The 60,948-nt window shown below is 38.8% G+C and overlaps 1 long non-coding RNA gene across 2 annotated transcripts; it reads right to left on the bottom strand.

The window, feature by feature from the left end:
* Nucleotides 1-2,400: 2,400 nt before the first annotated feature.
* On the bottom strand, nt 2,401-12,731 carry LOC120526832. Of its 2 annotated transcripts, none has more exons than XR_005633183.1 (3): nt 12,649-12,731; nt 8,341-8,488; nt 2,401-2,436 (listed from the first exon to the last, which is right to left on the bottom strand). It is a non-coding gene; the product is annotated as an uncharacterized LOC120526832 (long non-coding RNA). The 2 variants fall into 2 exon arrangements; XR_005633182.1 differs by lacking the exon at nt 2,401-2,436 and adding an exon at nt 2,546-2,678.
* Nucleotides 12,732-60,948: the final 48,217 nt, after the last annotated feature.

Genomic DNA, 60,948 nt, shown 5'->3' with positions numbered 1-60,948 from the left:
ACAATTATGCTTCATTTTTTAAAGAAAGATTTACTAATTTACAATTAAATTCGCTAGAAAAGATAACACAGATCTTTAAAGAGTAGTCATTTTAAAAATGTAGATTTTCCCAAGTACCGTTAGATAATGGAATGAACAGTTGATGAGGTCCTTTTTAACATCAGGTTACAGGTCATCATTTTCATTCAACTCTTTGGGTTGAACTAGTCTGACCAGGCCTCTCTATCTTTAGCAACTTCACAACAGCTCTTCCTGGGAAATATTCAGACGTGCCCCTGACAGTCAAGAGAGACAATCCCTCCAGCATGACCTGGGTCTATCATCAGTCTTCTACCGGTAAGCTATGCTTTGTACACCCACTGGAGAAAGTATTGAGGGGCATTCTAACTACATGTTCAAATAAATTTAACTGGTCCTGTCAATCTAGAGAAGCAGCAGTTCTGCTGTCAGGGAGAGTGAGCCCAGCAGTACAGAAAAGGAGCCTCATTTGGCTGTTTGTATTGCTGTCTCTCTCATTCAGTCACTTCCTAGCTCACAACCATAGGTGAAGATGGAGTGTAGACCAGTCCATAAGTAGACAGCTTTGTCTGCTAGCTTAAGTTCTATTTCACCACCATGGACAAGCTAACCAGTCATTAAACTGCTGCCAGTGCACCATAAGTCAGTTACTCTTACAATCACCTGTACCTTCACTCTTGAATAAGGCTCATGGGTACTTGAACTCCTCCACTTGAGACAGCTGCTCACTCACTACCTACAGGAAGCAAGCAGAACAGGGCTATTTCATTTGAGTTTAATAGCTCCTTTTATTTCTGTTTATCATTGATTCCTACATACAAGAACTGCTGCGAGATGCTTACAGAGAAATGATCTAATTTAAGGTTACCTAAAGAGGCTTTTGCAGAAAATAATACGCTCTTACTCAAATTAACCCTGAAAACTTTTAGAACTCTTTTAAGTATTTTTAAAAGTATAGAATTAATGAATACAGGTCAGTAATATAAAACATAATCTTATAATCTAGTGATTAAAATAGTAAAATAAATATTTCATTTTTTTTCATGTAGAATGGATTGCTCATATAGGAAGCAAAAAATTTACAGAATATTACTGATGTACATATGAATTCTAGCAATAATTTAAAACTCCCAGCTAAATAAATAAAGTAAGTCAGGCAAGTGATTTGGTAAAGAACAGTGCAGGATAGTTAGAAATGACAATAGATCTAATTTCTTCTGCTTTCTCAAGGAACATTGGTAATGAACTCAGTTAGGAGACATGGCTAGCTGGTTTGAAAGCTGGAGCACTGTTATTTTTTCTAACCATTTCATTAAAGAGTTTGTTAGCCAAGTTTAATTCTTGTTTATTTCCATAACAGGGAGTCATATTTAAAAATAACAGTGATAACAGAATTTTAAAAAAAAGCATGCACTTTTGGTGTACACAAGATATATATTTTCAATACAATGTTACAATATCATATGGATGAAACTGATTTCATAGACAGATGATTCCTAAAGTGACGAAAAGATTCATGTACTATTGTTAATAATTATATGTGGAGGGTCTGTGGCTAATTGTAGCTCTTAAGTGTCACAGAAGTATCCAAAGGAGATTTAAAATCTTTGCTGAAGTCTCAAGTTAAAATTGTTGACTGCATCTGAACAGGATAGGTAGCAGATCTTAGTGGTGCTTTGTCAGTAAATTACAGTGTCAGAGAAATATTGAATCACTGTAATCTTTAGAAAATGTAGATGTGAGAAATGTTAAGTGTAATGGAAATACTGAGTACACATTTACATTAAAGTGTCCTCAAGCCCACTTTCATACATTTCTACATAAAAAAAGCTTTTTATTTTTTACTTTTATGGACATGAACATCATGTCACTTTCCCTCTTCAATTTTAAAGAGCAGGAAAAGTGAGCGGCTGTGGCTGAGGTTTGAGCAAGACACCCTATAGCTCTAGAAATGAGTGTGGCATATATCAAGAGCTTCCCCTGTAATCATACAGTAAGTGATGTAGCAACAACAACAACATTTATTTATATAGCACATTTTCATACATATAATGTAGCTCAAAGTGCTTTAAATGATGAAAAGAAAAACAGACAAAGTAAGAATTTAAAATAAGACAACATTAATTAACATAGAATAAGAGTAAGGTCCGATGGCCAGAGAGGACAGAAAAAACAAACAAAAAAAAAACTCCAGACAGCTGGAAAGAAAAAAAAAAATCTGCAGGAGTTCCAGGCCACGGGACCGCCCAGTCCCCTCTGGACATTCTACCTAACATAAATGAAACAGTCCTCTTTGTATTTAGGGTTCTCTTGGAAGGACTTGATGATGATCGTCATGTAGACTTCTGGCTTTTAATCCATCAATGTAGGACATCACGGTGCTTTGATTAAGTGGTGATGGCGCAGGTATCTTGTACGCTGATAAATAAATAAATAAATAAATAATATCATTACTACTAAACTGAACAAATAAATAATAGAATTATTAAAGGATTGAATAAATAAATATACATCTACCATCATATCTTTCTTATATGGTAATAATCGGTCATCCAATTCCACCTTTATCTTTCCCTGTTCCTGCAGCGAGGTGTATTTACTTAATTGCTCACAACTGCAGGCATTTCTCTGTTTTACACTCAGGAGTGACAGCCACATGACTAAAAGATATAAAAAAATGTAAAATATACAAGTTGACATTACCACTCTCAAGATAAAATCAACACAGTAAACTAGTTCATAGTTGAAGTTGCACAGGATATTTATATGTTTTAAGATAGATGAGTCTGCAGATTCATCAATGGTTTTCAATGAGAGATTTTGAAATTTCAGAAAATGTGTACAGCATGCTGTATTTGAGATATCGCAACCACAATTAAACTGTCTCAAAGAATTTTGTTGAAGAAGTGTGCAAAATTTCAACAAAATCAGCTCACTGGGAGTCAAGTTGTTTCATGTGATCAGAGAGAAAGACAGACAAGTAGACAGACATGCCACTCATTCACTTTTGGCATTTTAAAAATGATAATAGCTGAGCAAGATTATTGAATAACCCTTTACATAAAGAAGCAAGTACAACGTACTTATGAGCTGAACCTTGATGGTCTGAATACTTATCTACTGTTCCTTTGTGAACTCTCTGTTTCAAAAAACAAAAACCCCAAAGGGGTGGGAGGTTGGATATGGATTTATTCAGCTTTACTTTCACAGCCTCAATGTCCAGTGACTATTCAGGGAGTGGATGTAGAGGTGGGTGGTGCACTCCTACAACTTACTTGGGGGTCCACATCAATGACAGACTGGACTGGAGTCACAACACAAAGGAACTGCTTTATATAAGAAAAGGGAAGAGCAGGCTATTTTGACTCAAGAGAGATTTCATTCCTGTAATATGAGTAGTGACATCCTTCACATCTTCTTCAGCTCTGTGATGCGCAGTGTGATTTGTTATGCTGTGGTGTGCTGTGCTGGTAACATCACTTCAATAAAGGTCCACTGAATTAATATGCTAATTAAAAGGGCTGGATAAGAAGGGATGCACTCTCAACCTTGCAGAGGTCTTAGTGAAGGCGAGAATGAAAACAAAGCTGAGTACCATTATGAGCAATGCTATACATCCTATCTTTGACACACTAATACTGAAGACTTTCAGCCATTTCATTATGCAGTATAACTGCGTCGAGAAACGCTACTGGGGCTCCTTTATATTAATGGCAATATGTCTATATGATCACTCATTGTTACTGTGACTCTGAAGTTTTCATTCTGTTTAGATTTTCTTTCTTTTTAGTTATTCTTGTGTGCGTTCAGACCAAATTGTGAGTGTACAGTATATATATATATATATATATATATATATAAATCCAACTTTCTATTTAATGAGTTCTTCTTTTATCGGCTGCTCCAGTTTAGGGGTCACCACAGCAGATCATCCGTCTTCATCTATCCCTGTCATCAACATCATTTTCTGCCACACCGTCTGCCTTCATTTCATCCCACACCATATCCATAAACTTTTCCTCTTATCTGGTAGTCCCATCTTCAACATTCTTTTCCCGATGTACCCTTATCTCTTCTCTACACATGCCCAACCACCTCAATGTAGCCTCTCTCACTTATTTGCCATACTGTTGTACCTGTGCTATCCCTCTAATATATTCATTTCTAATCCTGATTATGCTCGTTACTCCAAGCGAAAATTGGTGCATCTTCAACTCTGCCACTTTCAGCTCTGCCTCCATTCTTTCCGTAAGTTCCACCACCACCAAACCATACAATATAGCTGGTCTCACTACTGTTTTAGAGACCTTCCCTTTCACTCTTGAAGATACTCTTTTATCACAAATCACTTCCACTGCCACTCTTCTCAATCCAGTCCATCATGCCTGCAATCTCTTTTTCACCTCTCTGCTGCACTCTCTGTTGTTTTGGACTGTTGAATCCAAGTATTTAAATTTGCCTACCATCACCATCTCTTCTCTTTGCATTCGCACTCTTCCACCACCTTCCCTGAGTATAGAACATTCCTCTTCTCTACAGTGTGTACAATAATCTAATAACAGTCTAATCTAATTTAATCTAATTTCCTCAAAGTTAACATGGTTGATTGTTAGTCATCATATACTGTATTGCGGACACTTAAAGGTCTTCACTGGCCTTAATCCCACACCATACTACATGTATAAATGTACTATTTTCATTTAAAAAATTACCTTCTCAAAGGCTTCTGACATAATACTCTATTTGGTTAACAAAGAGCTTCCACTCCAGCTGGGAGCTGCCCTTCTTTGCTTCAAAATGACCTGGGTGAGGCAGACCTGGGAGTACTTCTAATGCCACAACATTGCCCTTGGGTCAGGTGTTTGCTTCACCGAACAAGTAGCCTCCTCTCAATAGCTTCCTTCAGTGACACCAGTGGACCCCAGCAAGGCCTTCCTCCAGAACTGCAACTCCCTGAGAGTGTCCAAACAGAAGTCATTGTCAAAGGGATGCACAACATACTGGGGAAGCCCACCGATCCAGGAGGCAGTCTCTCTTTGTTCTCTTGCTTTACTTGCCTCCAGATCAGGTAGGGGAAATAAACATTCTGACCAGGATGTCCATCTATCCATTCTTTATGGTGTCCTTGCTAGATAAGGAAGCACCATCAATCCCCACTAGTATGCCACTTCATCTGTGCCTTACTTTACTATATATATATATCAGCTCCTCTACATTTCACAGATTTTCACAAATCCTAATTCAACAAAATGTGAAAGGGCTGAAGTACTTTTGGGCAATATAGGTTTTGGAGGCTGGGACGTATCTTTCAAGGGGTTCATTGAGGAAGGTTTTACAGATAATTGCAAGTATTGTGTATCATTTGGATTTTCTGGTTTTGCTGACTTTTTGCTCCGTTTGTTGGATTATTCTTTTGGATTGTATTTTAGGACTGGATTTCCTTGGATTACATTTTAAGCAACTCCTCTTTAGTTCTTTTGAACATTTTGGTTATATTTTTTTATTTTTTTGTGAGTAGATACCTTTTGTTATAAAGATTTTCATCTTGACTTGTCTGGTCAATCTGGAGTTAACCTTAAAAGCCGGTTTTCTTCTTTTTGGGGCCTGGTCAGGCTGGAAGACTCCCATTTGCCGGAGTTCAAGCTGTCTTACAGTGAGACCTATTTTGCTACAGACCAATAAAAATTCTTGCCTGTATTTTGTGGATTCTTTTTTAAAGGCCCCAACTCTTTTTGCCATTTTTTGGTACCATAATAATAAGGAACATCACAGGCAGTCAGGAAGAGAAAGACCATGACTTCCATACAAAGTAACAGCAAAAATTATTATAGGAAGCATTATGAGCAGCCTTCAGTTGTATGTCTAACAAGTGTAAACAATGAGTCTTCAACCTTGTTTTAAGTCGTGATTCCACAGTGACCTCTCTAACATTGAGAGGTAATTCATATTCAGAGCTTGAGGTCCCTAGGTTCCCTAGGCCTTATTCAGCTGTTTTATGTATCCTGGTAATTTTAATAGGACCTTCATCTTATGATCAGAATGTTTGGTCTAGAGCAGGATTTCTTAAACTTCTTTTCTCTCCACCCAATCTTGTCCATTTCATGATGACCATCAGATGGGCTCCATGGTTTCCCTCTTGGAAAATTACAGCTGATAGTCATAGCAGTGGGGAGTGTCCTTCTTTGGAGAATCAGTGTTGATTGCTTAAACAGCTGATGGAAACCCATCATAACATACTTCACAAACCATATGTGACCCATTCCAAATAAATACAACTGTGAGTAGCAACCATACAGAGTACAATGGTGGCAACCCACAAACCATTTTGGGTTGAGACCCGTAGTTTAAGAAACTGTGGTCTAAAGCATTAATCTACTCTCTATATATAAAATCCTAAGCCTAAAAGTGTAATGATTTTATGTCACCTTTTTTGTCATGCTTTAAATTGGGCTTATTTTAAAACCTACGTATATATGTTTGGTATCATTCTTTTCAGAATTTATCAAACTTTAATGTGATGTTGTTAGACTTTCAGATTCTTATTCTGTTTTTAAATTATAAAGTAAAAAATATCAAGAACTCACATCACACGAGATGAGACTTGGTGCTAAGAGATTTAACCACACCAGGGGGTGGAAATAAAAAAGACAAAGAGTAGGTGACAAAGTAGAATGTCATAGAGACAAGGCAGTGAGACAAAAGGACAGCTTTGTATAGGCTTTTAAATGTTCGAAGTGCCGCGGGAGAAGCAGATCATGTGGCACAGCAGCAGCAGCAGGGGCAGAGACGTGAAGTAGCTGGCACGTAGTGCAGACCTGGTTGGCAAGTGAAGCGAGCAGGGGGCAAACCCCCTAGTAAAGGCTATAAAGTAAACTGATGCGAAGAGAAGTGAAGCTAATGTCAGAAGGAGGTATCACCTGCATGACTGCAATATAGTTTCATTCTTTCATGTAAGAAACCAGCTGTTAAAGGCGTGTGAATGTTTAACCACCTGTGTTTTTAATGATAAGGTCCATGTTATTAAAACTCTCTTATGGACAAAGAGAAAAAAAATCCTGTGTTTGTCTGGACAATGCACTAAGTCATTGTACTGCTATCTCCCAGAGCGTTCTGATTAAAACATAAACTTGGTCCAAGTGGATATCCTAATCTCTTCCTTTAAAGAATCTAAAAAATCTCTGATTTCTATGATCAGCATCTCTAGAAGGCATATCACTGTGAACAGAACAGGAGTACCCAACTTTTTTTTTATTTTTATTTTTTACATCCAATACTCTTTTTTTTGGGAGTCCACTTCAACCCTCAACCCTTTTTATCTTGTGTTTGACTAGTGTATATGCTAACAGAATTTCACTTTTCATAAAATAACTCAAAAGAATCAAGTAAACAGACAGTCTTTATTTTATATACTGTCTTTCACATTTTACATCTACCCAGATCACATTGTGTTTTTAGTATTTGAATGTTGAGGATGAAGTCATAAACAGAACACTAATGAAAAACTATTTTAATGCTGTTGATATGCAAATATTACTTTTTATTACTGCATAAAATGGCTAAATGTGACAGAGTCTTAATGACAGTATGAAATTATTTACTGAAGAATGGAGACACAGAGGAAAGATTTGACAAGCTGATCGGAAGTGCATTAAGGAATACAATATCCATAACAAAACAGAACACTGAGATAAATGGAATAAGAGCAGCAATTTTGACTTAAGAGAGTCAAATACAATTTCTACATTTCTCAAAATGGCAATATCTAAGCACTGCTATCATGCTGTTGCCCTCCAGCATGAGAAACAGAAATTACCACACTCATTCAGCAAGTCATCAACTCTGGTGTCTGTAATGTTTGCTTTTTTAAGATTATTTGTTTAGTTTCAGGCACTGTCCCATGCCACTTATTACCAGTATATGAAACTTCCATGGCAGAAAACAGGCAGCTACAATATGCTTGGATGGAGAATATATTAAAATATAAAAAACAGAATAAATGTGAGTTCACTTTGCAAAACACAAAGATGTTTGAATGTGACACAAAATATATTTGAATGCAAATCAGAAGGGACTCAGAACATAACTTGAAAATGGAAATACTTATGATGCTATAAACATCAAAAAGTAAATAGCATGGAATCCAATAAATTCATGATTGATGTAAATCATTACTGTGAACTCAATATAACGTATCATGATAAATATAGTAACACAGTGTCCATTACAGTTTGATTGGGCACCTTAACTGAAGCTGTTTTTCTTGGTAAGTAAAAATGAAAAACCTTAGCTGCTATTAATCAGCTTCATTATAAATGACAGTACCTTGGCAAATTTATTGGAGAATGCTACTGCATGATGACATTATTCTTAGTTGTGGACATCTGTGATGTTCTCACACAGCACTGAGCCGAGTTGTTGAAAGGACCCGTTCAATATTTATCTGCCAAAAGCATTTTAGTGTGCTGCACACCTGTGGATTTAAAGATGAGAGTAGTTGTTCATATTTTGCAGTAATTACGAAACAAATACCATAGCTCTTTAAAGGGCTGATTCCAGTTTGTCTTTATTCTGTGGCTCATATATGAAGCTTTCTGTCAGAATGTTGTATCTTTTGACTCATTTTCATTTGTATTTTTTATTCAGATATTTGCTGACTTTGTTAAATATACAAATATAGGATGGAGATTCATTTGTCATTTTCTAACCCACTTAATCCAGACCAGGGGGGTATTTTCCGTACATCGCTTAAATCATCCGAGATCAGATGCCTCATCTTGGATGAGTTAATGCCGTTGAAGCTCATCCGGGATAAGTCGGTTTTTCAAACGCAGCCGTGTAGTAGATTAGTCTAGCTGGATCTAATCATCTGAGATGATTGCGTGTGCCCATGCTGATTGAAAAGCCCATATATATTGAGTCTAGAAAACATGATCAGCAAGTCTTTGATAGGCTGCAACAAAATGACAAAAGAACGGGTGCATTTTTTTTTTTACACAAGCGGAGCAGGACCTTTTATTCGAAGGATGTGAAGAATTTCAAGATTTAATATGCCAAAGGGGTAACACTGCAAAAGCAGCCCAAACCAGAAAAGACGGCTGGCAAAAAGTGGCCGACAAATTAAACGCTAAGTAGTGTGCATTGTATTTACTGAATGCAGCGTTTCATTTCCTATGTGTCCGATTAATTATTATTTAATATGTCATAATTCCAAATCAAACGTGAGCACAAGTAGAACATGGGAGCAGGTTAAAGTGAAGTACAAGAGTACACTTTAAACTGGTAAATATTGGTATATAACTATTTAAAGAATTGTTGACATAAAGAATCATACACTGTAAAATTAACAGATTTTTTCAGTGTAATTGTAATGCATCAGTAAGCGGTATTTAGCATATTTTGAAGGTAGAAAAATATCGATTTTACAGAACATGGCTGTAAACAATAATGAAATGTACTGTTTAAGATATACAGGTAATTTTCAGTAGAGCATAAGGTAACTTTCCTTTTTTCAGAAAAGTTCTTTTACTTTCACCATTTACAGTATTTTTACCGTTAAATTTAGGGAAATTTTTTACAGTGTATAGTATAAGAAACATTAAACAAAGCTAATAAGAAGGCAGACAAGCAAAAAACAGGTGGAGGTCCACGTGGTCCAGACCTAACCCTTGCAGAAGAGTTAGCTCTCCAGCAAAATGCCCATCTCCCTGTTTCTGAGGGCATTTTTTTTTTGTTGGGTCAGTTGCAGGGATTGTCATATCCCTAGAACTTGTGTCTGACCAACGAGATATTGACGAAGGTCAAATATTTGATGAAGACACTGTGTCTGATTATTTATCAGGAGGAGAGGTACATTTTCCAAATAATGTTTGACCAAACTCCACTCTGATCAGTTCCATGTGCCCCAATCACATTTGGAAATCCTGGGTAATGAGAATCTTAGGCTGATTGTGAGATTCTTTATGGAACTGTGGGTGTTTTTGCCTGTGTACCTGCAACGACATGAAATACCTCTTTTATTGTCTGCACACGCAGGTGTCCAGGAAATACTATGAAAACCCGAAGGAAATGTTTCAGAGCCAAACAGACTTTACGAATTGCCTGGCAAACTTCACTTTTAGATAGATTTTTCCGCATCTCCTACAGTAAATAAAAAAAGTGCCGCTTGCAAAAAACCTCAAAGCAATGCATACTGTCTGTGTGGTTGTGAGAGCCCGACTTCGCCTATAGTTTGACTTTGAATATAAGGTGCTAATAAATCTTTGAGGTACAATATTCCCCCTCGGCTAAAGCAGTATCTTTCGAAAAGAATTTCCTCCGGGAGCAATAAAGGATCTTGCCTATCGCCTCAAAAACCCTCTCCATATGAAATTCTCTTCTTATATTTTACGCACCGATATCAATTGGTTGCTCATTCATGAACGGCAAAGCCATGACTGAATGAATTCCACGCACGGACACTGATTAAGTGTGTGAGCTAATCCTTGTTTACACAGAACAAACCTGCTCTGAGCAAGTTTGAGGATTTGGATGTGCTGCTATGACAACACATCCAGCAAGAGTTTCAAAAAACCGACAGATCCAGGATCAGGCCAAATCATCAACAATTACATCCGGCTAAACGAGTAATCCACGTACGAAAAATACCCCCCTGGCTGGAGTCTATCCCAGCTAGCATAGGATGCAAGGCAGAAATAAACTCTAGACAGGGCGTGAGTCCATCACAGGGTGAACACACATACACACACACACACACTAATTCACATAACCTGCATGTCTTTAGACTGTGGGAAGACACCAGCGCACCCGGAGGAAACCCACACAGACACTAGGAGGACATACAAACTCCATAGGGAAGACCTGGGATGTGTACCCTTGTGTCCATAGTGTGAAGCAGCAGTTCTATCCCTGTGAAACTGCCTTTAGACATTGTCAGATAAAATTTAGCACATATACAAATTGTATCCATTAGTCCACCCATCCATGTGTTGCTGGTTAAGGTTGCAATGCTAAACATAAATCAAACTATCAGGAATAAGCTGTGAAAACATCATTTGTTATGAGTTTCAGGAATTAGAAGATTAAATGATTCCACATGGTTCTTTTTAAACTTGCCAATACAGCTTACATGTGTATACTTTCTTTTGCACCCGATATTATATTTTTCAATCAATTTTTTATTCTTATTTTCATCCAATACTCTTTGAGCTTTATTTATTAGTAATAGTAATAAATAATAATAAGAAGAAACATTGCTCAGTAAAGGATTAATGAGCCATCTAAGATTTGTTTCTATCCTGTTCACAAAGTCCCTGTGCTCAGGGAGCAGCTTTCACCTGCTGGGCAGGTAAGACAGACAGGGAAGGTGATAACCACTCTTTGACTGCTACTGTTTTGTTTACCCTAGACTGGAGAAAGATTTTTTGAGAGAACTCTGATGAAACTTCCAAACAACAACGTGAAGCTCTGACTCTTCTACTCTGAACCCTATATTAGCCAACGTCCCACCAGAAGTCCACATTCATTTTGGAACCTGATCCCAGCAAGGTTAGACCTCTTTTGTTAAAGGTCAGGATTCCTACTGTTAAGGGCTGACAACACCTGCATTTGTTTTTTTTTTTTTAAGTTTTTTTGCTGCGTTCTTTAGTTAACCCTTGCTTATTAAATGGGGCTTCCAATTTGGCGCCCCAACATCTTGATACTCTCTGTTTCTTCCTTTACAATGAACACTAATAACATAAAGAGTATTAATAATAAGATAACATTCTCAAAACCACAAATTTCAATTAAGGATGATGACGCCCTGGAGCAAAATCTGGTCAAATGTAGGAACAAACTCTGGACAGGAGGACTGTTGATACATACCCATAGGCAAAGAACAAATTTGGAAGCATTATTTAGCCTAACTTTTTAAAAACCAGAGTACCCAAGGAAGAATCCTTGCAGAGACGTGAAGAGAATAGACAAAATCCTCAAAGACAGCAACCAGGCATAGAATTCTGAACGCAAGACTCTGACTCAAGATCCTTAAAGCAGTAGGTTTAATTACAGAGGCAAAATATAAAACAAAACTGAAATATTTAACAGAGATTAAAAAATAACTAAAAAAATATAAAACAGAAATGAACAAATCAAAAGATAAAAATGCAACATTAAGTAATCATTGATGGTGAAAATAAATTAAAAAAAGAAAAAATTATTTACAACCGAAGATGATGGAAAATGTAAACACTTAATCAATCTTTACTGTTGATGTATTTTTCATGGAGCATATGAATACACAATACTATTCAAACTCACACAAAAATACAAGATAACAAATATGTTAAATAGAAATTAATCTTGTAGAGTCCATACTAGTAAGTGTAAGCTTATAGTTGACAATTCAGTACAATCAGAATAATCACAGAAGGAAGAGAGATGTTAGGAACAGAATTAAAGGATAAGTTTGTTATTTTTCAAGTCAAGTATATTTAATCACAAATACGGTATACATTCATTTGCCAGACAAAATTGTGTTCAAAAGTTAAGCATTTTCTATTAATTAAAAAAATACAAAGCCTCTCCTGGCATTTTATAATCTAAGTCATGGGGCACAGATCATCACTAGAAAATAAAAGCTTAAAAACTTACCGAATGTGTCCATTTTTCAAGGCAAGAAAGTCATTGAGCATTGATCCACATCTTGAGATTATGCACACACATTGTAAAAAAAGCTTATAGGTGTAATTTTTAAACAAAAAAACATCAATATTTTGAGATTCAGCTATTTTAAAAGAAGACCAGCTATGTCCATTATCTCAGCACTGGTAGTTTTCTGCAACAATTTTTACCCCAGGGGAAAGGTTTCCTCTTGAAAGACTAAATTACACTAAAGTGTTCCTGTCATGTGCTTTGTATCTTGTTAATTTACTTCCATATTTATGTGAGTATTCCTCCCATAGGCCACTGGTATCACACAAGCAAATAGAAACTATGTCCTTATCTCAAGAAACAGTACCAGGAATATGCAGTAACCTGATTATTTCCAGATCCCTTTTGTTCTCCCAAACATGCATTGGAAACATGAAAGGCATGTTTTTGTATATGGAAATGTTTGACTCTTCAAAGTTGACGTATTCGGTAAGTTTTTATGCTTTTATTTTCCAGTGGTGTTCCATGCCCCGTAGCCTCCATTATAAAAATGACAGGACAGACCATGTATTTTTTAAACATTTACAGAAAATGCTTGACTTTAGAACACAATTTTGCATTGGCAAATGAATATATACCATCTTTGTAAACAAATAACTTGAAAAATACCAAATGTATCCATTAAGTAACAAGCATAGCCAAATGAAATACAATTTGAATCAATAGAGAACTAGATAAACACATAAATGAGAACATAAAAAACAAAATCCCTAATAATAATTTATATGTCATAAGGTTCTGGAACATACTTATGCCCCTCTTGGCAGATATTCCACTAAGTAATTTCTGCAGCTCAGCTTCCTCTTTGAACCCAGCAATTTTGTCCTTCTTGCAGTTGTTTAATTAAATAATTATATTTATTTAACTTTTTAGCAATAAATGCCTACAGATAGAGCTTCTTTATTTTTTTTTCACCTATTTGTTTTCTTGCAAATATCTCATTAGATACTGGATATGCTTCTGATTAAATCAAATAAGCCTCTGTTACTGAAATCTGGAGCCATCTTCTCATTCTTGAAGTTTCTCTCTCAGTCTAAGCCCTCTTAGACCAATAAACTTGCTTTATCTATTGAAAACTCAGTTTCAAAATTGAAAGTTGGTAATTATTATTTAAAAATCAGATATCATATGTGAGATCTCTGAAAGAGGAAAGTCTAAAAATGTTTCAGAAATGCTATGCAGTGAAGCCAGCAGATGTCAGTATAAGCAAAGGAAAGAGTCTAGATTCATGTTAGCGCTCTCTATCTTGTACACATTCTATTGTATATAATATAGAGCTATTTTTATTTTTCAGGATCACTGAACTGCTAATATTCCTGAATATAACCTTAATTAATTTAAAAAAATGTGTAATCATTAAGATATGGTAAAAACAGCCCTTCCAGCAATTTGTAGTTAACAGTAAACGTGTATATTTGAGTTAAGATTTTTTTTTTTAACTAAAATGGTCATTTCAATGTATTCCTGTACACATATCTTTATATATGATATTGCATTTTTAAAATCTAGCTTCTAAAGTGCTTTTATGAGCTTCATACTACCTGCGCGGTGTGCATAGTAGTGTAGATTCATTTTTCTCCATAAAGGTCTTTCATTATATCCCCAGGATTTCTCAGGCTGGTTCAGAGGTAAAATCTACCAAATATTTCCTGGGTATGCACTGGAGTTTTTTTTTATCTGCAACACCCATGATAGGAGAGCACAGATCCAAATCTGTTCAATGTATTTGTCTTTGCCCACAAGCCCAGGGACCATATCTACTGGACTGCCAGGCCACTTTTTCATAAGCAAATAATTCAAGCTCCTATTACAAAGTCAATGGAAGTGCAGTAGACTGGCATCTCACGCCAAGTCTGATTTCTTCCATTTTCCTTGTCCCCTTCATCAGAGTGCAGGGTCAATCAGTAATGAATTCATCAAAGAAGCATAGCTATGTATGTTAAAAGTAGAATGCAGAAACAAATATTCTTATTGTTCTTCAAACTAACACCAAAGCTCAGCTAGGGTTAAGAAGACAGGGTTCACAAAAGATTTTTTTCTTTGAGATTGGCCAAAATGAATAAATGCCAGACATACATTGCATCCGGAAAGTATTCACAGCGCATCACTTTTTCCACATTTTGTTATGTTACAGCCTTATTCCAAAATGGATTAAATTAATTTTTTTCTTTAGAATTCTACACACAACACCCTATAATGACAATGTGAAAAAAGTTTACTTGAGGTTTTTGCAAATTTGTCTATACTAATAAAAGGCAAAGCCCTCACTGACTGACTAACTGACTGACTGACTCACTCACTCACTCACTGACTCACTCACTGACTCATCACTAATTCTCCAACTTCCCGTGTGGGTAGAAGGCTGAAATTTGGCAGGCTCATTCCTTACAGCTTACTTACAAAAGTTGGGCAGGTTTCATTTTGAAATTCTACGCCTAATGGTTATAACTGGAAGGTATTTTTCTCCATTTACTGTAATGGATTTGAGCTCGAAAGCCGCAGGGGGCGGAGTTTCGTGTGACATCATCATGCCTCCCACTTAATCACGTGAACTGACTGTCAACGCAGTGCGTAGAAAACCAGGAAGACCTCCAAAAAGCGCTGAAGAAAACATGCATTATATAATTTAGAAGGCAGCGAAACAATAAGAAGCGAGCGAGTGACATATACTACCATATTCATGAGTGCTGCTACTTTGGAAAGAAAGCAAGGTGTAAACCTAAACTTTAAATTAAGTTCATAGACAGGCTGCCGCTGGCATTTCTCATGCCCATGGGCAATGCGGGATACAAGTTTAATGAGAGGACACAGGATATAAACGAGAGTTTTGATCACTTTGTAACTAAGCTAAAATTGCAGGTGAAGGGCTGTGCTTTTGCAAATTCCGAGAGACTGTGTTTGTGGGGGATTGACAGTTAAGGCGGGTGGGGGCCACCAAATACTCACAGAAAAATCCACAAGTTAATACACACGCTGTCTCTAGAGTTTCTCCATACTGAATCCTCCAGGCACTACAGTGAACCCTCGTTTATCGCGGTTAATCCGTTCCAGACTCTACCGTGATAAATGAATTTTCGCGAAGTAGGATTCTTTATTTATAAATCAAATATTTTCGCAGTTAAAGTATAGAAAACCTGTTTACGACCTTCTAAATACGTTTTTTAACATTAGAGCCCTCTAGACATGAAACAACACCCTTTAGTCACCATTACACTCGTATTACTCAATATATTAGACAAAATAAGAGAAAATAAGTCATATTAGACGTTACAAATATCATATTACTAGGCGCGACTTTTATCTTCAATTATTGTGCGCTCCATGTGTACATCAGGCATGTAAGTGTAGAGAATGAGAACATCAAAGTGTCCATTCATAACATCTTTTTTTTTATCCCCTCGAGTGCCTGTCCAAAGTCGTACAATGTCAGCCCGAATCTGTACCGCTAAAGACGGAGTTTCATGCACTAAATAAGCTATAGATGAGAATAAGCAAGCACCATCTCCCCTGATATTTACTACGCGGTGAGGCATTTGTACTCCATCAACATTAATTATTTCCAGAGACATAATTTTTTCTATTTTTCCAGCACGTCGCATACAAAAGCAAGGGAATGATGAGAGCACCAGAACTCTACTCACGTCACTTCGTACCTCAAGCCGCAAGTAGTAAGTCTGTAATAAGCAGAATACCACTACGCTTTGCACTCATGGGACAGAAGGACAATCCCAAACGCTTTTCTATAGTAGATTATTGTACTGTACATTTAATTGCACACAACCACACACCTATGAAGGCACGACCTCAGTAGGAGAGTCTTCAGAGGTGGTGCAGTATCTTCAGCAGGTGCGTTGTTGTCTTCTTCCGCTAAAGAAGTACTAGGAGTAGGCAGTGGGTGTCTGGGTGCGCAGCTGAAGAACATCTTGATAGGCAGTTGCTGGCGCTGTCTTTTCACATGCGTGAGGAGGCTTTTGTAGGGTATTGCCATCTTTAATCATATACAAGAGTTTCACCTTCTTCTGGATAGTAAGCATCTTCCTCCGGCGCTTAGTTTCATTCTCAGAAGGCTTAGAAAAAGCAGCACGTTTAGGAGCCATCGTAGGGCTTAGATAAAAATTCTCAGAAAGCGCATGCGTAGTGACGTAAGCGTGTATGAGAAAAAAATCGCGATAGAGTGAAGCCGCGAAAGTCGAAGCGTGATATAGCGAGGGATTACTGTACTTACAAAAGGTTACATTGACAATCGTGTTACGTTATTTTTAAAATCTTTCCTTTTCTTAGCACAATCACAGCTGAGAAGTTTCGATGCACGTGCTCCATAACGCGTTAAAAAATAATGCATTTAATCACACTTTGCATTACAAGCAAAGGGGAACTTTTGTCAATGCATGATTTCCTGGTACACCGATTACATTGATCAGCGTATCCCAATTCATTTTACCTTCGCACCACCTTGGTTTGAGAAGAAGTATGAAAAAATATGAGGTTAACACAGAAAAACAGATCACCAATTCAAGCTTTATGAATAATCGATTCACCATCATTAATTGTTTTGGTAAAGCCATACTCAGTGTAATCCTCCTTCCATTTTATAATTTTTCCGCCACTAGCCATGATTAAATGAACGGTAAAAAAGTAAGAGCGAAGCGATGGTGACTTATTTAGGCAGGCATATATATGACAGCAACACTCATGACAATGTCAATCATGTTACATTATTATTAAAATGTTTCCTTTTCTTTTTCATTACTTCTTTAACACACTACTTCTCCGCTGCGAGGCGCGGGTATTTTGCTATATATATATATATATATATATATATATATATATGAATGACCTCTAAAGAGCGCTGAGACTTTTGATATCGTCAACGTGTCTGCAAAAACTGGGGTCTCCTGCCCAGCAAAAGTTGAGCAGCCAGCGCGCGCGCATAGCTGTGCCGGCCTTTGAGACACTAACTGCGCTTCTGCCTTAAGTCAAAATGAGCACTTTTAATTTTTTTCATCCTCCCTCTGAGCTATAGCCAAGATAAGTGCAAAGATGGGACCCCTTTTCTACACCGCAGCAAACTAATATTAAGGCAATTCGCACTTTCTTTTGCACGTATACGATTATGAGGTCATCAGCTCGGATTATGAAGACACGCACACGAGTGGAGGACTGACAGTGCCATCACAGCCGATTAATGGCGGGGACGTCTCACTGGTCTACACAAGACCCACCGCGACTGTCCCCAAAAGGTGTTCATATCGTCAGCGAACACATCTCTCTATACTATATAAAAGAAAAAGGCAACTTTCCTTTCTTTACACCTTTTTTCCTTTTATCCCAAGCCTTTCTCTCTTAACACTGCAGAGGACACAAAACTAATTTTTGTTAATTGCTGGTAATGCCGGTAAGGCACATTACCAGAGGCAGAAATTTGAACGTTCACATTGAAAATGTAGCGACTTTCAAAAGGGATCTATTACCGAGAGATTATACATATACATTTTAGCTGCTGTTAGTTCTACTTACCTGTTGTGTTACACCGTCTTTAAAATGTAGTTTACCCGCAACCACTCCAGTAGTGCTCAATGTACCTGTACTTCTTAAAACGTTAATGTTTTACTGTTTAATAACTTATAGACTATATTTTATTATTTTTCCCTTGCACTCAGTGACCAAAGCTATACACACACATATAGACACATACATATATATACACATATATACTCAGCAAAAAAAGAAACGTCCTCTGACTTTCAACTGTTTTTACTTTCAGTAAACTTAATGTGTAAATATTTGTATGAACACTAAAAGAGTCAACACCATAAGACATAAACTAAAAATGTTTCACAATGTGTCCCTGAATGAAAGGAGGCTCAAAATCAAAAGTACCAGTCAGTATCTGGTGTGCTTGAAGTACTGCAGTGCATCTCCTCCTCATGGACTGGACCACATTTGTCAGTTCTTGCTGTGAGATGTTACCCCACTCTTCCACCAAGGTACCTGCAAGTTCCTGGACATTTCTGGGGAATGGCCCTAGCCCTCACCCTGCGATCCAACAGGTCTCAGACGTGCTCAATGGGATTGAGATCCGGGCTCTTCCACTGCGAGGATGATCAGCTGTCCTTCCTGTCTCCCTGTAGCGCTGTCTTAGGCGTCTCACAGTGCGGACATGGCAATTTATTGCCCTAGCCACATCAGCAGTCCTCATGCCTCCCCGCAGCATGCCTAATGCACGTTCACGCAGATGAGCAGGGACCCTGGGCATCTTTCTTTGGGTGTTTTTCACAGTCGGTAGACAAGTCTCTTTAGTGTCCTGCGTTTTTAGAACTGTGACCTTAAATGCCTACTTTCTGTAAGCTGTTAAGGTCTTAATGACCATTCCACAGGTGCATGTTAATTAATTGATTATGGTTAATTGAACATGCATGGAAAACATTGTTTAAACCCTTTACAATGAAGATCTGTAAAGTTATTTGGATTTTTAAAACATTATTGTTGAAATACACAGTCCTGAAAAAGGGACGTTTCTTTTTTTGCTGAGTATATATACCTGTGTGTATGTTTGTATGTATGTGTATATATATATATATATATATATACACACACACACCTATCTACATTATATATATATATAATTTGTGTGTGTGTATGTATGTATGTGTGTGTATATATGATGTAGATAGGTATGTATATATATATATATATATATATATATGTGTATATGTAGATATGTATATATGTATATAGATATGAAGATATGTATGTGTATATATATATATATATAGATATAGATATATATATGTAGACTCAAACCCATTATGACAGCAGCAATACAAGCTGTGAGAAAACAGTAAAAAGGAGGCGTGTCAGACGTCGTGGTACATTTTCTGATGCAGCTAGACGAAAACAACTTTGTGACGCTGCCGCCAAATACACAAAACAATTACTTTGACAATCATGTTACATTATTTTCAAAATGTTTCCTTTTGTTTCTCTTTCCTTCTTTAACAGACTACTTCTCCGCTGCCAAGTGCGGGTATTTTGTTATATATATATATATATAGAGAGAGAGAGAGATATGAGAACAACACTCATATCAATGACAAAACAATTACATTAACAATCATGTTACGTTATTTTAAAAATTTTTCCTTTTCTTTTTCATACCTTCTTTAACACACTACTTCTCTGTGGCGAAGTGCGGGTATTCTGCTAGTTAAAAATAAAAAAACTGAGAAATCACATATACGTAAGTATTCACAGCCTGTGCTCAATACTTTGTCGATGCACCTTTGGCAGCAATTACAGCCTCAAGTCTTTTTGAATATGATGCCACAAGCTTGGCACACCTATCCTTGGCCAGTTTTGCCCATTCCTCTTTGCAGCACCTCTCAAGCTCCATCAGGTTAGATGGGAAGCGTCAGTGCACAGCCATTTTAAGATCTCTCCAGAGATGTTTAATTGGATTCAAGTCTGGGCTCTGGCTGGGCCACTAAAGGACATTCACAGTTGTCCTGAAGCCACTCCTTTGATATCTTGGCTGTGTGCTTAGGGTCGTTGTCCTGCTGAAAGGTGAACCGTCGCCCCAGTCTGAGGTCAAAAGCGCTCTGGAGCAGATTTTCATCCAGGATGTCTCTGTAAATGCTGCAGTCATCTTTCCCTTTACCCTGACTAGTCTCCCAGTTCCTGCAGCTGAAAAACATCCCCAGAGCATGATGCTACCACCACCATGCTTCACTGTAGGGATGGTATTGGCCTGGTGATGAGTGGTGCCTGGCTTCCTCCAAATGTGACGCCTGGCATTCACACTAAAGAGTTCAATCTTTGTCTCATCAGACCAGAAAATTTTGTTTCTCATGGTCTGAGAGTCCTTCAGGTGCCTTTTGGCAAACTCCAGGCAGGCTGCCATGTGCCTTTTACTAAGGAGTGGCTTCCGTCTGACCACTCTACCATACAGGCCTGATTGGCGGATTGCTGCAGAGATGGTTATCCTTCTGGAAGGTTCTCCTCTCTCCAGAGAGGACCTCTGGAGCTCTGACAGAGTGACCATCGGGTTCTTGGTCACCTCCCTTACTAAGGCCCTTCTCCCCCAATCGCTCAGTTTAGATGGCCGGCCAGCTCTAGGAAGAGTCCTTGTGTTTTCGAACTTCTTCCACTTACGGATGATGGAGGCCACTGTTCTCATTGGGACCTTCAAAGCAGCAGAAATTTTTCTGTAACCTTCCCCAGATTTGTGCCTCGAGACAATCCTGTCTTGGAGGTCTACAAACAATTCCTTTGACTTCATGCTTGGTTTATGCTCTGACATGAACTGTCAACTGTGGGACCTTATATAGACAGGTGTTTGCCTTTCCAAATCATGTCCAATCAACTGAAACCATTTAAGCTGCAGAAACATCTCAGGGATGATCAGGGGAAACAGGATGCACCTGAGCTCAATTTTGAGCTTCATGGCAAAGGCTGTGAATACTAATGTACATGTGCTTTCTCAATTTTTTGATTTTTAATAAATTTGCAAAAATCTCAAGTAAACTTTTTTCACGTTGTCAATATAGGGTGTTGTGTATAGAATTCTGAGGAAAAAAATGAATTTAATCAATTTTGGAATAAGGCTGTAACATAACAAAATGTGGGAAAAGTGATGCACTGTGAATACTTTCTGGATGCACTGTAGAATGGAACAAAATATCAAGGGATTTGATCAGAATACATAGTGAAGCCTGCCAAGACTTTTAACAGTTTGCAATCATGTACCCAGTATTTTCTGAAGTGGAGACTCGATACTTGAAGATTTTATTTTTGCTTGAGTTGCAAATATACTGTACAACACAATCGATTTAAACTGATAAACATGCTTACTTCTCATTTCTTGAATCACTCAGCCTATTTTTATCTTATTTGGTACTAAGAGCAGAGTCTTTTTGCCTCCTTCAATTTTAATGTTGCAACACCTTAAAAGCCTTTACAACTTCAGCAACCACACTGTTAACCCTGCAAGATGGCCAAGACCTTACTCTACAATTATCACCTCCTGTACCACTGAGCCTTAGTCAGTGTGCATTTCCCTTTAATGAATGTGCCCTAAGACCTTACTGCAGATGTTATGCCTTTTTTCAGGCCAAAGGGAGAGAGCATAATAATAATAATTAATAATTTATTAAAATCGGTTTATTGGGAATAGCAATTAAATACTTGATAATTTAATTAAGGCAAGATTGGAATCATTAAACTTAATAAAACAATTATTAATATTGTTACAAAACAATTATAGTTCTCCAAGATAAATTTTGAATAAACAATAATTATTCAGAAAAAATTAAACCCTTAAACAAATTACTTCAACAAAGAATACTCTCAATAGTTAATTGCAGTTAAATAAACTACAGCTATGTCTCAAAAAACAATCATCAAAAAAAAATTCTAACTAGAAAACAAAGATACAAAAGGCTGCTATAAAACAGGGAACACCTTAAATGAACGAACGATCCAAAGAAAGAATATTCTCAGTTATTAAATAACCTCAAGCTTTACCTTTAAATAGAGATACAAAAAGATTGAAAACTTCAGAGAAAAATGTCCAAAATAGGGAGAGCAAAATTCAATGTCACAACAGTTAGAGTGGAGCATGCAAATGGCTAAATAAGAATTAAGAATTTATGAAGAATAATTAAATAATATAAGAAGTAAATTGACACAATTTCATTAATGAAAAGAAGAGGCCAATTTTCAAAAAGGAAATAAAAATCAAATAAACAACAGTTAAGAAATCTAAAACCAGAATCTGTCAGTTTTCAAATACATTGATACGTGTATGAGCTGGTACAGGGGACTGAAAAGCTGTTACTTGATCATCTATTGTTACACCTTAAGGTAACCTAAATGGACATTGGTAATTATTATAGGTTTATAGAATTATAGGGTCATTACTGTGACCAACAAGGACCTCTTTGAAGAAAACAGCTTAATGCTAGTAGTTTTAACTTCTCAAATTTCCAGGTGGCAGAGGTTAAAGCACAATCGATTGTAATCATATGTGGAAGACAAGTAGTGGTCGATTGATTGGGTGTACTTTTGTAATGGGGAAAATCAAAAATTATCGTCAAGAAAACTTGATTGTAATTAGTGTGGAGGCTGGTCCAGACACAGACAGCCGGACATGTTCATTTCACCCACAAACACGTTTATTTACAATAATATCAGTCACAAAGTGCACCACAAAACCCCCAAAGTCCCCAAAGTCCTGGCCACACAATGTCTTACTTCCTTTAGGCCACCTCCTTGCCTCCTTACATCCAGCTCAGTCTTCTCCACTCCTGACTCTCGTGCTGAATGAAGGGAGGCGGCCCCTTTTATTATCACGCGGATGTGCTCCAGGTGGGTTCCGGCAATCTTCCACGGACACACGCCTATGTGGCAGAAGTGCCGGCTGCAACCCCAGAAGCACTCCGGGTGTCCCTGCTCCTCTTCCCCCCAGCCCTTCCTTGTGTGGTGGAATTGCTGAGGTCCAGGGCTCCAAAGACATGGGGCGCCCCCTGGCGGCGACAACGGGTCCCTACAGGTTGGAGCTTCAAAGCTCTGTACCTGTGGCCCCCAAAGGAACCAGGGTGGTCGCCCCCAGATGGTCTGGGGAAGGCGCAAGCCCTCCTCCGGTCGTCCCGGCCGGGTTGCCACCCCAGCCACCTCTGACACTAGTTATTCTTTAGCAAACACAGTGCTTCATTTCTTTTCCACAAAGAATCTTTCTTTTATTTTTTAAATTTAAACGTTATAGGCTAATACAAAGGTAATAATTCAATTCAGTAATTTCCAAGAATCTGCCATAAGTAATCAAATGTTCCCCTCAAAATTCTGAATTATTAAACTGCTATTCTGCACCAAGCCAGTCTTGGCCCCTCTCTTGTGTCCATTGGTTTCTATGTACAAAACTTACAGTGCTGATTTCACTCAAAGCATCTTTTAGCACTTGTCATCGTGAGCTAATGAATTTGCAAATGTTCTGCACTGTAAACCATTTGAAGTCAGTAGTTACCAGTTAGCTTTTAGCAAGTATTCTTGGTTGACTATTAAGTGGCATCTATGAATTAACTTTTATTAATTTTAGAAATTCTGGAAAGATATAAGTAAAGTCATATCAGATTTGTAACACAAAATTATTATGATCAAAGGAAAAAAACATTTTTCTTGCACTCTGAATGTAGAGTTAGCATGGCATGGTTTAAGTATGGACTCAAACAGAGCCAGTATAGACTTTTCAATTTATTTTTACAAATGCAACTTTACCCTAGTATTGCTCCACGAATGCCCCTCCCCCAACTTTAGGATTCGGGGCAGTCACCCTATGAACTTAACACTTACGTCGTATATAAATAACATGGCTTTTGATGCATTATCAGTTGATGCAGCCCAACAGCTAAACAGTGTCCATAGACGTTGTGATGGATGGCTGGCGGTTCAATCCGGCCAGGACGTCCTTGAATGAGAAGAATGGAGGAAGACAGCCTTTTCAAGGCACTGCCTCCCCCGGGACGCTAGGTGGCAGCTCCCCTGGACGACAACGGTTCTCAGGATTCCCTCAGGACATCCTGGCACATTGAGTCCTTTTCCTCAGCCCTGTTGCATGTCGTGGGTGCCGCCAGGGGGAGCTCACAAAGTGCCTGGGGACTCCTACTGTTACTACAACCTGGAAGTACTTCAGAGTCACAAGGACGGAACCCCGCAGTACTTCTGGGCTACTTGAGGGCTGAAGAAAAATAAGAGTCTTCATCTGACCAGAAGTGCCATTAAATCGCATGGACAGAAGGACAGAAGCACTTCCGGGTCAAGGACTATTTAAAGGACTATTTGAGTCCCAGCAAGCTGAGCCGGACTTGGGAGGTTGGATGACAAAGCTGCTGGGAGCGGAGGATTATTGTGATTATTAATTATTGTATTTCTATTGGAGAATTGTGGAGTGTGTGGTGCTTTGTGCACTTTATTTGAAGAAATTATTAAAGAATTTTTCTAGGTACTTTTAAGTGTGTACTGGACGTCTGTCTGGTGGGTAAACATCCAGTAACATGAATAATTTTATCAATATAGTGGGAAAAAAGATTGTAATACAAAAAATTTTTAAATCTCAAATGTGGTATAAAATGACTAGACATCAGGACAATTATCATAACTGCAAACTCAAAACCCTGAAACATGCTGATTTATCTTCTTTGGCTAGTGATTCCAAGACTGGAATATCAACTATATATATTCTACTCACCTCCATATAAAGATTCCAAATCACATCTAGTTGGGAAATTCTTAGGATAGGGAAAACAGTTGCTGAGGTGATAATCTTAAACATGTCTGAAACATTTTAGACCTAAATAATCGCAAAGACATAAGTTACGACAACCTCTTTGAATCTTGGGCTGGTATGATAAGGCCTTTCAACTCTAGAAAAGGTCTAAGGCCGAAACACTTACATTAGATCTTACATTAGATCAGGGGTCTCAAACTCGCGGCCCGCGGGCCATTTGCGGCCCTTGGTACAATATTTTGTGGCCTGCACCAACGCCAGCCTTCGCAAAAGCAATGAATGGATCGCGATTTTTATTGCGATTCAAGGGATAATGCAAGGGGCGGCGGGCGGGAGCTGCTGATTGCGGAAATGACGTTATGCCATCATAACAGTTATTATGGGAAGATGTTCTGTGTGCACAATTAGCTGCTAAGCCAATTAGAATTAGAATAGACACAAGGGAGAGAAGTTTAGTACAGAATTAGATTTTGTCATACCTTCATCATGACTTCATCAAAGCCTGCAGTGAAGAGAAAGATTGATGACGAGCACAGACAATTTCAGGAAAAGTGGGAGACGCAGTATTTCTTTGTTGAGCACAGGGGCATCCCCACATGTCTTATTTGCACAGAGAAAGTTGCAGTGCACAAGGAATACAACTTGAAACGCCATTATTCCGCTAAACATGCTGAGGAATGTGCAAAATATCAAGGGGATGAGAGAGCCAAGCGGGTTGCCAGTCTTAAAGCATGTCTAATGAGGCAACAAGATTTCTTCAAGAAAGCAACCAAAGAGAATGTTGCATTAGTCCAAGCTAGTTACATGGTTAGTGAGATGATTGCTAAGGCAGGGAAACCATTTACAGAAGGAGAGTTTGTTAAAAAATGCATGTTACAGGCTGCAAGTATTATCTGTCCGGAAAAGAAAGGTCAGTTTAGCAAAATCAGCCTTTCTGCCAACACTGTGGCAGAGCGCATTTCTGACATGTCAAGTGACATTTATTATCAACTGTGTGAGAAAGCCAAATGTTTTGATGCATACTCAGTTGCTCTTGACGAGAGCACAGACATAACAGACACTGCTCAGCTCACAATTTATGTCCGTGGTGTTGATTGCAATTTTGAATTGACGGAGGAGCTGCTCACAATAATTCCAATGCATGGCCAGACCACCGCTAATGAGATATTTCATCATCTGTGTGATGCCATTGAGAATGCAGGTTTGCCATGGAAGAGGTTTGTTGGAATAATAACCGACGGAGCGCCATCGGGAGGAAAAATGGACTGGTGGCACTTGTTGAAAAAAAACTTGAACAGGAGGGTGTAGAGGAGGCCATTGCTCTTCACTGCATTATCCATCAGCAGGCCCTTTGCAGCAAATGCCTGCCGTGTGACAATGTGATGTCTGTTGTTGTGAAATGCGTCAACCAAATCAGATCCAGGGGCTTAACGCACAGGAGGTTCCGTGCTTTTTAGAGGAAATGGGGTCAGAATATGGAGATGTGCTCTATTTCACCGAAGTACGTTGGCTCAGCAGGGGAAATGTCCTGAAAAGATTTTTTGAGTTGAGAGAAGAAGTGAAAGCCTTCATGGAGAAGGATGGGAAGGCTGTTTCTGAGTTGAGTGATCACAAATGGCTCATGGACTTAGTGTTTCTTGTTGACATCACACAAAAGCTGAATGTACTAAACAAGATGTTACAAGGCCAGGGGCAGCTCGTCAGCTGCCTATGACAACGTGAGAGCATTCTCCACAAAACTTGTGTTATGGAAATCCCAGCTCTCTCAGACAAACCTTTGTCATTTCCCAGCATGCAAGGAACTTGTGGATGCAGGCATACCATTCAGTGGTGAGAAATATGTTGATGCTATTTTTAAGCTAGAGAAGGAATTTGATCACAGATTTGCAGACTTCAAAACGCACAGAGCCACTTTCCAAATTTTTGTGGACCCCTTTTCCTTTGATGTGCAAGATGCCCCTCCTGTGCTTCAAATGGAGCTCATTGACCATTATTCTCCACCTTGAACTTCAATAAGTCAAAGTACAGGTCTAGACTTAATGATGATCATCTTCAAGCCATACTGAGGGTCTCAACTGCTTCCTCTCTAAAGCCAAATGTGGTTCAGATTTGTGAGAAGAAGCGCTGTCAAGTCCCTGGCAGCAAGGAGTAGGCAAAAGATGCCATGTTCAGAAGAACTTTTCATGATCTTCACTCAATGTTCTACTCATGTTCAGGACACTTCATGTTCAGAAGAAATAATTTAAACTGTTAATAATGACATTTGAGGACTTTTTTTTGTGAAATCCCTTATGCGGCCCAGCCTCATCCTGACTTTGCCTCCTGCGGCCCCCAGGTAAATTGAGTTTGAGCCCCCTGCATTAGATGGTCGTCAATAGCACCCAATTCCTGGGTGTCCACCTGACAGAGAACCTTACCTGGTCCTACAACACCAGCTCTTTAGCCAAGAAAGCCCAGCAGAGGCTCTACTTACTGCGAAGGCTGAGAAAAGCTCATCTTCCACCAGCTATTCTAACAACATTCTACAGAGGAACCATAGAGAGCATCCTGACCAAATGCATCACTGTCTGGTTTGGAAATTGCACGGTCAGGGATCGTAAAGCCCTACAACAGATAGTGAAGACAGCTGAGAAGATCATCTGTGTCTCTCTTCCTTCCATCATGGACATTTATACCAAACGCTGCATCCGCAAAGCCACCAGCATTGTGAATGACCCAACACACCCTGCACACTCACTGTTTACACTTCTGCCATTGGGAAAAAGGTACCGAAGCATTCGGGCCCTTACCACCAGTAACAGTTTTTTCCCCAAGCAGTCAGATTCCTGAACACTCATGGACCGATCTGATATATGTGTTCTGTTCTGCAGTATTGCACATGGTTGCACATGTTTGCACATTTGACTCACATGCACCTTGTTATATATGCACCTTGTTATATATTATGTGTTTTTATGTTATGTGTCGTACCACCATGATCCTGGAGGAATGTTGTTTTGTTTCACTGTATGCTGCACTACTGCATATGGATGACATAACAATAAATACTCTTGAATCTTGAATTTTAAAATGACCAAAGGCCTAAAAGGTCCAAAAATGCTATGGCCTGAAGAGACAGGAGAACCATCAAAATTATTGGCTCAAATAGCAAACTATAAATATTACTCTATTACATTACAAATAAGGAAAAAATACAAAAGTAACAAAATAACATTTTCAAAATAATTAAAATGGCATTACATATAAAGGAATCAAAACTAAATAGAAAACTATTAAAAAGAAAAGCTAAAATTATACAAAAGAACAATAAGGTACAAATGTAAAAATCTACAAATCCAGAATAAAGAAATAGAAAAATAAGCCAGACCAGACCCAAAAGATCTAAATGAAAATGATCAAAGACAAAAACAAATTACAAAAAGGGAACCCAACAACAAAGTGTAACTAATGCCTCACTAAAAATGTGAGGAAATCAGGTGGAATATCCAAGGCTAACGGAGTAAGTAAAAGGGACCAAGACAAAATTACAAACAATCTAAAAAATTTGACTTAAGAATAAACCAGGAAGAGGGAGAAAAGAGCAAACGTCTCAAAAAATGAAAAATATTTTAAAAAAAGAAACTTAACTTTATGGTGATGTAAAGTAATTTGAAATATTGTTATAAAACACCACATTCAAAGTGGAAATAAGCTGAGGGAGCAAAAGTTTATGTTAGGTTATCTAAGTAGTCTGTGATGAGAAAAAAAAACACTTTATGCTACCCTCAAAAAAACTGTGACCAGCTGCTGGTGAGTGATATCATCTGCTGACAAAAAGAGAACAAAAAAGGCATACCAGGAGGTACCATTTCTGAGAAGAAATAACTACATTTGAAAACTTGTTCTCTGGTCTCTTCTGTGTTCCAATTTGAATTCATCTTACTAATGATATCTAGAAATGTATTTTTTAAATTGAATTTCTGCTTGTTTCACTATGAAAAGCAATATGCAGCATCTACAATAATGGAAAATTATGACAAACAAGCCAAAATATGAATAAAAGGAAAACTTCCACTAGGATGGAACCACTGCAGAACTGCTTGCTTTCTTCAGACTTAATTTTTTTTATTTCAAAGTGCACTATGCCTCAGGGTTAACTGAGGTTCAATCTGAATTAAGTACGGGCACCTAGATACTATATGTAGTAATGAATTTAGACTTGTGTAAAAATAATATGTAAAGATGTGATGTTTTTAAATTAAATAAGATACTGTTGTCCTACCTATATGTTATATTTCCATTGAAGTGGGAAAAAAGTCTCATAGCTTAGTAGCTTGCTATAGGAGATCTTCATTATTCTAAATGACTATTATAATAATAATAATTAATTTTATTTATATAGCACCTTTCCTATGCTCAAGACGCTTCACAGAGTCTGATAAAGAAACAGCAGGTATATGTAACATTGGATGCAGATGTTTCCCGTATAGAGGATTAAAACAGCTAGATACAGGATATACAAAGGCATTAAATAGAATAAAAGAAAATAAGCCAAGGTACAATATTAAAACAAAGCCTAGCAAATAACATCATCTCTCTATATATAAAATACAATGTCTGTCTGTCTGCATGTCTGTCCGCTTTTCACAAGAGAACTACTTAATGGATTTAGATCAGGTTTTTTTCTATAATTTGCTTGAACATTCCAGTTGACTTCTCTCATCTCGCTAAGTATCATAGCTTACTTGCAGGATCTATTTATTTGCGCTAATCCAAGACAGAGGCTGAGGGCCGAGGGGAGGGGGAAGTGTGACATCAAGAATGGGGAGCCAGGCCTCCGCTTAGCTAGCACTACCTATTTGTTTATTGCTTTTTAAAGTTTGTCCTGTTTCACTACTATGCAGACGAAACTGCACATGACAGCTTGTTGATGATATAACACACTGTCACACACACAAATTATATTGAACATCTGGACAGAAGACTGAAAGAGGAGGGAGGCAGCATGTCAGGTTAAGTTAAAAGCCTTCCTGAACAGATGAGTTTTAAGTTGTTTTTTAAAATAATGAATGGAGTCAGCTAATCTAATTAATGTCGGGAGGTCATTCCAAAGTCTGGGAGCTATACAGCTAAAGGCCCTGTCACCCATAGAGTGCAGGTTAATGTGGGGCACAACAATATTGTTGTGTTATGTTTTCTCTGTTGCTGGTCTTTGTTAGGACTCTTGCAGCAGAGTTTTGAATCAACTGGAACTGTGATATAAGATTAGAAGTGGCACCTGCCAGTAGGGAGTTACAATAATCAAAGCGGGATGTAATAAAAACATGGACAAGCTTCTCAGCATTAGAAAAAGAGAGGATTGAGTGAACATGGGATGTTATGGAGGTGAAAGTAGGAAAGTTTCTTAATGTGGTTTATGTGGAAAGAATAAGAAAGGGAGGAATCTAAAATGACACCAAGATTCCCAGCATTAGAAGAAGGTCTGATGAAATCACTGTCAAGAGTGACTGAGAAGGAGCTCATTTTCTTAAGTTGCACTTTAGTGTCAATTTGCAGGAGTTCAGTTTTGTTGCAATTTAATTTTAAAGAGTTCTGCTCCATCCAGGTTTTAATTTCACTGAGGGAAATTGTGAGCTGAGAAGGCCCTGATGAAGTTTCTCTTTTAATATTGAAATAGAGTTGAGTATCATCTACATAAAAATGATAACCTGGTCCATAGCTACAAATAATATGGCCAAGGGGAAGCATATAGACGCAGAAGAGCAAAGGGCCGCAGACAGAGTGTGACTGCCACTGAGCTGGATCTGCTGTTGCCAAGACTAACAAACTCTTGCCTATCAGTCAGATAGGTAAACCACTGTAGGGCAGTGCCAGAGATACCCAGCATGTTATCAACTCTGGACAGCAGAATGTCATGTCTGACTGTGTCAAATGCTACACTAACATCTAACACAATTAATATGCTGGTTTGCCCAAAGTCTGCTGCCATACGCAAATCATTAGTTACCTGAAGCAGAGCAGTTTCACAGTGCTGTGCCCTGAAACCAGACTGAAAGTTGTTTATTAACTACAGAGATCATAACAACTTGGGTTATCATGGCCACTTTCTATTATTCTGCCATAAAGTGTGTTCTTGGCTGCAGTTAGTGCATCCCTGTAAGCCCTTTGACAGTCACAGAAACCCAGGACAGGCACAGTGAGGTCAGTCTTATGTGACATCCTCTCAAGGTCTCATCCAGCTGCTTTCATAGATCGTAGCTCTGAATTATACCATGGAGCTGAGCACTTAAATAAAAGCTCCTTATGCTTTAAAGGAGCTGCTTTATCTACTGCTGAAAGAAGGGCTGTGTTTTAGTGGTCAACAAGATTATCTAGTGTTGATGGAATAGGTGAAGAGAGAAAAAGATCAGAAATAGAACTAGCAAGGATAGACGGATAGATATTTTTAAGGTTTCTGAAATAAATTTGATGTTTACAAGTAAGATGAGGGAGAGGTAATGAGACTGTGAAAAGTACTGCTTTATGATCAGAGTGTCCGAAATCACTGCAGACAAAGAAGTCAGATGTACAGATCAAGTCCAATATATGACCACAAGAGTGAGTTGGAATATCAACATGTTGCACCAGTCCAGTAAGGTTAGGAATTCATTTCTCAGCTTACATGTAGTAATGTTAATATGAATGTTGAAAAATGGCAAGAAGAATAACTCTCTGTGAAAGGAAACTTAAGTGGGTTAATAATTCAGTCAGATCAGATAAAAAGATGCATTGTACATATTTTGGGGGATGATAGAAAACAATGAGAAAGACAGGATCAGATTTTGTTATTACGTTAAGAGCCAGACACTTGAAAGACAATGGGTTGTCTATTGGGATTCTTTTGATGTTTAGTTCAGTTCTAACAATTAGTGCGACTCCTCCTCTTTGTCTTGAGCCACAAGGCTCTCCGAAGTAAATGTATCTGGTTGGAGTCGTAGACATAGACGTAAAATCATTTGGTTTTTGCCAGGTTTCTGTTAGGCAAAGCATGTCAAGGTTGAAGTCTGTAATGAATTCTGATAGCAGCAGTGCTTTACTATTAAAAGATCTTGAGTTGAACAATGCAATATTAGGTGATGAAGGTTCATTGTGGACAGATCCATGATCAGAGTTTATTTTTAAAAAATTCTAATTTGGCACAGTGACACTCCTATTTCAAAGCCTTGAATAGGACAGCATATTCCTAAACAAATGTTGCTGTTGACGTTTTCATTTGCAGCCTGGCGGTGGCAGAGCCCTGACCCACGATGTAAATATTTTGGGTGCCGCACATTACCAGTGTCTTTTATGACATTCCAGTCTGACCATTTGCTCTGGACAAACTGTTAAATATAAAGGAGTTTGTCATTAGGGTATTTTAGCATAGTACAGATCAATACTTATCTGATAGTAGCAGAGAAGCAGCACAGCACAGCGGAGAACGTGAGATGGGTGGGGTGGGGATACGCAAGTGAGTGGCAATAACAAGCAGCAGAAGAAGCATAGTAGGAGATATTACAAGATTCACATGAAGATATCAGAATTCGGAGGTTCCAATGTAGAGCCACATACATAAGATGCTGGGTATTATAGGCATGAATGCTCCAGAGCCACAAGCCAGGTGGGTGTAAAATCAGATCATTACTTAGTCATTAAGCACATATAAAAGTAATGAAGAACAATCCAGTATATCTATTATAATCAAGAAGATCAACCATCCCCGGCTCCTAGGTCGTCATGGTGCAAAAAAATGATTGTGACTATTTGTGACTTCTTTCTTGATCACTCAACTGAGACAGCTCTACTAACTACAGTCGACCAGGTACTATTTGCTAGAGCTACTAACATGTCATGGGCCCTGATCCTGCTAGATCTCTCATTCGCCTTTGACATAGTCATCCATGACCTTCTTCTTGGAAAAGGCACTGTTCTTAGATGTTTTGAGTCCTACATCTTGGGTAGATCCTACCATGTGTCCTGGGCAGGAGAGTTGTCAAAGGTACACCAGACATTCACAGGTGTACCCCAAGGATCAGTGCTGGGTCCTCTACTTTTCTCTCTGTTCACCACCTCACTGAGCTCCATGATACAGTCCCATTGTTTCTCTTATCAGTGCAAAGCGGATGATACACAGCTGTACCTGTTAATCCCTCTGGAGGACAATGTGGTATCAGCTAGAGTCTCTGCATGTCTTACTGATAGCTCAACCTGGATGAAAGACCACCATTTAACACTCAACCTGGCAAAAACCAACCTTCTTGTGGTCCCGGCCGGCCAATCTGTTCAGCTCCTAATCTCTGTATAGCCTAGCCCACTGTCAAGTTTGTACATAACCTTGGGGTGGTAATTAATGAGCCGCTACCTTTTCTGACCACATTTCAACTGTTTCTCAATCATGAAAGATCATGCTGTACAGCAAGATCAGATCTTATCTGACAGAGTATGCAGCACCACTTCTGGTCCAGGCTTTGGTCTTGTCACGTCTGCCCTACTGCAACTCTTTTCTGGAAGGAGTACACACATATCAAGCCATCACAGATGATCCAGAATGCAGTAGCCCATCTTGTATTTAATCAGCTGAGATGGGCACATGTCACTTCTATCTTCAGGCTGCTACATTGGCTCCTTGTAGCAGCACACATTAAGTTCAAATCCCAGATGCTTGCCTACAGAGTAGTCAGTGGGTCACCACCTCCATATATGTAGACACTGGTGAAGTCCTATATTCCTTTTTTGCCCACTCAGGTCTACCTGGAAACAGCGTGTGGTGATGCCGCCACCTTGTGGTATCAAGCATCAATCCATGCACTTTTCTTGTGTAGTTCCTAGTTGGCGGAATGAGCTACCCACTTCCGTCTTTACTGCTGACTCCCTCAATGTACGTAAGGAGCTATTGAAAACTCATCTGCTCTGCTCTTGATAGACTAAGTTTAGTTGCTTTATTGATTGTAATCCATGATTGTGTATTTATTAGTGATTACATCCTTTTCACTTGTGCCAACCAACTTTGTTTTACCAATCCTGCTACACTTGCTGAAAAAACACTTCCTAGCCTAATGCTACTTGATTATGTTTACCTGTTTTGCGAGTCACTTTGGATAAAAGCATCTGCCAACAAATAAATGTAAATGTAAATTTAAATTTTTCTCCCTTCGTGTTACAAATCATTTGATTTTTATTATTTTTTTTTGTGAATGTGTTTTTTAGGAGGTTAATTTACTTGTACAATTTTGTTTTGGTAGGCCTTTTTAATAACATTTTTAATTCAATGCAGTTTATTTTTTATGGCTCTCTTCAGTGACTATAGGCTCCAAGCGCTGTAATAAGTCCTGGCAGTGAAGCACAGTGGACGTAAATATTGCCTATTTTGTTAGTTGCATTACACACCACAGAGTTCCAAGATGCCAATAACATCAGGATCTAAGTATTGAGAGCTTCATGAAATAGGTTTCCATGGACAAGCAGCTGCACAGAAGCTTAAGATCACTATGTACCAATGTCTTTGTAATGTGCAGATAAAGCAGCCATAAGGTTGATTTTAGTCTAGCATAAACACTGAGAACAAGTTTATTTATTGTGTGCTTCTATAGGTCTTTTCTTTTAATTTATTAATAACTTAAGTTAATTTTTGCTTTCCTTGCTAGCATTTTGTATGTTATGGTTAACTTCTAAACAGTATTCAAAAGCCATTAAAGAGGCTAACAGAATGTTATGTTATATAGCACAATTTACAAACTACAAGCCCAAGGAGATTATGCTAAAGCTTTATAATGCACTGTTGGGCACTCATCTAAGTGCAAGTTTGGTCTCCAGGCTACAAAAATGACATAGCAGTGCGAAAAAAAGTTCTGAGAAGTGCATATATTCTGATTTCATGACTACAGGGGATGAATTATGAGGAAAGATTAAAAGAACTGAACTTTTTCACTTTAAACAAAAGTAGATTAAGGGGAGACATGACTGAAGTGTTTAAAATTATGAAAGGAATTAGTACAGTGGATAGAGACGGTTACTTTTATTAAGTTAATCAAAAACAAAGGGACACAGCTGGAAATCTTTTAAAGATAAATCTTGCATAAACATTAGGAAGTTTTTCTTTACACAGAGAACCATAGACACATTGAATAAGTTACAAAGTAGTGTGGTAGACAGTAGGAATTTAGGGACTTTCAAAACCAGGCTTGATGTTATTTTGGAAGAATTAAATGAATACGACTGGCCAACTGGTTGAATGGCCTTTTCTCTTCTGTTCAAATGTTCTAAACTACTCTGTCCTATTCATTGATTCCTGCAGGAGGGGGGTTAAGGATATCCATTTTCCAAGTGACGTGGAGTTTCAGCTTTCTTTGCTGTCTCTTTAAGATTGCAATCACCATAAAATTTCACTGAAAGAAAAACACAATTTCTTTTGCACATTTTCTTGGCAAAATCAAACACCAAGTTTGTAAAATTTTATTTTATACAAATCATTTCGCTCATCACTAAAGGCAGATGCAGTCCATCCATCCATCCATTTTCTAACCCAACCAACCAACCATTTTCTAACCCGCTGAATCCGAATAGGGTCACGGGGGTCTGCCGGAGCCAATCCCAGCCAACACAGGAACCAATCCTGGGCAGGGTGCCAACCCAACGCAGGACACACACAAACACACCCACACACCAAGCACACACTAGGGCCAAATTAGAATCGCCAATCCACCTAACCTGCATGTCTTTGGATTGTGGGAGGAAACCAGAGCGCCCGGAGGAAACCCACGCAGACACAGGGAGAACATGCAAACTCCACGCAGGGAGGACCCAGGAAGCGAACCCGGGTCTCCTAACTGTGAGGCAGCAGCGCTACCACTGCGCCACCGTGCAGTCACACTGTGCAAATTTACCTATAAAAACCAAAAATGTTAAATATGGTTGTTTAATGGTCAAGGTGACTCAATTGTTTACTTGTTTAACTGTTTACTTCTGCTGACTTAGAAATCCATAAATCCAAATACCAATGTAGCAGTCTTTTTTAAAACTGCCTACAGCCTCCAGCAGCCCCAGTAGTATAATACAATTGAACAGATACAGAGGGCGCAGGGATTGCTGGGAAGAAGATTAATTATGTGGGCTCTTTAAAAATTAGCCAAAACGACACTGAGGATCATGATTATCTATCTGTTGTTTGTTTCTACTCATCACACACACCACTCAATTACAACGACAACTACAACTACCTAGAATTACACTTTTGTCTGAATGTATGTGCTATGCTGTGACTGTTGTCAGTGTGGATTTGTTTTGGTTGGATAGGTCATCGTCTCAATCAAGCCAAATCACACTACAACTGAAACCTGGTAGGACCAAACTTTACATTTCATTCAGAGAGCTGTTCACAGGGTTTTCCATGCCACATACTGCACCATCATCTGCTGCTTCTGCACAGGACTGTGTTGGACTTTATTGTGAATGTTAATTGGATACTATGTAATGTCTGTTGTTTTGTTAGGTTACTACATATAAATAATTACCACCACTGGGGAACTGGGGAGGGCAACTGCATACACGTTTTCATGTAATATTGTTTTTCTCTACATTATATAAATAAAATGTATTTTTATTATTACTATTATTATTAGATTAGTATATACTTTATTACCTTTATTATTGGTTGATTCATTGTGCCACTTATGGGTATCTCTGTGATTGAGCTGGGTGTGTTCCTGCGGTCTCTACAATAAAATAAACAAATCACTGTCTTTGGATGGTGTGAATCTTAGCTTCCCCACAACTGCTACATCATTGATAGCCTGGATACCATCGCTGTGGAGTTTACATGTTATTATCTCTGCGTGCTTTTATTCCCCTGAGAACTTCTGCCTTCTACCACAACCTACTTTTTTTCTCGTGTTAGTGATTAATGTGTCACTGTGATTTGCTATGGACTGGCGTCACCTGTTCTTTCCTTCTTTATACTTGATGCTCCCTGTGACCTTGAAGTAAAAATAGCAGGTTTAGAAAATAGATAGTGGGATGGATAAGTCCCTGATGGATGTAGTCCACACTGCTAATGCTAATTTAAAATATATGGATGTTAATTAATAAATTAAAAAATGATTTAAACTGTAATGAAAATATTTCAAAATAACACGATCTTATCTCAGTATACTAAAAAATACTTCTCCCTGTCATATTTTGATTAGAATGTCATTACTTACTTAATGTTACAATGTAATAATCTCATTAGGGCAGACATCATCCAATAAGTGGGTTATTAATGAGTCAAGCAAAAGGTGTAACAAAAACCTTCTAACATTTTTGTAGACAAGATGAATTCTTCTCTTGTAATTTGTCTTTGACTCAAAGCTGTACCTTAATTTTTTGATAGCAATTCTAATCTTAAACAGTTTGAAGGAGTCAGTATTAAAAAAGAGACAGCAGCTTCACTTTACTTTTACTTCTACTTTTCCTAGTGAGGATTGCATTGCCAACATGCCAAGTAGGACAGCCCCCCTCATCCTCAACTGTTCTTCAGCTACTCCTTGGGAATTCTTAGATGCTCCCAGGTCATTTGAGAGACATTATTTTATTGGCATATTCTTTGTCTCTCTTCTTCAAGTGGGAAGTGCCTTTCATAGCTCCTTTGAGAGGCACCCTGCTATCACCCTTTCCATATCTCCAAATCTCATCGACTATCCTCTCATGATGCAGAATGTCAGAGATTCTACTCCAAGGTCATCTTGGCTCCTCATTTCTGTTATACAAGGTGAGCCCAGCAATACTATGTAGGAAACTTTTTTTTTCTCCATGTACTAACACTTCTCTTTTTTGATTGTTACCCAAAGCTCATGACCATAGGATTTGTTCATGTCCAGAGAATTGGTGCCCCCTTCTCCACCCAGGTTGATAAAACATCTACTAAATTACGGTTGCTGTTTACCAATCTCATGATCATCTCTACCCTCACTCATAAAGGAGATTCAGAGAAACTTTTAACTTCTTCAGACAGCAGCTGTTCACCGCTTAACTGAAGGCAACAAACCACTGTTTTTGGGAATGGAAAATAACCACAGATTGGGAAGTACCAATATTAACTCCACACTGTAAACTCCTCCAAAGTATTCTGGAAATCACAGTCTGATGGCTCCAAGAAGACAACCTCATCCACAAACAGTAAAAGATGAGTCTCATATTTTTTCTAAGTCTGTTCATTAAAGTCACAAAGAAGAGAGGCAACATGACACATCTTTGGAAGATTCCTCTACCCAGACTGAAGTTGGACTTAAGTGGGACTTTGTAACCACAATTCTCACTCCACAAATATATGCACTAAAGCTGCGACATTGGAACTCCATTCTCTTGTAGCACTTTCCACTTCATTTCATTGCGATACATGTTCATAAGCTTTTTCAAAAAATACAAGGAACCAAAAAGTTAGCCAAGTATTCCACAGCTCAATAGACTCCATATTGCTCTTTCTAGACCTGTGCTTCAACTCTAGGATGCAATGTCCATTTCTAGTTCTCCAGCCTAGGCTTTCCCATGAAATCTGTGCAGTGTGATCTAGAGGTCTGTATTCCCATTGCATGCTTGTTGTTCACAGAACATGTGGGTCCTAACTTAATTCTTTGTAGAGCAGTAGGTAATTTTAGTGCTTTGGGCTGAAAGAGGTGATCAAAGAATAATAATTTGGGACAAAAATAATTACAGTATTAAAAGTGTTTTTTTTTCTCAGTTTTTGCTTTAAATACAATAATATAGACGTGACCTAAATTCATCAAGTTTAAGCCACACCATATTGTCCTAAGTACTGTTGTATGACAGGTGCTGAGAAATGTGTGGATTTTACTTGTCAGGCAATCACACCTACTGTATCATAGAGCAGCCATCCTATGACAACAAATATTTTAACAGAAAACAACTGCAGAACAACCCTTTCATCCACAGCTTTTCTGTGAATTGACTATAGTGTGATTTTACCATCATCATTTGAGCCTACAACTTTGAAACAGGATGCCAACATTCGTTCTAAATTGCTTCAGAAAGAACAAATTTTTTGAAATGATGCTCCACTCATAAATAAACAAAACAATTTTCATTGCCAATGGGAGACCAAATATGGCCACTGATCTTTGAGACTCTCAAAACTAATGAATCTATTGGAACCACTCTTTTTGAGGAATGGAAAATGACCACAGACTGAGAAGTACCCATATTCACTCCACAATGTAAACCCAACATTATGAGAAGTGGGACAAAACATACCAACAAGAGACAGTGTTGAGCAAGACACAACATGATGGGCTGCAGTCCAGAAGAAGAGGAATGTGTCCTTTGTGTTCTGCTTATTCTGTGTGGAATTGTAAAGGAAGTAGGATGAAGCCTTACAGAAATGCAAGAGCATCATTCATGCTTCTAGTAAATGACAGGAAAACACACTATCCTAATGTATGTTTTCACCCTACTCTACTACTCCTGAGATACTGACCCATATTCCACAAAACATTGAAGCAGCATATTAACCAGAACAATTTGACAATTTTGAGTTCTGTAAACATTTCTGGAAAGATTTAATCTATAGCTGTAGCCTTGTGAATATGGCACTTTTTAACCAGTGCAGCAACCTCAGGCAGAGGTTTTCCTTCACAGAAAGTGCATCTAACCGATTTAGGAGGTTGAAAATGTGTTGCTTCTATCTATAAATGATATTCCCAAATGAGGTTAACATTTTTTTAACCTTGCTACAAATAATATTTTGTTTTGTGAATGTGAGCTTCTTTTCGTTGGTATTGTGTAACTGTGAATATTCTCAGTATACATCTATCCATCTATCTTCTAAACCTGCAGATCCAGAGCAGGAGCCGGTGGAAGTTGGAGAAACTTCAAATGTAAGAATTTCATTGCACATATGGCAATAAAATTGAACAACCTTAGAGACATTACCCTTTCTAAATTAGCAAATATTACACAGAACCTCTTTGTGGACATTCAAAAACTATTTTTCATGGCCCCACAAAACTATCATGACAAAAGTGCCCTTGATGCAGCCCTTGGTATAGCAGTGAATTTTTGTCATTTTGATATTTATTATTCAAGACCAGAGATAATCCTGCTAACAGAGCACAGAAAGGTCCCTTGACCACTTCTCTTTCCACTACTGTCTACCAGCAAGGTGCCACGACAGACACCAAGAACCTTTTGGCAATAGCTCCTTGAAGCTGTCTTCTCTGCTGGGGTCTTAAACAGGGTCAATTCATGCTTTATGTTCTTGATCTTTCTTGATTCTGGGGCACCAAGAGGTAGATTTAATGAAATATTACCTCAGGCTGAAATATCAAAAAGAATTAGACAAAAAATCCAGTAAAAGGAGCACCACTGACCAGTTTCTCCGGTGGCATCATCAATGAAAGTACTTGTTATGTATTTAATGCAGCCTGCCTGAACTCAGCCCAACAAATAAGCACAGTAAAAGTGACAATAATGAGAAATTGCACCCTGCTGAAGTAGAACCAACCTAAAGTTCCTTAGACCATCTTTCTCAGAAGGTAGCATCAATCCTTGTAAACTTAATTAAAACATCTTAAAGACACACAAGTAATTAAACTCTGTGATGAAACAACAAATTCTTGTGAAGGTTACAAGTTAAACAATAAAAGCAGTAAACAGACACTAAAGAATACAATGGCCTGATCAACTAAAAGATTGTTGACTCTTATATGATATGATCTTCAGTTTTACGATGCTGTGTTATATGTTCAACTTTCTTTAGTATATTGAAAACAAAAACAAGAATACAATATTTGTATTTTTAGAAAGCACACTTTCTATTTATAAAGACTTCATCCCTCTCATGATCCTGGGATTGAAAATGGATGAACAGATTGACTGACAAGCTCAGAACCCTTTACATATCTCTGAAAATGTTACAGTTAAAATAAAACATAAATAACATTTAAAAAATTGTAATAACACAAGAATTGATACCATGTCTAAGGCAGGTTCCTCCATTAATCCCAGTATTTGAACTGTGAACTGATTTACAATAACTATATTGTTTTGTTTTGTTTTTTTTATGCATGGAGAAACCAATATATTTCAAAATTCAATATACACCATATAGCCAAAAGTTTGTGGCCAACTAACCATGACATTGCATTTTAAAAACAATCGGAATTAATACTGAATCAGCCCCTCGTTTGGTGCTATAAAAGCCTTCACTCTTCTGGGAAGGCTTTCCACAAGATTTTGGTGTATGTCTGTGGAAATTTGTGTCTATTCTGACAAAAAAAAACCATGTGTGAGTTCATGTACTGATATTGGATGAGAAGACCTGGGTCACAATTGGCATTCCAATTCATCCCAAAGGTGTTCAGTAGGGTTGAGTTAAGGGTTCCGTGCAGGCCTCTCAAGTTCCTCCACATCAAACTCATTAAACCATGTCTTTATGGACATGACTTTGTGGGCAGGGGAACTATTGCCTCTGAGATGGAAGAGTACAGTTGTCTAAAATGTCTTTGTATGCTGTAACACTAAAAGTAACCTTCAATAGAAACGATAAAAAACGGCCCTGAACCATACTTCGTCCTCCACCAAACTTTACACTGTGCAGTCAGGAAGGTGGCATTATCATGGCATCTGCCAAACCCAGATTCCTTCATCAGACTATCAAATAATGAAGGTGATTCATCATTCCAGTAAATACCTTTCTACTGGTCCAGAGTCCTATGGTGGTGTGCTTTATACCACCCCAGCCAACACTTTGTATTTCATATAGGGATCTTAGGCTAGTGTGCAGCTGCTCAGCCATGGAAACCCATTTCTTGAAGCTCCTTTTCACACAGTCCTTGTGTTGCAGTTGCTATCAGAGGTAGTTTGGAGCTCTGTTGTGTGTGATGCAGCAGAGGACAGGAGAGTTTTACACGCTTGTGCACTTCAGCTCTCAGTAGCCTTGCCCTTTGAGTTTATGTGGTCTACAACTCCTTGTTTGAGTTGTTGTTGTTCCTGGGACCCTTCCACTTCAAAATTATAGCACTTACAGTTGACTGTAACATAGATCTTTCAGAGCAGAAATTCCATGTACTGACTTGTGGCAAAGGTGTCATCCTATGAGAGTGCCATGTTTATATTCACTGAGCCGGTGTTTGTCAATGGAGATCACATGGCTGTATTCTTGATTGTATACGCCTGTTGACAATGGGTATAAATGAAACACCTGAGCTTAATAATTTTGGCTATATAGTACCCGTTTGGTACTCTTTTATATATAAATATAAGCCAACTTGTGTCTGTTTGGCAGCTGCAATTCTATGAAAAATTGCCCTCAGGTTAAAGTACGTTTGCTACAAGTAAAGGAAGCCTTGCTGATGCCTCTTTACCAAACTTTAATTCAATAGTTAGTCAGCATCTATATATATAATTCACTAAGGCAAGACAACCATGAAAAGCATGCCGGAAGGGGCGTGGATTCACTAAGCCTCCGACAAGTGAGACACCTATGGCGCACGCAGGAAGGAACCACGCCCACCAACTCCAAGACCATTGGATATGACGACAACTCACAGAGCCATTCCCACCAACTCGGACGCGACGACACAGAAAAACCGGCGTCATTTATATTCTTCTGTCATAGAGGTCACATGCAGCTCCGACCCACGTTGACTGTTCATAGAGGCATGTTTCTCGCGGAGGTGAATGGCCATATGCAGCGTATGAAACTATTTGCGAGGGGTATCCCATGGGATCCTTAAAACATTCCTTTACAACTGAGGTTAAAACACAACGAAGTGAGCAGTCTTTAAAAAACAAGTTTTCGGTTTCGACGCACGACCGCATGCACCATAGCAAACTGTTTTATATGCTACATACAGCAATTCGCAATCGCGACAAACATGCGTCTTCTTAGATGCTCCTGCACTTTGTACACACCCCTCTCCCACCTCGCTACCACCATGGTCGGGTGTCTTGGTGGATTATATATAGAAAGGCAGCCAAAACCGCACAGAGCGATGAAAAGTCTACGTGAATCACAGCTGCATCTGGACTGTGCAAAGACGACAACGACTCGAGTGACGAGTTGGAGGTGGGCACATGAGCAGGCAGTGTATACTGAATGAGAAATCAGCAGACTAGCATGACGGAGGGAGTGGAGTGGACGTCCTTCTCCTCTCCTCCTGTTCCACCCTTCGCGCCTGAGCGCTGCATGAACGATTGTGTGTTGGTTCGTTCCGTGCATTGGTTAAAACCCAATGAAGGAGGCAGTCTTTGAAAACCAATATGGCCTGTGCCTCTGTTTCATTACTGTCTCACCTGCTTCACCAATGCAGGCCCTGCAACAGTCGAGACGCTCTCTCGGCAGCTGACCTTCTCTGTGCCTGACCGGTTCACACAAAGGCACAACATTACCAGGCAGTGTGTATGCTACGAGAACGAGTGTGGACGCGACAGAACTATCTAAGAAGAGGCATGTTTGTCACAGTTGTAAATCGCTGTATGCAGTGTGTAAAACAATTTGTCGCGAATGTGAATCGCTGTATGCAGCGTGTAAAACACTGTATTGTATGTTGCCCTCTCCAGAGTTGCATCTTTTCATTCACCTACAGTCGCATACACAATGAAGTGAGCAGTCTTTAAAAACCGAGTTTTCGTTTACGACGCACGACCGCGTGCACCATAGCAAACTGTTTTACACGCTACATACAGCAATTTGCATCTGCAACAAACATGCGTCTTCTTAGATGCTCCTGCACTTTGTACACACCCCCCTCCCACCTCGCTGCTACCGTGGTCGGGTGTCTTGGTGGATATAGAAAGGCAGCCAAAACCGCACAGAGCAATGAAAAATCTATGTGAGTCACAGGTGCATCTGGACGGTACAAAGACGACAACGACTCGAGTGACGAGTTGGAGGTGGGCACATTTGCAGGCAGTGCATACTGGACGAGAAATCAGCAGACTAGCATGACGGAGGGAGTGAGTGAACATCCTTCTACTCTCCTCCCGTTCTACCCTCCGCGCCTGAGCGCCGCACGGACGATTGTGTGTTGGTTTGTTCCGTGCATTGTTACAATGATTTTTCAAATGTTAATTTTCTCCCTGTGCTTAAAAATTATTAAAAAACCGGCCTGATTATGCGGTGTATGGTATGCCGCGGGTTGGCTAGTATTAAATATTTATATACTGTATATATATATATATATATACAGTATATATGGTAGCACTGCTGCCTCACAGTTAGGAGACTTCCCAGGTCCGCACTTCCCAGGTCGGCACTGCGTGGAGTGTGCATGTTCTCCCCGTGTCTGCGTGGGTTTCCTCCCACAGTCCAAAGACATGCAGGTTAGTAGCATTGGCAATCCGAAATTGTTCCTAATGTGTGCTTGGTGTGTGGGTGTGTGTGCCCTGCGGTGGGCTGGCACCCTGCCTGGGTTTTGTTTCCTGCCTTGCCCGCCCTGTGTTGGCTGGAATTGGCTCCAGCAGACCCCCATGGCCCCGTAGTTAGGATATAGCAGGTTGGATAATGGATGGAGATATATATATATTGAGACACAGGATGTCGTAGAAACAAGAAGGATTTTTATTCAAACACTGCAAACACATGAGCTTAAATGTGCTCCATGACAAGTCAGAGATGACAGTTCCGCTAGGAGCAGAGAGAGAGAAAGAGATAAAAGCAAACAATCAATTCCAAAATCGACAGGCGCTGCGCAAGGCTTTTAAGTTAGCGGAGTATCGCGTGAGGCTTGTATTGCGCATTATAGCGCAAGTGAGAAGGTAAGGAGCAATGTGAGGGTAGTCTGTGTTTCAGGGGTATTCCCAGGGGCGTCTTTGTCCTCTTGGGGTGTGATCACCCTCCAGCTTACAATATATATATATATATATATATATATATATATAAACATTTGGACCAATCACTTCAAAGAAAGAGCAGCCCACCATGAATTGCCTTAATATTAAAGATGGTTCATTCATCTTTGCCATCATCAACATGATGGAGCCCCTGAAATATAACAATATACATTTTTAATAAAAAAAGAATAATAATAATTTAAAAAATTAACTAGAATGATCAAGGGCCACTAACAGAAGGATTCTGACCAGTAACAACAAAACATATCATCAGTGAAACTACATAAGGAAATAAAATGTAGAGAAACCAGCTATGTATTAATAGGATTATGACAAACCGATGGGAAGAAGGAAGGCTAGAGATTTAGAGAGAAATGAGATTTGTGTTGTGAGTAGTGGGTAAGTAGACCAGCTACAAGTGGTAGTCAGGAACCTTTGGGTGTTTAGGTAGGCCACATGGCTTAGGTGTTGTTGTTTTACCAATTTTTGTATTGTTCACTTTTTCTTCTTCCTGTTATTCTCTTGTTTATATATTAAATTCTTGGTTCTGAGGACTTTCATTTTCTGGTTGTCTCATATGCATCCAAGGTCCACTTTATACACTGTTTACTCTTTATATATTACATACATTAATTATTTCAAATGATGTTCTTAAGAGAGTTGTATAATGGTTATTCCATTACCTCACAGCTCTTGACTCTTGTGAAGACCAACATTCTTCCATAACACATGATTTTAGGGTAACACAGAGAACAAAGGATTGGCTGACTAGATTAAATCCTTAACACATTTCTATATTCTCTTCCTAGAAAAGATAAGGCTACTTCATAGACAGACATGGACCTTTATTTCCTTACTCTACCCTTCCCAACTTGCCTCTTCAAGCTTTTTTGAAGTACAGGTAATACAGAAAAACGGGAACTTTTGAAATGCGTAGTGGCAGCCATGTACAGTTGGCAGCACTGCGGAACAGGGACCTTGAGCTGTAAACAATCTCACCATTTAGTAATTTAGTAATCAATTGCAAGGCAATCAATGGCAGCTGTGAGAAAATTGTTCGGTAACCGTGTCATTTCAAGATTCGGTGACATTCCCTGGCCCTCAAGATCACCGGATTTGTCCGTTTGTGATTTTTTCTTGTGGGGCTACTTTAAGAGTCAGGTCTACACGACTCGGCCAAGGACACTGAATGAATTGAAACAAAGAATTCAAGACGAAATTCATGGTATCCCAGCTGAGATGTTGCAGCGATCAATGGGGAACCTCAACAGCAGATTGGAAGAACGCATAAGTTCAGGAGGACGCCATCTACAGGACGTAATTTTCAGACATTAATAATTTGGATTACTGTCTCTTAAAAGGCAAGTTGTAGTGGTTCAATTGCTGTCAATAAAATGTTTTTGTTGGATTTCTTCTATTTTTATTGGGTTTTTCAAAAGTTGCCATTTTTCTTTGTCACCCTGTATAAGTTCAATCAAGACAAAAAGTTCCAGTAACCAATGTGCACTAACGCTCAAACTGAGCTGGAGATCATTTTAGTATATTTGCCTTTCAAATAACTGGCTTCCTAATCCATTTAATTGGATATTACAGATTCTTAACTAACTCAAACACTATCTGTGTGTAACTCAGAATAATGTGTTCATGTGAGTATTACTAAAGATGCTCCATTTTACTCCAGGTTACAGCGTCTGGCACCTTTCACGTTGTTTGAGCTGAAATCATACTTGAGTGGCAATCCCCACTCTATTAAAATGCTTCTAGCCCATGTAATTATGTGGAAGAAAATTCCACAACCTGGATGAACTTGTCAAGATACCGAAGTACAGAACTTGCTATACATGAAGGACAAGTTGACAATTCATGTTTAGTCCACGTTTTGGATCTATTACGCTATTCTATTTTCTATAAGAGATTTGAAAGTGGAGCTACAGTAATAGTTCTTTAAATCATATACATGTACATATTTACCTTTAGTAGGAAAAGTATATGCACCTAGCAAGGCCTCTTTTGCATAATTCAATTGATATCATGGAATACAACACAGTGTGTCCAAACTGGTGCAACATTATCCATAACAGAAGCACTGTCTTAATTGCTAATAATCAATAATATGCATCCATGCTTAAGATATACTGTATATAGTATATATACCTTTTATTACATAATGTCATCCATGGAAAACATGATGTCTAATATGAGAAATAAATTGCATGAAGATGTCAGTATGTGTAATTAATCATCATCTGGGAAAGCAGCAGGATTTAAATACTTGTAAAAATGAAAATATTTCAAGGCACTCTACATAATCCTTCTCATGAGTAGCTTTGTATAGGCAAGAGGAGAGTTGAACTTAACATTTTGATTTGTCACAACCCATCATAGATGAGTACTGCAGGACCACCGTTAAATCATGCCTCTTATAAAAGATATATTTTGAAGTACCACATTATTCAGATTCCTCTTTCACAGTGTGTATTCACTGTTATTTTCTCAGAGATGGATAAAAACAAACTGAATTTATAATGTTAGGCATCAGCTGCAGGGGTGATTTAGATCATTCTTTTTATGTATTTTCTCTGAATGTGACAGGGTTAAATGGATGGACATTTCTGAAGTGTAATATGAATAACTGTGCAGGCTGGCACAGATCCATGAACAAACTCAGTAGTAGAAATAGCCTCAGGCCAGATGCAGATGGGTTCTGCTAAAGTGAGGTCAGAGTAGAAGGATGAAGCAACACTACCTCAAGGCACTAGTGAATTTTTCACGGCCACACACTAAGACAAACGATTGAGCTGAAATATCAGCTTTGTGATTTAAATTTCATCATGTTTGCTACTCATGATTTTTGAGTTGACTGAAAGTAACATGAAAGAGATTAATGAAAATTCCCGAGAAACAACTTGCGTCTTTGCCACAACTGAACATAAAGTGGTCTCAGTATGTTGACCTGTCTGTCAAATAATCTTCTCTGGCAAAGTTCCAACTGGTCATTTACTACTGATTCAGAAATGTTTCTGAAAATTCACCTTGTCATTTTGCTGGAGGTACTGGCCAGGCAGATGCTTCTAATTTTAATGGTATGAAAGACAGCACCTTTCAAAATTTGTACAGTGTTGGAATGACAGATTTACCATGGTTAACAGAAGAGATTGGAATGAATGACAATATCTGCCATGTGCTCCCAAACTATCTTTACAAAGTATCAGATATTTATTCTGGCCTTTGTCATGGCTTTCAAGATAAATCCTTTATTATAGAATGCTGGACATGTGCCTTAAGCAGTCATCATATAATTGATAGATAGATAGATAGATAGATAGATAGATAGATAGATAGATAGATAGATAGATAGATAGATAGATAGATAGATAGAAGTTTATTAATCCCCAAATGGAAATTTGGCTTTTTATAGAAACTCTTTAAATATATAAATACAAAAAATAGATAGAAAGATAAATAAATATACTGTATACACCCACGGTATGATCTGAACACACATCAGAATGACTAAAAAGCAAGAGAATTAAAAAATAAAGAAAACATCTGATTTAGCACTCCCACTCACAAGGGGGTATTATGCAGGTACATCGCTGTTGGTATAAAGGAGCCCCAGTAGTGTTTTTTAACACACTTCTGCTGAATAATTAATTGGCTTAAAGTACTCAGTGTTAGTGTGTCAGAAAGAGGATGTGCAGTATTGTTTATAATGGCACTCAGTTTTGTTGTATTTCTCTCCTTTGCTACTACATCCGGGGGTCCATAGTGTGTCCCATAACTGAGACTGCCCTTTTATTAGCTTATTGATTCGGTGGGCCTCTCTTGAAATGATGTAACCAGCCCAGCACACCGTGACGTAGAAAATGACACAGGACATCACAGAATTGTAGAAGATGTGATAAAGTGAGAATACCTGGGGCCTCATGCATAACGGCGTGTGTAGAATTCACACTATAACATGGCAGTCGGACAAAAGCAGAAATGTGCTTACGCACAAAAAAATCCAGATGCATAAATCTGTGCGTTCGCCCACTTCCACGCACGTGCACACACCTGCTGTCCCGCCCCATCTCCTCCCAGAATTACGCCTCTTTGAATATGTAAATCAATATAAATAGCCCTTAAGCTCAGCGTTCTGTGAAAAGGCAATAGCAAAAGCACGGGGGGAATAGAAGAAGTTCAGCGAATACCAAGTGGAGGCAAGGAAAAACGTACTATTTATTGGTTTAAACAATGGTATAAGCAACTAATGGAAGTTGATTGAGTGACATAGAGTGTCGGAGAAACTCGAAAGTTCAAGTTCACAAAGTCACACAGTACAAGAAATAAAAAAGAAGTTGTTAGATATCAAAGTTGCCATGAAAAGGCGAATCGTGGGCCCACTATCTGAGTTTAATATGAGAGCTTATTAGGGTACAGAGAAAAAAATAGGCACACAGTGGGGAAAAAAGCACAAAATGTCAACTTTAATCTTGAAATTTTCACTTTAATCACGTAGTTTATTTTGTCATTAAAGTAGAACATCATAAACTTCATCTTAAAATCATTTAATTTACTAGTTTCTCAAATCCCATCGTAACTAAAGTAGCACGTTAAATGCTTTGTTTTGTATTTTCTACGTGCTCTATGTGTGTGAATCACTACATGCTTCCGGGCTCTCTCTTCCTCCGACAGGACACAGAATCCATTACATTTGTAATATTACAGCTCTCTTAATAATTAAAATGCTGAGATGTATACTTGATATAATTTTCATGATGATAGGAGTTAAAGCATATAATTAAACATGGGAACACAGTGGCGCAGTGATTGTTCATGCCTCAGGCAAGATGCTTGCTGCGCCGTGTACTACTTTCGATGAAATAATTTATTGCAACAGTACTGTCTCTTTCAAACTTACTAACCCCCAATTCATATGCTTACTTTTCTTTCTCCAAATACCCAATCGCCACACAATCAGCTCTGTAATAGACGTTAAGCCATCTGTAAGCTCAGAACACCGATTTTCCAAAACTTTTAAGGAACATTGAAATATCTTTGTAGTACATGTTAAATTATTCTATCCATCCAGTGTTGCGCCATTCCCAGGAAGAATACAGCGTGAGGCAAGAACAATCCGTGAATACCAGCTTATTTATTAACAATATAGATTATTTAAATTAAATTAAAGTTTTATTTTGCTGCATTTCATCATAAAAATGATATTGTCATCATATATAAATATGCGATTTATAAAGTTGCTCAGGTTGTGTAATATTATAACTGTATCACAAGTTTACAGTCAGGTAATTGTACTTATAAGTACAAACAGTTCTACAAAGAGCACTTGATGGACTGATTGAGTACGTTTATAGTTCTTGGGGTGAAATTTTTTCTGAACTGCGAGTCCGTACAGGAAAGGCTCTGCAGCGTTTGCCATATGAGGCAGTTCAACAACAACAACAACATTTATTTATATAGCACATTTTCATACAAACAGTAGCTCAAAGTGCTTTACATATTAAAGAATAGAAAAATGAAAGACACAATTATAAAACAAAATAAATCAGCATTAACATCGAATAAGAGTAAGGTTCAATGGCCAGGGGGGACAGAAAAAACAAAAAAACTCCAGACGGCTGGAGAAAAAATAAAATCTGTAGGGATTCCAGACCATGAGACCGCCCAGTCCCCTCTGGGCATTCTACCTAACATAAATGAAACAGTTCTCTTTGGATTTAGGATTCTCACGGAACGGCTTGATGATGATGATGGTCACGTAGACTTCTGCCTTTTAATCTGTCCATCATTGTTGGAGCATCATGAAGCTTTGAGTAGGTGGAGGTGGCGCAGGCCACCACCACAAAGAAACCGGAAAAAGAAACAGAAAAGAGAGTAGGGGTCAGTACCGATTTTAGAGACACCATGAATAGTTATTTTGAGGAAATTGAACATATAGAGTATCAGGATTAAGTTAAATTAAGATTAAAATGAAGTTATAAAAAGGCCATGTTAAAGTAATGTGTTTTCAGCAGTGTTTTAAAGTGCTCTACTGTATCAGCCTGGCGAATTCCTATTGGCAGGCTATTCCAGATTTTAGGTGCATAACAGCAGAAGGCCGCCTCACCACTTCTTTTAAGTGTTGTTCTTGGAATTCTAAGAAGACACTTATTTGAGGATCTGAGGTTACAATTTGGAATATAAGGTGTCAGACATTCCGATATATACGATGGGGCGAGATTATTTAAGGCTTTATAAACCATAAGCAGAATTTTTTTTTTTTTTATTTATTAATTTTATTACAATCAATACATAGCAATCAAGTTTTTACAAAAAAAAAAGAATTATGCTAAGAACAGATCGATCCCCACCCTTGAGAGAGAGAGCAAGCCAAACGGTGTAAAATTTAAGGCTTTTAAAAATACCTAAATCAACAAATTCTCTGTGCTTTATAAAATCATTTCAAAATATTACTGATCCTGCCATGTTTTGAAAAAAGTCTGCGCAGATCCTCTAACTGAGTATTTGATTTTTTCCAATTTAAAATAATATAACACATCAGTTTCCCACTGACTTAAAAGAGGAGAGTTTGGGTTCTTCCAGTTTATCAGAATAAGTCTGCGTGCCAAAAGTGTAGTGAATGCAATCACAATTTGTTTGTCTTTCTCCACTTTAAGACCCTCTGGAAGAACCCCAAACACAGCTGTTAATGGGTTAGGAGGGATTGTGAGTCCAAGACTGTCTGAGAGGTAATTAAAAATTTTTGTCCAGAATAATGTTAATTTGGTGCAGGCCCAGAACATGTGACCTAGTGAGGCTGGGGCTTGGTTGCAACGCTCGCAGGTTGGATCATGCCCTGGAAACATTTTGGAGAGTTTTAGTCGAGACAGATGTGCTCGATATATAATTTTGAGTTGTATAATTGTATGCTTTGCATATGGAGCTTGAGTGAATTCTCTGCATTGCTACTTTCCACTCCTTTTCTGATATATTAATTGAGAGGTCATTTTCCCAGTGTCCTCTTGGATCTTTGAAAGGAAGGGATTGTAAAAGGATTTTATATATTGTAGAGATGGAGTCTAACTCCTTGAAATTGAGCAATAATTTTTCCAGCGTGGATGAGGGTGCAAGATGAGGAAAATCTGGAAGGTTCTGTTTAACAAAGTTCCTGATTTGAAGATAGTGAAAGAAATTTGTAGCTGGAATGTTAAATTTGGAATGTAATTGTTCATAGGATGCAAAGACGTTGTCTATATAAAGATCTCTAAGCAAGTTAATTCCAAATTTTTCCAGATATTAAAACTGCATATGTTTGTGAGGGTTGAAAGAGGTGGTTCTTTTGCAGGGGTGCCACAGAAAGAAGCTTCTCCGTCTTAAAATGCTTTCTACATTGGTTCCAGATTCTAAGTGAGTGGAGCACAATTGGGTTATTAGTGTATTGCCGATAACGTGTGTTTATTGGAGCACAAAGCAAGGAATACAAAGAAGTACTGCAGGATTTTACTTCTATTGCGGTCCATGCCTGTGTATGTTCTTCTATTTGTGTCCAGGTTCTTATCGACTGTATATTTGCGCCCAGTAATAAAACTGGAAGTTAGGTAGAGCCATGCCACCTTCTGCCTTTTGTCTTTGTAGGGTCGCTCTTTTGATGCGTGGATGTTTAGAATTCCAAATAAATGAGGTTATTGTTGAATCTAATTGCTTAAAGAACGATTTATTAATGTATATTGGTATGTTTTGAAATAAAAAGGAGCTTAGGAAGAATATTCATCTTAACAGTGTTAATTCTTCCAGCTAGTGTGAGATGAAGGGTTGACCATCTATGCAAGTCTTGTTTAATTTTTTCCATGCAGACACGAAATTTTGTTGATAAAGAGCTTTATGTTTACTTGTGATGTTTACCCCGAGGTATTTAAACTGTTCTGCAATGATAAAAGGAAGGGTGTCTAATCTAATATTATATGCTTGAATTCACGGAAAGAGTACACTTTTATTCAGATTAATTCTGAGACCAGAGAGCTTTTGAAATTCTGTGAGTGCTGCTAAGACTGCAGGCACAGAATTTTCTGGGTCCGATATATACAGTACCATGTCATCTGCATATAATGAGATTTTCTGTTCCAGTCCTTCTCTGCTAATCCCCTTTATCTGATCAGTATTTCGACAATGTATTGCCAGTGGTTCAATGGCAATTGCAAACAGCAGTGGTGACAAAGGGCATCCTTGTCTTGTGCCACGTTCTAGTTTAAAGTAGTCTGAGCAAATGTTATTGATGCAAACTGAAGCTTCTGGGTTAGTATACAGTAATTTAATCCATGCACAAATGTTCGGGCCAAACCCAAACTTCTCCAAAATAGTAAAAGGTATTTCCATTCAATCATGTCGAATGCTTTTTCTGCATCCAATGATAATAATATTTCTGGGGTGTTTGATTTAGTTGGTGAGTATATTACATTAAACAGGCGTCGAAGATTTGAAGATAAGTGTCGGCCCCTAATAAATCCAGTTTGGTCTTGTGATATTACTGAGGGGAGCACTTTCTCCATCCTTCTAGCTATGATTTTAGAGAGTATTTTAACGTCGTTATTCAGAAGTGAAATTGGTCTGTATGATGCACATTGTAATAAGTCCTTATTTTGTTTTGGAAGACAGTGATTAGTGCTTGGCGAAAGGTTTGTGGAAGAGATTGGTTATCTCTGGCTTCTGTAAATGTTGCTAATAGGAGGGAGCTAGCTGAGCGGAGAATTTCTTGTAAAACTCTGCAGGGTAGCCGTCAGGGCCTGCTGCTTTTCCACCTTGGAGTGACTTTATAGCATCCAGTAATTCTGATAATGACAGAGGTTTATCGAGCTCCTCCACACTAATAGCGTCAATTTGTGGTATCTGTAATTTATCCAGAAATGCATTAGATTGTATATTGTCTTCTTTAAACTCAGTAGTATATAGGGATTTATAGTAGTCTCTAAAAGTGTACATTATATTTTTGTGTTCGATGATTTTATCTCCGTTCGTGTTAGTAATTACGAGATTGCGTTGTACATCTTGCTTGTGAATTTGTTGCGCTAAAAGCTTATTAGCTTTCTCTCCATGTTCATAATAATGATGTCTGGATTTGTAAATTAGTTGTTCGGTTTCTTTAGTTGTCAAGAGGTTTAATTCTGAATGTAGAGCCTGCCTCCTCTTATGTAGAGTCTCGCTTGGTAGTCTGGCATGTTCTTCATCTATTTTAGTAATTTCGCTTTTATCTCTGCTACTTTCTTCGCTTCGGATTTATTTCTGTGGGAAAGATATGAGATAATCTGTCCTCTTAAGAAGGCCTTAAGAGTTTCCCAGAGTATTCCTGCAGAGATCTCAGGGGATGTATTTGTCTCTAGAAAGAATTCAATTTGTTTGGATATAAATTCAGTACAATTCTCGTCAGCTAATAGAAGCGGATTGAGACGCCATCTGCGGGGTGAGTGTATGGGGCTTAGTAATTTCAGCTCCAAGATCATCGGAGCATGGTCTGAAATAACAATAGCATCGTATTTACAAGATTTAATCTTAGGCAAGAAGTTATTATCTATAAAGAAGTAATCAATCCTTGAGTAGCAATGATGTACTGGTGAGTAGAAAGAATATGTTCTTGAATTTGGGTTTAAAACCTCCAGGGATCTGATAAGTTGTGATCAGTTATAAACTTTGTAATTATCTTTGCGGTGTTAGTTGCCGTTCCCCCTGTGGAGGAAGTCTTATCTAAAAGTGGATTTAGAACACAATTAAAGCCCCCAGCCATTATAAGTTTATGAGTGTTCAGATTGGGAATGGATGCAAATAAATTTTGTATAAATTCCTTATCATCAACATTAGGTGCATAAACATTTATCAAAATCATTTTACAGTTAGATAAGTCTCCCATGACCATCACATATCTCCCTTCAGGATCCAATACTACATCTGATGCTACAAATGGTACTGTTCTATGTATGAGAATTCCCACCCCTCTAGTTTTCTTTGTAAAACTAGAATGGAACATTTGGCCAGTCCAGTCTTTTGCAGCGGAACTGATCCTTACTTAGTAAGTGGGTTTCCTGTAAAAATACTATTTTAGCATTTAGACCTGTTAGGTGAGAAAGTACTTTCTTTCTCTTTAATTCGTGATTCAGGCCTTTAACATTCCAGCTTACGAAGTTAACTGTCCCATCATGGAGACACTGATTCTGAGTTTTTGGTGTCATATTATAGTCTTAACTGGAAGTGAAATAGTTTAGGTCTTAATTTCCTATTCCCCCAAGAGTTGTTGCCATGCAGCTTATTATTACGTTGATAGTTATAATTATAAAGATTGAGATGATAGATTAGATATAGATCAAGCCTGCTCTCTTTCTCTTCATAAGCAGAATTTTAAAGTCAATCCTGAATGACACAGGTAACCAGTGTAGTGACATTAAAACTGGAGAAATGTGTTCGGATTTTCTTTTCCTAGTTAGGATTCTAGCAGCTGCATTCTGCACTAGTTGCAAATGATTTATGTCTTTTTTGGGTAGTCCTGAGAGGAGTGCATTACAGTAATCTAGTCGACTGAAAACAAACGCGTGAACTAATTTCTCAGCATCTTTCAGTGATATAAGCGGTCTAACTTTACTTATGTTTCTTAAGTGAAAAAATGCTGTCCTAATGATCTGATTAATATGTGATTTAAAATTCAGATTACAGTCAACAATCACCCCTAAGCTTTTTACCTCCGTCTTGACTTTTAATCCTAATGTATCCAGTTTATTTCTAATAGCCTCATTGTATCCATTATTGCTGATCACTAAGATTTCAGTTTTCTCTTTATTTAACTTGAGAAAATTACTATTCATCCATTCTGAGATACAAGTCAGACATTCTGTTAGTGAATCAATAGAATCAGGGTCATCAGGAGCTATTGATAAGTACAGCTGTGTGTCATCAGCATAGCTGTTGTAGCTCACGTTGTGCCCTGAGATAATCTGACCTAATGGAAGCATGTAGATTGAGAATAACAGCAGACCCAGGATAGAGCCTTGTGGAACACCATATCGGATATCATGTGTCTTCGAGTTGTAATTCCCACAACTAACAAAAAATTTTCTCCCTGTCAGGTAGGATTGAAACCAATTTAAGACACTGCCAGAGAGGCCCACCCACTGACTAAGGCGATTTCTAAGAATGTTGTGATCAATGGTGTCAAATGCAGCACTATGGCAGCATGGCTGAGGCAGCGTGTGCTTAATACTGTATACCGATAATTCTCTTTCCGATCAGCTGCTGTACAGCTATGATTCCCCACTCAGATACAGTGATATAAATACTCCGAATGGTGCAACGAGAGTAATATGGAAAAAGATGATCTGCTGTGGCAAACCCTAACGGAAGCAGCTGAAAGAAGAAGAAGTTGCAGTGAGAGTAACAATGCTAAAGCAGCTATTGTATTTAGAGTAGTTTGACCATTCTGTGGACCATTATATTGTTACAGATGCATTAAACTAATAAACAATATGCGGTTAATTTCAGTGTATTTATAAAGCCACGTCAGGGATGCAGGTCTAAAAAAGAAAGGAAAAGTACACTGGAACAGTAGCACTGCTTTGACACTGGGTGCCTCCAGTAGGTAAAACCGAGGGGTATGAGCTACCGTGAAAATGTGCGTGGCTTTATGCCAAGTTTAGATTTTATACATCGTGATTTGAATGTGGAAACGTTCTTATGCAACATTTTTGTGCATATGCACCGTTTATACATGAGGCCCAGGTGTTACATTTATAGTCTGAGGTGTACAGAGTAAAGAGAAAAGAAAACAGGACTGTTGCTTGTGGTGCTCCAGTGTTACAACCGTATCAGAAACACAGTCATTGAGGATCACAAACTGCGGTCTTCCTGACAGATAGTCCAATATCTAGGACACCATAGGCATATGTCTGTGCTTACTGCTAAACAGGTATGGCTGGATGGTATTGAAGACACTGAAGAAATCAAAAAAACAAAATCCTTATAGTGCTGCCAGCTTTGTCAAGGTGAGAATAAGCCTTGTGTAGCAGATACATAATTGCATGCTTCACTCCAATTGTTTTATGTAAGGCAAACTGCAGTGGGTCCAGGTGGTCTACCACTTGAGGACTCATATAGTTCAGGACCAGTCTCTCAAAGGTCTTCATGATGTGAGGTGTAAGTGTCACTGGTCTGTAGTCATTAGATGATGAGGTGCCTGCCTTCTTTGGGACAGGAACAATTTGGGATACTTTCCACAGCATTGGTACTTTCTGAAGCCTTAGTGATAGACTGAAGAGGTGGCAGAGGACACCACAAAGTTGGTTAGTGCTGGCCTTTAGAACCCGAGGACTGTCTCCATCTGGCCTTCTCCTGTGTGTAGCTTCTCCTTACTTGGTCTTTAGTTATGGTTAGCCCGTGCTGATGGTCAGAAGTGGATTCTTCACTGGCTGTACCAGTTGATCTGGAAAGAGTTGTTGATGTAGTAGGGCTGGTGTGGGAAGTCATTGGAAGAAGTTGGCAATGGGAGAGAAACAGTCTATTAAAAAAATTGCTTCAGGGTGTGACCTTTGTCCACACCCCCATCTAGCACCTGAGCCCTGGATTGCTGAGTCCAATAATTACACCCAGTCCATTACAGACACTGTTCATGTTAGTCTGAGTGAAATTGTTTTCTATTTTAGGTTTGTAAGCTAAGCTTTTAATTTTATTTTTCACTCAGCTTTTTCTTTAGCACATGCTGTACATCCTTCAGAACCTCTTTGTCTCTGGGTTTGAATGCTCTCTTTTTCTCATTTAGGAGACGTTTTAGCTCCTTACTAAGTGAAGCCTTTGATAAATTTTATAAAGTTAGAGAAGGAAGAAGATGTCATAACATCCACCTTTCTTCCATCCAGAGCATTAAATACTTCAGCTGCCATAAGTATGGAGAAAAGGGGTATTCCTAGCTAGTCTTGTCCAACCCAAAAAACAAGAGCAGTTAAAAAGTAACCCTCAAGTTAACAGAAGTGCACAAATTCTACTAACTGTTGGCCCGTGAGCTAGAATACACATGCCAGAGAGATTTAAATGCTTTGCTAGGAAAGATCTGTAGGCAATGTCAGGCAAAGCACTAGCTGCAACACTGGATAACCTGCAGGCTAAAGCGAAGAGTTTTGTCATTTGGATTATTAAGACTTGTGTGCTACGGCAAGTCAAATTAGCAATAGACATACAATATCTGAAAAGGAATTTCATATATCCTAAAATGCAGTTCACTTTTTCAGATGTCTGAAACCCATTTCATGAAATAAAATTGCTTGTATGTTAAGATATCCACAAATTTGTGGGAGATATTTTAAATACATGTTCAGAAACCTTAAAATAAATTGTGCATTTTAAGGAATTTCAAACACATCTGAGATATTTTTATATGGAAAATTGCTGTTTTTTCATTAGGAAAATGTATTTAAATTGTACTTAAAAGATTAAATGCATTTAATACATTTTAAAATAACAAGAAATTCATTTTCAGACCTCTGGCAATGCATTTTAGATGTCTTTAATTGTATTTTAGATAGCTCAAAATGATATTCAGATATGATGGAATATATTCATAGCTTGAAATCAAATTTGATATATCTTGAAATACATTATAAATTACATGAAATGGATGAGAACTCCTCTTTAATAAATTAGGAAATGAATTTGAGATATCTAAAAATTTCCTGCTGGGGATATTACCACTTACCAAGCAAGTGAAAGTTCACTTAATAGCAGGGATTTGCAGAGTGAGGGTGAACACAACTTTGCCAGCACTCTTCAAACCAAAGAAGCGTCCTTCTTACTACACTAAAACATTTTGTTCAGGAGGATTAGTTAGGTCTGTTCCTATTTGAAAGGGAGAGCATTCAGTCCAGAATGGCAATACAAATACAGTAGTTGCACTATAGATAGGCATAAGTGGTCTTTACTATGCAGTGATGTTTGCAGCACAGCATTGAACATTAATAATAAAAAGAGTTGTAGAGGTGTTAAGTGTGGTCTTAACAAATGTGTAAATATAAATTCTTTAGAATCAAAATATTTACACAATTATAATAACACATGCATAATTTTACCACCATCTTTATATACAATACACTACTGTGACTGTTCGTCTGTCTGTCTAGGATTTTAAATCACCTGTAGCTCGCAAATCGTTTGACCTACTGACCTGAAATTTGGTACACATTGTGATGGATGGCCGGCCATTTATCCCGGCCAATACCCCCAAGCCGCCAGGTGGAGCCCACCTTGCAGCGTGGAGGTCCCTAGAAGACCAGCAGGGCATCATGGACAATGGAGTTTTATGCAAAGCCCTGCTGGATGCCGTGGGGGCCACAGGAGGGAGCTGCAGGGAGGACTGAGGGCTTCTTCGTGCCCTGTGACCCGGAGGTTCGTCACAGGAAGAGCGACGGACTTCCGGGTTGAAGAAAGGGACTATACTCCTGACCCGGAAGTGTTTCTGCCCAATAGTCCACAAGTCCTTATTCCTTCCGGGTCAGGGTAAATAGTCCCTTTCTTGTCAGGAGACCCCCGTTTTATTTTCGGGATCTCCTGCTTAATCTGGGGCTTGTCCACAGTCTGAGTCTCTCTACTAGATGAAGAGAGACCCTTTACTGTCTGCACCCCTTTACTTTTGCAAATTACCGGCGGCGGCGTCTTCAGGGCTGCCTCGCTCCGGGAGTCAGCACTGTCTAGCTGCCCCGGATCGATTAGCCCTTCCGCCAACCACTCGGTTAACGACCGACCTCTCTTGTAGGGTATGCCGTGTATTGGCACCCGCTACTTAATAAGCGGGCCGGATCACACGCGTCCCTCTATTATATACGATACGGGTCTCGCTTACCTGTATCGCCGCATCATTCATTACGGGAGGCTCCTCACCAAATCGCCGCACGTAGGCCCTCACCTTCTCCAACGGCTCTCTGGCTGCCGCTCCCAAATCCCCGACGATCTTTTCAATGGTCGTCAGGACCTGCAAGACACTCGCTACGGGCTCGATTAGTTTTTCGAGCTCCCGTAAGTTTATATAATTATTCATTTCGACCGGCAGAACACTCACTTCCTTGTTCGTGTTACCTGCCGACCGGGAGCCAATGAGCACGCCGCTTCAGGCACGTGCTCTGACGGGTCTCGCGGAGGCTTCTGGGACTTGGAGTTCTCAGAGGGTCGAGTTGCCTTCTTCGGCGAACTGCGGTCTGTCTTTAATATTTTTTCGACATCCCGATCAGCTACTTCCCGACCCTCCTTACCTTCTTGTGGGTTGAGCGATGCCTCGCTCGCCTCCCCCTCCCCGGAAAGACCAAGTCCGTTCCTTCGGGCTCGAAGGCGCAAACAGCAGGAAGCAGAGCTCCTCCTTCCCAGAATGCACCGGGTTTGCTACCGTGTCCTCGTCGGCTGCCATCATGCGGAAGTCGATTTCTAGGTGCTCTGGCTTCGACAGGAGAAGGCCGTCGTCTTCGGGGCAGTCTCCTTTTCCCCTCGGAGCCTCCAGGTGGTCATCTCCAAGGTACATGCATGGGACAAGGTGAGAAACAATAAAAGGATTTTTAATTTCGTTCCCTGGCACGTACCTTAGAGGGATCGTTGCTTCCTGGAGGTTTCTCCGGACTTGTAAGGCCTCTCCTTAACTCCTCCCGAGCGTTGGCCACTGCACCTACGGCACTCCCGCTGGCGTTGTCGCTTTGCTTGCCCTTCTTCTTTCCCATTTTGGACTCGGTTTTTTCGGGTTTTGGCGATGCTGTGGTGATTCCTGATTCCGTAGTCTTCTCGGGGTTCGTTATCCACAGAAATATTTGTTTCAGGTCCTCTGCAACTGACGCTTGAGTATCCTGCTGGCTACGCCACTGTGAACGATAGGGGGCGCTCTCGCTCCCTTGAACCCCTGTCCACGACTCCAGACACCAGGTAAAAGTCCTCAAGTTGACTTTATTTTGTCGCCACAGTGCACAAAGCACACTCTCCACCACAATACTCATTAAATTACAATAAACCACAATAATAATCAATCCTCCAGCTCCCAGACGCGTTGCCACCCTTCCACCCACGTACCGCGGGGGCTGCGTGCACACAGCCCCACGGGGTAAAGGAACCCCATGGACCGCCAGGGGTCCGCAGGAGGGCCGTTATTCCCTGATGCGGGC

Source organism: Polypterus senegalus, chromosome 3, assembly GCF_016835505.1.
Source record: "Polypterus senegalus isolate Bchr_013 chromosome 3, ASM1683550v1, whole genome shotgun sequence".
NCBI lineage: Eukaryota > Metazoa > Chordata > Cladistia > Polypteriformes > Polypteridae > Polypterus > Polypterus senegalus.
This window is presented reverse-complemented; position numbering and strand designations above follow the sequence as displayed.